This window comes from Arabidopsis lyrata (genome assembly GCF_000004255.2).
Source record: "Arabidopsis lyrata subsp. lyrata unplaced genomic scaffold ARALYscaffold_8, whole genome shotgun sequence".
Classification (NCBI taxonomy): domain Eukaryota; kingdom Viridiplantae; phylum Streptophyta; class Magnoliopsida; order Brassicales; family Brassicaceae; genus Arabidopsis; species Arabidopsis lyrata.
The window spans coordinates 12,159,573-12,211,090 of record NW_003302548.1 but is presented as its reverse complement, the minus strand read 5'-3'; the positions used below and the strand labels follow the sequence as shown (position 1 = coordinate 12,211,090).

The 51,518-nt window shown below is 33.7% G+C and overlaps 6 protein-coding genes, 1 long non-coding RNA gene and 1 pseudogene across 7 annotated transcripts; 5 read left to right on the top strand and 3 right to left on the bottom strand.

The window, feature by feature from the left end:
* Window positions 1-3,020: 3,020 nt before the first annotated feature.
* Window positions 3,021-3,805, top strand: LOC110228365. The gene is made up of 3 exons (XR_002331931.1): window positions 3,021-3,165; window positions 3,248-3,544; window positions 3,624-3,805. It is a non-coding gene; the product is annotated as an uncharacterized LOC110228365 (long non-coding RNA).
* Window positions 3,806-11,058: 7,253 nt separating this feature from the next.
* Window positions 11,059-12,225, bottom strand: LOC9301754. The gene is made up of 2 exons (XM_002863877.2): window positions 11,863-12,225; window positions 11,059-11,781 (listed from the first exon to the last, which is right to left on the bottom strand). Exons 1-2 carry the CDS (start codon window positions 12,085-12,087, stop codon window positions 11,074-11,076), a joined length of 933 nt encoding a protein of 310 aa, XP_002863923.2. The 5' UTR covers window positions 12,088-12,225; the 3' UTR covers window positions 11,059-11,073.
* Window positions 12,226-12,267: 42 nt separating this feature from the next.
* On the bottom strand, window positions 12,268-13,633 carry LOC110225773. The gene is made up of 2 exons (XM_021015747.1): window positions 12,783-13,633; window positions 12,268-12,543 (listed from the first exon to the last, which is right to left on the bottom strand). The coding sequence occupies exons 1-2, from the start codon at window positions 13,560-13,562 to the stop codon at window positions 12,268-12,270; spliced, it is 1,056 nt and encodes a 351-aa protein (XP_020871406.1). The 5' UTR covers window positions 13,563-13,633.
* Window positions 13,634-19,638: 6,005 nt separating this feature from the next.
* Window positions 19,639-20,728, top strand: LOC9301753. Its single transcript, XM_021016023.1, has 4 exons — window positions 19,639-19,711; window positions 19,851-19,993; window positions 20,078-20,162; window positions 20,264-20,728. The coding sequence occupies exons 1-4, from the start codon at window positions 19,701-19,703 to the stop codon at window positions 20,349-20,351; spliced, it is 327 nt and encodes a 108-aa protein (XP_020871682.1). The 5' UTR covers window positions 19,639-19,700; the 3' UTR covers window positions 20,352-20,728.
* A 7,487-nt stretch (window positions 20,729-28,215) lies between these two features.
* Window positions 28,216-29,305, top strand: LOC9301750. Its single transcript, XM_002865630.1, has 5 exons — window positions 28,216-28,359; window positions 28,472-28,736; window positions 28,816-28,912; window positions 28,992-29,116; window positions 29,190-29,305. Exons 1-5 carry the CDS (start codon window positions 28,216-28,218, stop codon window positions 29,303-29,305), a joined length of 747 nt encoding a protein of 248 aa, XP_002865676.1.
* An 852-nt stretch (window positions 29,306-30,157) lies between these two features.
* Window positions 30,158-31,364, top strand: LOC9301749. Its single transcript, XM_021015746.1, has 6 exons — window positions 30,158-30,289; window positions 30,377-30,644; window positions 30,727-30,829; window positions 30,910-31,034; window positions 31,157-31,241; window positions 31,319-31,364. Exons 1-6 carry the CDS (start codon window positions 30,158-30,160, stop codon window positions 31,362-31,364), a joined length of 759 nt encoding a protein of 252 aa, XP_020871405.1.
* A 5,482-nt stretch (window positions 31,365-36,846) lies between these two features.
* Window positions 36,847-39,230, top strand: LOC9301747 (replication factor A protein 1). The gene is made up of 10 exons (XM_002865627.2): window positions 36,847-37,005; window positions 37,113-37,380; window positions 37,472-37,568; window positions 37,650-37,771; window positions 37,843-37,927; window positions 38,013-38,148; window positions 38,268-38,452; window positions 38,581-38,704; window positions 38,804-38,977; window positions 39,090-39,230. The coding sequence occupies exons 1-10, from the start codon at window positions 36,847-36,849 to the stop codon at window positions 39,228-39,230; spliced, it is 1,491 nt and encodes a 496-aa protein (XP_002865673.1).
* Window positions 39,231-47,064: 7,834 nt separating this feature from the next.
* LOC9301746 lies at window positions 47,065-48,364 on the bottom strand (annotated as a pseudogene).
* Window positions 48,365-51,518: the final 3,154 nt, after the last annotated feature.

The window sequence follows — 51,518 nt, the reverse complement described above, 5'->3', positions numbered from 1 at the left end:
CGCTACAACTGGGCAGTAAAGGGCAATGGAGTGAAGGAAGAGGATGGTTTTACACTTGTAAAACTGAATCATAGTCAAGTCTCCTTTTGAAGGGATCCATACATACTAGCCTCTCAAGCAAAGCAAGTGTTTTACCTAAGGGAAGATGACTCATCAACTTGGTATGTTGCAATGAGAGGTCCTTCGAGAAGATTCAGTCAGAAAGAGTTTCAAGATGCAGTTGCAGACATTGGGCCATTGCCAACAAGTGTTGACATTGATGTTGACTTGGATGAGGCTGAAAATGAGAGATCTGATTGTGAAGGGATATATGTGTGAAATGTCTGATTTTTTACCTTAGCTCAAGTCTGATGTCTGCTTTTTTTTTTTAATTGTTTTTCCATTGTGTGTTTGATAGTTATTATGTTTGTTTTGCTTTGATGTCTGCTTTTAGTTCTCTTTAATCTACTAACTCTTTCTTCTTTCATTTTTATTAGGTGATTTAAAATGGCTGGGCGCAAGAAAAAGCGAGGAAGAAACACTAAAAAAAAGGATGAGGAGGTAGAGTATGTGGGTACAATGGAACCACAACAAGAAGAACCAGCTGAAGTTCAAGCTGAAGATCCAGATCATTTGGAACCACAACATGAAGAACCAGCTGAGGTTCAAGTAGAAGTCCAAATGGGTGATAAAGAACCACAACATGAAGAACCAGCTGAGGTTCAAGTAGAGTCCAAATGGGTGATAAAGAACCTGATGTGGAAGAGCCAGAAGGAGAGATAGAATTTTCTGAGGGTCATGAGGTTGCTATTGAACCTAAGAGTAAGAGACAGCGAGGACCAACTAGGATGAAAGACATAGCCAAGGATCCAAATACCAGAGTTAGAGTAGAGTACAATATCATGGGAGAGCCTATTGGTAAAGGGTCAGTTAAGCTGTCATCATATGTTGGTGCATTGGTCCGAGAACATGTTCCTATCACAATTGATCGTTGGACAAAAATAGGTGAAGAAATCAAGACACTTCTCTGGAAATCTGTCCAGGTATCATTTGTCTAATTTTTCTTGTATTGCATTACGTTTTATCAGATATTGTAATTAAATTTACTGTTTTTTTCTATTGAGTGCAGGCTAGGTTTGAACTAGATGAAGAGTACCAAAAGGTTGCAGTGCTTAAGCAGATGGGATGTTTGTGGAGGTCCTGGAAATCAAAGCAAGTTACAAACATCAGAGAAGCTAAGACTAACCAGCAGAGGATGAATCTGCGACTTAAAAATGTTTCTCCAACCGATTGGCGTAAATTTGTGAAGCTCAAAACTAGCCAAGAATTTAAGGTATGCATCTGGAATCAGGATAATTAAGTTTATGTACTATATAGTATATTACAAGTTAACATTCATCTGTTAGGTTGTAAGCGATAGCTACAAGGAAAGAAGGCGCAAACAAATTCCTCACACTTGTAGTCGCAAGGGAATGGTTAGACTAGCAGAAGATATGGTAATCACATGACAGTTATGTTGTTTATATTGCTCAGCTTCTTTTTAAAACACTTATTAATATGTAATGATTTTTGTTTGGTTTAGAAAACTGGTAGTGCAGACCCATCTGAAGTGACAAGGCTAAAGGTTTGGGTTAAATCACGTACCAAGAAAGATGGTACACCAGTGAACACTAATGCTGCTGAAAAGATTGTGAGTTTAAAATTTTGCTTCTAATGATGTGCATATTGGCATTTGATTCTTAATCTGCTATTGAATCTGTATCTTATGAGTTGCAGAAAAAGGCAAATGAGATTGTTAACAGTGATGATCCATCGACTGCAACAAATGAAGCACAACAAGATTCACTTAGCCAACTGTTAGGGCCTGACAATCCTGGTAGAATGAGGGCAATGGGTAGAAATATGAATAAGACCAAGTTAGCTTGTTTCCAAGTGAAGCACAAGTGTATGGCTCAAATGCAAGAGAATCAGATTCAGCTCCAGCAGAAGGTCACTGAGTTAGAAGATGTAATTCTGAAAATGAAGAATCAGGTTAGAAACTTATCTATTTATACATTGTGAAGCTTATCTATTTATACATAAAGAAGCTCAAATAGTTCATAGTATTTGACTTTGTTTTTTATGTAACAGAGACAATCACCTGAGGTTGGTGAAAACTCAGCTGCAAGAGTAAGTGACTTATATCAAATGTTTTTGATTTCTTTGTTACTTTATAATCTAATATATTTTTCTTCTAATTACTTTTATAGAGTGTGAATAAAAGATCACAACCAAAGTGTGTCTTGATTGATTGGGCTGGTTCTGAGGAAAAAGTTGCTGAGGGGCTTATTATGTCTTCTGATCCTGATGAATTAGTTAATGAAAGTCGCTTAGGCCCTACGGATGTTAAAGTCTTGATTGTCACTGCTATTGTACCAGAAGCATTCCTTTGGAGACCTGCGATTAACATGTGCACCATTGAGAAAGCTGTTGGACATATGGTGGCCTGGCCATCTAGTTTGTGTGTTAATCTAGAAGAGGAGCTCCAACCAGAAGACATTGCAACCCTGGTAAACTTTATCACTCATTCTCATACTCATACATAGAAAGTATATGTTAACACTGGTTGAATGTGTTTGACAGGGATCAAGACCTAATTCTGTGAACAAGTGCAAGCTACTGGATTTGTCTTCATATGATGTTGTTGTTGCAGAAGGACGTTGGCAGACACAAGATGCCAATGCATTAGTTAATGGGCTTCCTCTCGGACCAGCAGCAGTGAAAATATTTGTGGATGCAGTGATTCAACCTGAGACATTTATATGGAGGCCAACGATTGATGTCATGTACCTTGAGGACTGTTTACAGTCTTCTGTAGCTTGGCCTGCCAACAAAGTTGTCTTTGAAAACCATGCAGATGCAACATGTCAGAAGTCTCCACTTCATCAGGCTTCTGCATCAACTCATCAAACAACAACAGAAAAGGCAGCAGCATCAGGAGGAACAGCACCATCATCAGGTCCACTAAATGCAGCAGCTGGTTATAAGTCTTCTCTTGAGATATCAAAATCCGCAGCCACAACAAAAGGAACGAAATCCGCAGCCACAGTTTCAAAATCTCTTGTTGAGAAGTCTCCAGCAACATGTTCAAAGCCTCCTGTAAAGAAAAGTCAGTTAGCTTCACCCTCCCCTCTACGAAGATCTCCGGTAAATTTAGCAGATGTTGTTACTTACTGATTCTGGTTATTATTATACATGAATTAAACCTGTTTATATTGTAATATGGCAGCGTAAAACTGGAGCTGAAGTTATCAAGGCTAATCAGAAGTGCAAGTTAATGGATATTAGTGGAAAGAGGCGGGTGGTTGGTGAAGGACGTGTGCATTCAATCGACCCAGACCAAAAGGTACACCATGTTCGCTTGGGGGCAAATGCAGCTAGAGTTTGGGTAGATGTAGTGAAGATAGATGATGCAGCAGTTTGGAGGCCATCAGATGAAATCGAGTATATGAGAGATTCACTTGGTTCATCTATTGCATGGCCAATGGATAAGTTGGTCATCTATTGAGTAGATGAAGAAACTGGGGTAAGTTTTGTAATTACTGTGATGCTTGTGTTTTGCTTTTATATCTGCTACTGATATGAGACTTTGTTGATTGTTGCAGGGAATGAAGAAACTTTGGTCCAGATTAGGTAGTTTTAATTAGTTTAAGACTAGACTAATCAGCTTCTGTTATGTACTTTGGAATCAGACTTGTTATGTCTTTTGGATTTAGACTTGTTATGTTGAATGATTCTGTATAACTTTCTAACTTTTGAATTGGAATCAGACTTATGTTACAATTTATATTCAGACTTATGTTTTCATGTTTATATTATGCAAAACAGGTATAGAATCAAAATATATAGCTCTCTGAAAATATATATAATAGCAAAATTAAAAGCCATAATTAAATTAAGTATAGCAATTCTTCACTGTCATTGTAGAAAATCAGATATTATAGCACAAAAAATGAAGCTACGAAAACAAATTAAACAGCAAGAACAAATTGCTAACGTAGAAGAACCTATTATAGCACAAAATTTGAATTGTCGTTACTTTTTAACAAAAATTTCATCTGCTATATCAAAATAAATAACAGCAGTTAAATAAAGCTATTGTATCTAAAACTATCATAGCATATCAAAATAATGCTATCGTAGGGGAAACACCTACCATAGCTGCCGATGTCACAGCATTTGTGATTTCGCTATCAATAACGTAAGATAGCAGATGGTTTGCGCTATCAATGAACGTTTTTCTTGTAGTGGTACAAACAAAAGCATTGTCTTTTTAGTATCTATCTTTAGCGAAAAAATTGTCTTTTTTTTCTTTAGTCTACCAAGTCAAATCTTTCTTCAATCCTGTCGTTTATATTTTATTTCGGCAACTCGGCACTAGCTAGCTACCAATATTCAATGATCATTTTTTTCCCTTTTTTTTTTTATAGAATTTGATTTTAAATATAAGGAATTGGAGTATTTGTTGTGGGGAGATGATATATTATCCGATTGTCACTCAAACTACATGTGGACACGTTGCGGTAGAATTTCTAACCAAAATTTTTAAAACATATTGGCTTTGCGGATGAACGCTAAACCTAGGCTACAATGGCTTAATATCCTAATAAGGAGCTAATAAAACGCGGCTCACTATCCTTCCTAAGTAATTATGGCAAACAAACCAGTGTCCGCATCACACAAAGCCGACTAAGTGCATTTGTACGAAGAGTCATTTACCTCAAACACGCATAAAACGTTCCATCGACGGATACAATATCTACCACAAGTAAAAGACTACACCAACACAAGCCAGTAACATCGCACATTGCATCCAGTCTTCTAAAGTCCTAAGACTAGATTGACCTAACACAAAAACTGAATATAAGATAAAAATCATGTATTTTCTTATAATTACTCTCTCATTATCTTCCTAGAAATCGAAAAATGTTTGGAAAAAACGATAAATATATATATCAAAAATTCAAAACATTTAGTCGTGTACACAAGCCTCATGTTAAATAAATGTTTGACCTTACATTGTTGGCAACATCTCTTCAATCCGTCCCTTATCAAAATTCTCCGATTGGAGTACTCCAACCCCCATCCAGGAACCCTTCTTCGTTCACTGAATCACTTACCAAACTCACTAAATATCAAATTGGACATGAACCACTTTTTAACAGGGTCCAAAACTAGATCTGTCTTTTTTTTTTTTCCATATATATCCGTCTTGCAGTCTAATCACGTTACATTTTTCTACTTTAAGTGTCAAAAAGTTTTCGGAGAACAAATAGTTTTTCCTCGAGAATGTGCATCCTGAATCGAAAGTCGAAGGAGAAGGTTAGAAGCCAAAAACCAAGTGAAGCGGAGTTACTCTCCTTGCGCTCACCCGTAATCTAACACATATGACGTTCCACGACGAACACTCCTCCCTAAAATTGCAATCGTTTGGTAAATCCAAAAATATCGTCCCCAACAATATATTAAAAATTGAATAACCCTTTCTATATTAACCACTTTTTAAAAAAACATGCACATACAATATCACTGGTCATTGGCAAGACCGAGTACAAAGTTTCCTTGCTCGATATATCTTCCAAGCAACAATGTATACCATATGGCGTGAGAGAAACGGGAGACGACATAGCGAGACCCCGAACCCAGCGGATCGTCTAATCAAATGGATCGATAAGCAAGTCCGAAATCAACTCAGTTCAATCCGAGCAAGCGGGGGTAGGCGCTATGATAAGGGCCTCCAAGCTTGGGTTGCATCAAAAATCTAATCATTAAACATTTTTAGTTCCTATTTTAAATTCCTTTTCAATTAAACGTTGCACATGTTGTAAAAACGATATTTTTTTTTTGAATTTAATTTAACATTACATTAAAAAAAAAAACAATATCATAATGTAAGTGTAAATGTATACATACAAGTAACACACAATCGACTATTTTTTTAATCATTAACTATTTGTTCTAAAAGAACTTATTTTTTTAATCATTAACTATTGGTTAGATTAGAAAGAAAAACTTAACTTAATGCACGGCAAATTGGCAATTGTCCGTGTTTCAAATTTGGTTACGATTTTCATGATTTGTTTTCGTTAAATATTATAAAGTTGAAAGTCATGTTTCAACGTATTCATATAATTAAGTTAAAAACTTAAAGCATAAAATCTCTTAAAAAATTTCAACGACGGAAATTATGGGAATTCTTGTTTTCCTCCCAGTGATTGATGGGCATTCGAAAGAAAATGATTATCATAATTCATAAGACAACAAGAAACATGAGCGGGTCAATGGTAGGTATGATATTCTTTGGTTTCGATTATGATGGGATGGTGTGTGTTTTCTCATATGCGTACATTTATCTTTGAAGATTTACAATGATTCAGATAGATATCTTTCAGGTATTTATGAAATAAATTTAAAACTTTATATAGAATTTTAATTTTATAGAGTTTTAGGTATTTTTATAGATCCATAACTGAAAACCTACGAGTATAGTGAATTCGAATAACTATTTTACGGTCATAACATTTGGATATCTTAAAATTTCAAGGTATCTTCTTAAAATTCCAAACCTTAAGTAATAAATATAGGAAAAAAACAAAAAGAGACAATAGACATGAAACGAAAGGAGATCCTTTAAGAACGCGTAATTTGTCTGCTCGCACGGTCTTTGATTGCTTCGTGCATTTAACGCTTTGATTGTCATTATTATTGTTTGGTCTCCTTTCTCCTTTAGAAGTCTTTTTCTTTTTGTGTGTAAACATACCAAACAAGCATCCAATGCAAACACACAAATAGATATTGAAGTTTATCCAGACAACTCTTGTGGACCGGTCTTATTCTCCCAATATCAAAGTTTAGCCCAACCCAATTTCAGTTTCTTCGACGTATCTTTTAACATATAACATGTTAGTCCAATTAAAGTCGACAAGTTCGAATTATTTTCTGAAAGCGGAATAGATTTTGAAAATTGGAAAGGGTTAAACTATTAAAATTATGAAAAAGCTATTTTTGCAAACGTTCGATATTTGTTTATTTATTATATATTATTTTCTTTCGTCTTTCTAAATCTTTGGATGATGATATCACTAATCAGAAATAAAGTCAACGAATTGCACCGTACGTTTTTATACCTCAACAAAAATCTAATGTTGTTTTTTTTTTATTTTAATGCGTAATTTATTTTTTAAAAACTATCCAAACTCTATAATTTGGGCCTAAAATAAAATTGACATAAGTATGAGTTAATCAACCATTGATTGAGCCGATTTGGTGACAGTGACGTATCAATTATTTTTAACATAACTACGTCATTTTGATCGTTCGAGTCCATAAACTCAAAATGACGTTGTTTTGAATTGTTTTTAAAATAAATTAATATTAATAATGATTTTTTTAAAAATAAATATTCATAGAGAAACAACAAAGGCCCAAATCTGATTGCCAGAATTGTTACAAAAGAGAATCGCTGCCAATCGTACGTAGCAACCGGATTATTCTTATGGTTAAAACACCTTTTTGGAGAAGAAAGTAGTACTGCCTAGTGTAGTACTCAATGAAGTTGATCTAGAGTAATTGTCTTTGATCCGTTTACCTTTTTTATATGTTTGCTTGGAAATCATGAAATATAATTCAATCTTTCAGTAAAAGAAAAAAAAAGAAGAGAAACAACAAAGGCGATTGCCATGTAAATGGAGATCTGCATGAATGTCCATCTAAAATCAGTCTACGTGTACTTATTTCCAGCAAAAGATGATTTAATGGGTTCTTAGCTAAAGCCGGTCCAATAGCATGATCGTCCTCCCTTAAATATAGGATTCGATTCCCACCTTTAATATTTGAGAGAGTTACTAGATTAACCCAAATTTTGAGTTTAATTACTAGATTGACTCACAAATAATTTGAGTTAAATGAGTTATTTTCATACCTAAAATACCCTTGTCTCATGTGTAAAAAAAAAAAAAAAAAATACCATTCATAAAAAATTCCAGCAATTTTAGAAAAATCTGTTATCTACTTAACAGATTTCTTTGATTATGGTTACGACAGACTTACAAAATTTTAGCAGATTTGTTTTCCTTGACAGATTTGTTTCCATTCAATCACAGACTTGAACAATTTGTGACAGACTTGAACAATTTGTGACAGACTTATTGTAATGTCTGGCTGATTCAATTTGTAAGTAGCGGCAGATTTATTATTTTCGGAAAAAAACTGTCATGTTGTGACAGATTTGCTTACTAAAAATTAATTACTAGATTGACCTCTAATGGTAGCAGATTTGTTCTATGTTATGACAGATTTTTATAATGTTACCATAAATCTGTCGTGTTACAACAGATTTGTTTTCAAAATATAATCTTTTGTGTTATGACAGACTTGTTTTATGTTATGACAGATTAAATTATATTACCACAAATCTGTCGTTTGATGGCAGATTTGTTAAATTAATGAAAGAATTGCTAGAATGACCTTATAATGTTTGTATGTTGCGACATATTTGTAATTATGAAACCCTTTCATGACAGTTTTTTTTTTTAATTTCTGGCAGATTTTTTTCCTATAATAATATTTATAGTGGTGACAGTTTTTTTTTTTTAATTGTAATGACAGACTTATTAGACCAGTTACCATATTTACCAATAAAACATTAAATGTCGACATCTAGGGTTTTTGTGAAAAAGCGTGGCCTCCATTGTTTTCTTTTCTCCAACGTGGAGCTGTTAGGTTTTATCTTTTTGGGGTTTCTTTCGATTTCATCATATTTTTCCTATTGGGGTTAAGCAAATTACGTATTTTTTTTTAGTTTTTTCTCTCAATTTTGGGTTCTTCTTCTCGTGTCTGGGTTTAGAGAAAAACAATGTCACACAGCAAAGGCGATGGATTGGATATGGATCAGATGATTGTCGTATGTGGTAGTTGGATCTATGAAAAAAATCAATGGTTATTTGTTGTTGATAATGATAGGGGTTGTCGTATTGTAGAAGGTAACCGTCAAACCAGTTATGCTGATTGCATTCAAATGGTGTATAAAGATTACAGGCTGGATCACAGAGAATATGATGTCGTGTTGAGCTACAAGCTTTCGAAGGTGTTGTTGTAGAACTTACCTGGTGATACACCTCCGGTTATTATTGGTAATTGTCGACAATTACACAATTTTTTGGGTCAACTGAAGAGGGAAACAGTTAGACTTTGCGTTGAAGTGAAGAAGAAAGTATTGGTTGAATCAAAACAAAATTACAAAAAACGAGCAAGAACCATGAACGATTTCGTCAATGAAGATGACGATTTTAAGAAGGCATTGAGTGATCAATATGTTGATAGTAAAGAAGACGAAGACATTGACGATGAAGAAACGAGATTCGATTACTGTGACGATTCTGATGGTACAGACTCCGATGATGAAAATTTTACCTTGTATGGGATTCCTCCAGAAGAAGAAGAAAAACCCAACGAATTGTTACCATTGAAGAAAAGGAGTTCAGAGATTTTTATTGAAGAACAAAAGGAAGATGCTAATTTCTTGAAATTAGACTTGTCTTGTGTCAATTTGGCTATTGGTCAATCTTATGAAACGAAAGAACATTTGGAGACGCGATTGAAGATACTAACTGTGGTACAAAAGTTTGATTTTTATGTTGATAAGTCGACACCATTTTTGCTGATTGTCAAGTGCTGGGTAAAAGGCTGTACGTGGAGGGTGAGAGCTACAACATCAAAGGATTACCCAAAGTTTCACGTCCGTGTGTTTATTTCACAACATACATGTTCAGTGACAGAGCGTTCTTCACGTGCCCGACAAGCAACTCATGATATTCTTGCTTCGTTGTACAAGGATTTTGTTGGTGGAGTTGGGCCCACAGTATTGCCAATGCATGTTGCTGAAGCGTTGAATAAACGCTTTCAGATCAAGGTAAAATAGTGGTAGCTATTTTTAAATTTTTATTACATATTCAATTTGATTCACCTAAACAAATAATATTTTGTTTTGGATAGATGGATTATTGGAAAGCTTATCGGACGCTAAGGCATGCTCGCGAATTGGTTAGGGGTAGTCCTGAGAGTGGTTACGAGCAGCTACATACTTACTTGTACATGCTAAGGAGGGCAAATCCTGGTACTTATACGTGCCTTGATGTTGACGAGACCAATCAATTTAAGTACTTGTTTCTAGCCTTTGGAGCAAGCATGAATGGATTTCCTTTCATGAGGAAAGTTGTTGTCGTTGACGGGACATTTTTACAGGAGAAATACAAAGGGACACTTCTGACGGCAACTGCGCAAGATGGTAATTTTCAGATTTTTCCTATAGTTTTTGCCGTGGTTGATACAGAAAATGATGAATCATGGGACTGGTTTTCAAGCAACTCAAGTGTGTTATTCCAGATGACGAGAGCCTTGCAATTATTTCGGACAGGCACAAATCAATAGGAAAAGCAATCGCTGCGGTTTATCCAAAGTCTAGCCGGGGAATATGTACATACCATTTTTACAAGAATGTATTGGTTCGTTTTAAAGACCGGGAAGCATTTTGTCTGGTTAAGAAAGCGGCGAATGCATTCAGACAAGTCGATTTTCAGACAATATTTAATCAGATTGAAGCGTTGAATCCGCTTCTTCATGATTACCTTGAGAGAGCTGATGTGCGACTATGGACACGTGTATATTTTCCTGGTGATAGGTACAATTTGCTTACAAGCAACATTGCAGAATCAATGAATAAGGTGATGTCACACGCTAGGAGTTATCCTATTGTTGAACTGTTAGAAACCATTAGATCCATGATGACTAGATGGTTTGCAGATCGAAGGAAAGATGCATTAAAAATGACAACATCTCTAACACGTGGGGTAGAGAAAATTCTACAGGTATTACTTACTCCTCCTCAAACATTTGATGCTACATGTATATATGTTTCACTAATAACAATCTTTTTTTGAACAGAGTCATATCTCCATTAGTAGTGTTAAGAAAGTCTTCCCTGAAAATCAAAACATAAGAGTGATTACAATGACAAAGTTACATTATGATATTTGAAGATAAATTAATTGTCAAGTCTTACTCGTCATCTGTCTCTAGGAAATCATACAATTGATGAATTTTCTCGTCAGAAACATGCATCATGTGATCAGGTATCGAGGAAGAAGGTTCTCCATCCGTAATGATGCGCTTCACTGTAGAGTTACCAAGAAACGGGTACTTTTGAGAACCAGCCAACTGTGGCACTCTTTTTCCCACATTAACACCCTCATCTAGATCCTTTAACTTCTCTACCATTGCTGTCAATGTTGCATCAAGTTCCTTATTAGCTTTCTGCAGTCCAGGATCCGAGTATGTGTCTTCAGAACTTGAAACCATTTTCAGAGCTTCTTCTTCAACTTTGTCAGTGATATCTACAACATCGTCTTCTTGGGTAGTAGATTTCTTCTTCATCTTATTACCAGCCTTAGAACCGTCTTTCTTAACAGCCTCTTTCTTCACCACAGCCTTCAAACCCTGGTTCTTAGCAGCTTTTTCTTTCACTGCAGCTTTCACCAGAGGCTTTGAGACTCCTATCTTGCCAGCCTCTGTAGCTTCTTCTTTCAGCGGAGCCTTTTCAGACTTTTTCCTCTCAGCCTTTGAACCATCTTTCTTTTCAATTAAGAGAAGATCTCCAGATGTTTCACCTTCTTTCTTTACTTTCTTCTGAACAGTATAAGTTTTCTTCACCACTCTTTGAACAGGCAAACCTTCCACTGAAGATGGCTTCTCCTCTACTTTCCAAGACTGCAAAAAATAATAAACGTTATCAAAACAGTATTTTCATTCACCATTTTGCTTAATAAGATCAACAACTTTAAAACTCACCAAACTATAACTTGCAGGAGATTTACTCGATGCACCTTCATCTTCATTGTTGATGGAATTGGCGACTTGGGCAGTAGGTATTGAAGCTGGTTTTGCTTGTTTCAGTTCCTTCAAATCAGTCTCGACTGCTACAATCCGTGAGTCAAAGGTATTCTCCAAGTCATCAATCCTACTACTCAGATTCTTACCCATGTCTACAATACTCCCATTCATTTTTTCCATCATCAATAAAATATCAGAGAAGCCTTTCTTGTCATCCTTATCAACCTACAATCAGTAAGATATTCAGATTTTTTTTTTAAAAAGTTGAAGCACAATAAGTACATTACTATAAAACACAACGAATCAGGAGTAGGCATGAAAACATAACCTGTATATCTTCTGAGACTATCTACTCGTCTTCTTTTAGAGTTTTGACTCTTTCTTCGCCAGAAAATTCAGCCTTTTTGATCTTTTCCCCTTCCGTGTGATACTACCTTCTTCATCAACAGTAGCTTTTACTTTCCGTTTCTTCTTAGACACACCAAAAGCTGGCACACCTTTCCAAGCATCTAAAGCCAATCGATTATGGATGGTGTCTTTTATCAAGTTGTCTAGTGCTGGATCCTTATCATCCTCTGCATTACTCCATTGAGGGTACATGTTTTCTTCAGTTACAGAAATCATGTGTCTTACACGCACCTATATACAACATACAAAATGTTAAATAAAAACTGCAGCTTAAATTAATAGGTTGGTGTTGTCATGACACTAAAAAAAAAAAAAAAGACTGCACCTTAAGTTTGTGTAAAACAGTCATAACACTTCAATAAAGTCAGATTCTAAATTTCACATTGCAGAGAAAGTACATGAAAAAGACACATAAAGAAGTTACTGCTTTGACACATAAAGAAACAACATTTAAAAGATCAAGAACTAACCTGCCCATGCAAAGTTTTCTCGTTTTTAATGAATTCTGTTAGGTCGATATCCTTCCGAGTTGACTGCCAATCAAGAAGTGGAATACCAGTCAAGATAGGCCTTCTCAACCCATAACCCTCTCCTAATCCAGGGAAACTCTCATACACCCACATAAGCAAAGCGTGAACGCATCCTTTAATAACAAAACCCTCTTTATTAAAGTCAACTGTCTTAACCGATTTAAGTAGACATTCAAAAGCCACTCGTCCCCACGGATATTTCTCAAAACTCACTGGATCAAGAACTCTTATAGCACTAGACAAAGGAAATCTAGATCCATGGTGCACTCCATGTATTGCCACTGATAATAAACACAACCTACCCACCATCATCCTCTCCTTTAAGTCCCATGCTTTGCTAAGATCCATCACAGTTCGCAACTCATTGAACTTTGGACCTTCTGAGATTGGTACTTTCATTGCCTCCCATAGCTCACGGTGATCAGCTTCAAACTTTTCAGACGGGTCAAATGGATCGTAATTCAGTCCTGTTATAGCAGCAAACTCATTTAAAGAGAACCGGACTGGTCTACCATCAATCATAGACCATATCTCATGAAAGTTATCCACTTTCAACTGATTTGTGAGGAATAGATGTACTTTTTTGGCAGCCCATGTGTACTCTAGTTCAGCTAGCTTGATAAACACACCTAGTGATGACTTCTCCAATTCATCCCACACATCAATACCTAATCCTTCTCTGATTTGACCAATCTTGGACAGATAACAATTGTGGTTCATGCTTCTATGTTGCAAAGGTGATTTTCCTTCTGCATATAGACGAGGAGGATATTTGAAGACATTACACGAAGACGCCATTCCTGAAGATTATCAAAATAATAAATCAGCATATAAGAGGATTCATACAATCAACTAATAAACAATTTAAAACAAATCTGATGCAAAACAAATTTATATCAAATGAATTTATCCAAAAAAGGTGTCATTAAATCTCTAACCTTGGATCACAATAACAGTGGCTGTAACGATCAGTTTTCATATCAAGATCAATAGATTTAGCTAATAAACTAATAGCATATAAGAGGATCAACATAATCAGCTTCAAAATCATGCCACAACATTAACTAGATCTTGAATCACCATATAAGAAGTACAAAAGGTTCAATTTAAATACCATCAAAACCAAAACATGTTAGAAACTAATGACTTTATCCAAAAGTCTGTCACTTACTCTCTAAAATAGGAAAAACTGTGGCAACTACGATCAATTTTCATCTGAATAAAATCGCAATTGGCAGGACAAAAGCCGAGACAAAAAAAAATCTGCGACTATCTTACTAAAGAACCATAAATCTGTAGCAAAAAAAATCCAAATTCATATCAAGCACATACCGGAATAAAGAAGTATTTTATGAATTCGATTGCAGATGTTACTGAAGAGGAAGATCTGCAACAAAAAAAAAAAAACTTGTCAATCAATATTGAAAATTGAACAGTGAAATAGAAATTTCTTGAATAATTTTCCTTATAAAAAACGATGATTTTGGAATCATTCCTTACCAACAGAATGAAGAAACCGGTGAATGCGACCAGAGATGCAATTGAGGAGGACGATCTGAAACAAACAAAATTTGTGGCAATTCAATTGAAAATTGAAATAAAATTGGAACCGAGAACTCAAAGCTTCACCAAGAAAAAACGAACCTCAACAACGGCGGATCGTAGAGATGGTGTTCTACGGCGTATTTGGCAGCTCCCCTCGAAGTCGGGGTGACGAACAAAAAAGATGTGGGACCCTCGAAGCCGTGAGAGAAGCAATCGTCCGTATCTGGGTCCTCTCCTCCAAGCTGCGGTGACAAACAGAGAAGCCTCAACGCCGTTTATGTGGCCGGAGAAGCAGAGCAGTCACCACCGGAGATTTCTGAGCGGAGGATTGAAGGAGATACGGCTAGGGTTTAATCTCAAAATCGACAAAGGATTAGAGGAAGAAGCACTCGCAAAGCAGACCCACGGAGACTCTAGCGTCAGTGGCAAACGAAGATTAGGGTTCCGGTGAGTCGCCGGAGATGACGGGACGACGGAGAAGTGGTACAAAGATGAATAACTCGAGATGATGGGATATTAATAAAAATGAATAACTCGAGATATTAGGGTACAAAGAAGATTTTTTTATTTATTTAATTTTAATTTAATTTTTATAGATTTTTTTTTTGGTAGAAATAAAAACAAAATGGGTTTTTGGTCTTTTTACACAAAATTTGTGTTATTCTAGTTAGCCACAAATATTGGGTGTTAATCTAGCAATTATCTTCAAAATTTGTGTCAAACTGGGTAATTTTATGTTAATATTTTGGAGATTTACGAAAAAGCAAAATAATAACCTCTGTTTTTTTTTACCCTTTCAAAAATCTATCACCTAAAACTAGCCTCACAAGTCACAACCGTATAAAACAAGTCAATTGTTTGATTTTAATTGCCTCGTAGATAAAAATAGAATCATCATTCGATTCCCACCTTAAATATCTAAATATGTTGTATGAACCGTTGATTCTAAATTACCTATTTAAGGACCTAAACCAAAAATAAATAAGAAGAAGCATACAACATTTTAGCAAAACTAAATTGTTTCCGATTGAGTTATATTTTTCCATCAGCTAGTAGATTAATATATCAGACATGAAGATCATTCCATTGATGTCCATTGCATTGGTCATAATACTCTTGACATCATTCCCGGCTCCCATCAAAGCTGTCCGTTTGAGTAGTTGCGAACATGAGTTTTACACATGCAGAGAAAAATTTAGGAAAGGAGTCGGTCAGGATTGTTGTTATAATTTCATGGGATTAGAAATAGGGAATAAGTCCCCATGTATGTGTTTGTTTATGAAGTACCCTAAGATGAAGCAACCTGCTCTCGACTTTTTTTTAGCTTGTGGTTTTAAAAATTATCCTCTCGATCAAGCTCTCTCTATTTTCTGTAAGTAAAACTCTCAAGAGATTTTCAAAAAATCCCCACAAAACATAGTTTTTTTTTAAATACTACTATATGTTGTCAATTTTTAAAAATACCCCATTGTTACCATCCGGGTTCAGACCTGGTTTTTCTATAATTTAATAAAGTTTCTATTTCATGTTACACTATATCATCCATAACCGCGACAAGCGGCCGCCACAAAGTATTACTCCTTTATTTAGCATGTAATGACTCGACCATTTGTGGATGTTGGAATCTTCACTCAATTATTTATTGAGGAATTAGGGTTCTCATTCCCGAGAAATTAATTATGTCGATTGCTTAAGCGAAAAGAAACGAAAGAGAAAGCGGTTTTATTGCGTAATAGAGTTTAGTACAAAAGCTTTTCCGTCTTCCTTACAATATATTTTGTTTCCTTTTTATAGAGTTCGAGCCTAAGACGTTACACTCTTTTAATCGAAAAATCACATTAAAAACCTTCAAAGTGGCAACCACTTACATTTTAAACCTTCAATATATTGAACTGACACAGTAAACCATCAAAATGACAATTATGTTACTATAAACCTTCACACTGACATTTGTGTTCGCTATCCATAGAAATTCAGGAAAAAAAATTGATTTCATCAATAATACTATTTGTTTTTCGTTATAAATAATGGCGTGGCTTTAATAAGTAATTTATTTTAATAAAAATTAATCATAACTAATTTTTCTATTTATCATCTCTACAATAATTATTTGAGAAGTAGAAACGCACCATATTGAAAGTTAGGGCATTGGAGGCATGTGGTTAAAAGTTAGAATGATTTGTCCTAAACACCCTTAATGAATTGTTCTTCTCGAAATTTCTCCTTCTTCGTAATTAGGGGTATATAAGTCTAATCGTGTGTTGATCTCTATAATAATGTCCTAAACACCCTCAATTCGAAAATTTTTGTTCTTAGTTGTTAAGGGTATATAAGTCTAATCGTGTTTTGTGATGATTAGTCTTAATCACCCTTAATTTTTTTTATTTTATAGTATGATCGTTGGGGATATGGAGGTCATAATATCTCGACTTTAATGATTATGGAATCTTAGCTTAAATTTATTTGTTAATTTTTTGGATAATTCTATAACTTAGCAGTTAAAATTCGTTTTTGTTAGTTTTCTGATTTTGTTTCTAATTAAAAAGTTAAATTTCTTAAGATAATGATTGATGTTTGCCCTAATCTTAAAGCTATATATATTGTTGATCGGCCAGAGGATTAGGTATTATTTTTCTGTGGCCATTAGATAGTTTTCACCGTTATGGTTTTTTTATATAGCTACTACGATTCTGATGAATCGAGTTGTTTGTCATGCAAATATTGTTTTCATGGACCTTTAAAGGTCGTGTGCATATTGTTTGTGTTGTTTGTTTTATTTTTTTGCATTATTCGATGATTTATTGTTTTGCTAATTTGGTGTTTTTGGTGTGTGTTTCAGTTTTGTATAACGTGGGAGGTTCCATCGACAAAGCTCTCTGACGAAGGTGGTGTTGACGAGCAAAGAGCGAGGTTTGGGGAGGTACTTCTATAGTTTTAATTTGTATATTTTGATATTTATTTACCCATATACATTTATGTTTTTTTTCCTGTTATCGTATATACTTTTATATGCGATTTTATTGCGTTTTATTTTTTAGTATTGATTTATAATTAAATTGTCAAATAGTTTTGAGTTTATGTGCAAGGTTTGACATGTTATTGTTTGATTTTCATCTTACCGTGATTTTGAAGGTACTCGATGAACTCATATCTCGGTTTGTGTCGGTTTATTGGAAACAGGTATTTCTCTTATTTGTATCTAATATGTTGGTTATTGTGGATCGGTTTTAGTTTGATATTAATTTTCTAACCTTTAAATGATGATTTGGCTTTTGTTTTTTGTATATATATTTCGCGATAATCAAATGTTACGGGTTATTCTTATTTCGTACCGTTGGCTTAGGTAACCGCTGATGTTTCCTTCTCCCGAAGATGCACGAATGATATGTTTTATTTTAATAAGGTATTTTGTCGAATATTGTGTATTTATTATGTAACGTAATAATCGTTTTATGTTTAATTTATATATTTGTTTCTCTGATGTTTTAGACCACACGGAATTGGCGTAGAAGATTTGTTGCTCCGTCGTGTTTTACAGATCGCGTGGGCTTTTGTAAGCATGTATGTTTATTCTCTTATTGTCTTATGTGTCATGACTTGTATATATAGACATCAGAATATCTTACCATTCTATAAGGTATGATTTTAATTGTTTCATTTGTTTGTAAAGGTTTTGAGTGGGCTGAAGTATTCATTACGACCGAATATTTTGAAAGAGGTATGTTGTGTGTAGTTTACGTATTTGTTAGATCCTATGTCCTATTATTATAGATGTCTTCGTGTTTTCTAAATTATTTGTTTGTTTTCTATTGTCGACTTATTTTTGGTTTTTTTTTTTTTTTTTTTTTTTGATGTAGAGGACTGAGATTGGTAGCAAAGCTAGGAGTTACAGCAGTATCTATTTGTTGTTTAGTTATATTGCTAAGGGTAGTGATGTATCTGTTGATAAATACGGATCATACCCTTTGGTGTTTGGTATTGATCAAACCGTACCAAATTTTGGATCGGGGCCTATATTTGAAGACTCTGATGATGAGTAATTATTTTATTTGAATTTGTTGCTATTTATTTTGGCTTCTATATATTTTATTTAGTTAATGATTAATATTCTGTTTTAAAAATTTATGTCGATCTAACTCATTATATCATATTAGCGATGGTTCGAATTATTCTTATTGGCGTTATCTATCTTAATATGGTGTGAGTTTTGTTTTGTGTATAATCTAGAGATTCACATAGTTATTAATATTATTTTGTTGCTATTCTTATGTTTTAAATAGTTATTAGGAAAAAGATATTTTTTAAATTTAAAAATTTGTGGCTATGACTGCTTAGTTCAATTTCCACCGTGTATGTGCACTGTAAACAATTGGTTCATTTATTTCGAGATTTTCTATCTCTCTCTGATTCCTAAAAGAAAACTGAGGGTCTTGGGCGGTGGTTTCGTTCAAAGATGTCCGAGCAAATCTACCTTTCTAATCTTGCTCGAGGTAGGACGGTTAAGTACGTTCGGGTGAAGATTCTGAGTCTTTGGAGGGTTCGCATCTACGGATTTAGGTGGAAAACAGAAATGCTTCTTGCCGACGAGCAGGTGCGTGTGTCTTTGTCGTTTTTTCTTTTGATCGGTTAGTTTGTTGATTTTGGGTGGATCTACTAGATTATTTTTATAGTTTTGCTTATTTTATTATAAATCTTTAAGGATTATTTATCTTTGGTTTGTGATTTGTTGTTTAGTTGTGTTAAGAAATATTTGATTTTTGTTGTTTTGTATGTACCTAGGGGACAAAAATTGAGGGTACAATCGGTTGTGGTCCTTTCCATAACGTTGATATGAGGGAGTTAAGGGAAGATGCGTGGTATACTATTTCTGACTTTGTTGCTTCTGTTCCGATCCGGAGGACCCCGAACACACTTCACCCTTTCCATATCAAGTTCCACAGTGATACAAAGATGACATTGATTTATAATCTATACTCGCTCAATTTTTTTGAGTTTGCAAAATATTCTGTCATTAAGAGGAGGCTTTTGGAGGCAAATCGCCCTTTGGTGTGTCACATTCTTTTAATTAGCTAATCTCATTTTTGGTTTCTATTATTGTTTGAAGTATCTTTAGTTTTTTATTTGTTATATGTTCTGTGTTGTTAGTAACCTCTTATGTCTCTATTGGTATGATTTGTAGTGATATGTGTTCTTTTTGTGAGTTTGCTAGATTTATGTGGAGTTGTGGTCTATGTGTCCGCAATTAAAAGGATGACTTATGTTCCCGGAGAGTATGATGCAAGTACTGCATGCAATTATCTATATTTCCGTCTCATGGATCAGAAGTAAGTCTATGAATTTGATTTTGTTTTGGTGCTATATTTAGTCCATGGTTATTCTTGGTTTTTTTTTGTGATTATGTAGAGTTTATTTAAAGACTGTCACTGATCTTAGGTGTTTTTGAAACGGTGATTAATAAAACAGAGGTAGGGAGCTGCCATGTTTTGCGCTTGGTCATTATGCTGCTGATTTTATGAATGTGTGGACAAGCCGAGGCTACCAGGCTTCATTCCGTTATCAACCTGTTTTCTGTGTGTTGCGTTTCTGGAAAGTCGATGAGTTCATGGGTATGCATTTGGTGTATTGATGTCGAATCTATTATAGATAATATATATAAAGGGCTTATTCAAATTGTGTTGATGTGGCTATAGGTGAACCTTCTATCTCCACCAGAATTGGTTGTTCTAAGATATATCTTGAGCCAACATTACCGGAGATCAAGGACTTGAGGATGATGTAAATGATTATTGTGATTTTTTAGTGTTTATATATGTAGTTTGATTTTGTTATGGATTCAAATTTATTATTTTGTTTAATTTAATAAATTTAATTCTCAGGTCTGTTTTCATAGCTAGGGTAACATGGGCTATTGAAGAAGGTGAGGATTGTGATGACGCCGGTGAAGTTGTTGATCACAATTTTTAATGATCTTGGTGTAAATCAAGAATTGTATCCCTATTTCCGTAGTGTGCATAAACATGGATACCCTCTTCTGTTGGTTTAATTTCTTTTTGTAAAAATCTCTTCTTCTTGTGTTATGTTATTATGTCATGTTGAGATATTTATTTGGGCTTTGTAACAATTATCTTTTGTGTTCGAGTTTTGAATATGTCTTTATCTTTAGATTCGTTGAGGTTATCTAAACTACTTTATAGATTTTCTAATTATTTTATATTGTAGATTAGCTTGTGGTAGAGATTATGTCAGATTTTTGATGTATGACTTGTGTTGTCATATCTTGCATGGTTTGTAATAATTGCACAGCCGAAATATGGATATTTGCTGTTTCCAATCATCAAATCTTCTGAACGGATAAAAACATTTTTATTTAATTATTGATTATTCAGTAATCGATGTTACGTTAGATTGATTTCTATATTAGTTGTAATATACTTCCAATTCCACTCATTAATTCACGCTGCTACTTCTAAAAAAAAAAACAGAGAAAAAAAAACTCTTCGGTTTCTTGCTTCGTCTTTTCGGATTATCGAGATTTCTTATTGAAGTATCTATAACCAGTTATCAATTTTAGTTGTTTCCTTCACCATGGCTTACTTCCATGATGTTTCGATTTTGCGCCCTTGTATTACGGGTTGGCACATACGAGTGAAGGTTCTGCGCATGATTACTGTTTGCATAAATCCTCGGAATGCTCTCCGTTTGGTTCTGGTGGATGATAAGGTACTTTGGTTTTGTTCTGTATAGCTTTGATTTTAAAATGCTAATTCGTGTTAGTTACTAAACAGACTATGTCGTGTGTCTAGGGTTTTAAGATCGATTGTTGGATTAATAGTGAATATGCGAAACATTATGCTGAGTTTTTGAAGGAAGATCGATGGTTTTCTTTTACGGAGTTTCGTGTTCTTGAGAACTCTGATAGGGTCAGGCTTACCAATCATCATTTCAGAATGTCTGTCTTTGGAACGACTGTCGTTCTTCCCGCCGATCCACCATCGACTGAACCCCGTGACTCCTTTACTCCGTTCAGTTCGATAATTGACGGAACGGTTGACGAGAGTGTCTTGATTGGTAAGTTATATATAATGCTCATTTTGTTTGTTGTGTTTGGAAATACCTGTCTGAATTATAGTTGTGTCTGTTTCTTAACTAGATTTGATCGGGGTTTTGTCTGATGTTGGTGAATTGGTGAATGTCGGGACAAATCCATCAGATCTCACTGGCTTCAGACTGAGCTTTCGGATTCGTGGGCCTTGGTTAGTAAATAGATATTTTCCTCCTTTGTGAATTTTGTCTGGGTATTGTCCTGTTTGGTGTTAAATGTTAATTATATCATTTTTATTTTTGTTGTTTTGTTTGTGTTTTCTTGAATAAATATAAAGCGGGAATGCTATCGATGGTTTGGTGTCGGGACGCTCAGCGATGGAGTTCCGAAAGCACTATGACTTGTGTGTTTCGAAGCCTTTGGTCTGTATTATGCGTCTGTGGAAGGTAGACAGATATTTCGATGGACCAAAGAATGTTAGGATTGTTAACCAGGGGCTGATTTCTAAGGTTTTGCCATATCCTGATGTTCCTGAGGCTGATGAATTTTGCATTATGTCGGTAGTCATTTCCTATATTCATTATTATTATTATTTTTTTTTTTTGTTTTTATATCTGATTTTTTGTTTGGCTGCTTTGTCTTAGGTCTTAATGTGTTGGTGAGACAAGTGATTCGAACTAGGACATTAACGGTGGATGTGTAGTGTGATTCGTCTGGACGTTGCCCGTGTGACTCTTTTGTGAATATCGGAAATGTTAACTGTTTGTTTTTGGTTTTGTACTCCGATCATCTTGGTTTGTATGAATATGAACTTAGAATAATATTCTCCTTTATGCGGTATTGATATATTATCGTATTGACATATGATAATCTTCTGTTTTTATGAATGATGGTATGTTTTGTAATTAGTTTCAACCATGGTCGCTAGATTTAAACGGTCATATATATAGATAGATTACATATATATATATATATATATATATATATATATATATATATATTTTTAAAAAATATATATAGATAAAAGGTTGAATTTATTTTCGATAATATTTGATAGTTTTCCGTTTTAGTGAAGATTTTATTTATGATAGATTCTGTTTTAGTGGAGATTTATCCAATCATAAGTAAATTGTTTTGATAAAAAAAAGGTAAATTGTTTTATTTAGTATGTTGATATTGTTCAATTTCTATATTTTATATTTGTGAATCTTCCTAAACTAAATACTCGCGTATATATATTATACTTGATATATATATATATATATGTATAATAAATAATATTCTCGCACTTTTCTTTATTCCGCAAAATTTGTTTCTATTATGGCTCATCTTCTCTCTAATGCCATCAGGAACTCGATTCGTAAAAGAGAATGTTTTTTTAGTGTTTCTGATTTGAATCCCTTTGTTCATGAGTGGAAGATTAAAGTTAAAATACTAAGAAAGTTTTATTTGTATGAGATGTTGGAACTAATATTGGTGGATGAAAAGGTAAACTAATGTATATTGGGCTTTGTCTTGATCTGTATCCAATCTAATGTTTCTTCGTAATTTTCTGGTAATCTATTATTTATCGATTGACATGCCTTTTTTCATTTTTTCGTCTTAGGGTCAAAAGATTCATGCTGTAATAAACAAGGAGTATGAGGATCGGCGCACTTCCAAAATTGTTGAGGGCAATTGGATAAGTATAACTAATTTTGATTTGGTTCCTGTTACAGGAGCTTTTAGACCGGTTCCCCATCGTTTTAAGATTGTATGGAACTCAGGCACAACGATTAAGGACATTCGACCGTTGTGTTCCGCTGATTTCTTTTCGTTTGTCGCTTTCGAGGATATCAAAAGTGGTTCTTTGGACCCTACTTTATGTGTTGGTAATATCAAATTTTCTTATTGTTAATGTGTTTAGTGTAATTAATAATATTTTATCATGTGTTGATGTAGGAGATTGTTTTGCTTTTCGTTTTAATATTATCGTGTGCAATTTGATATGTAGATCTAATTGGACGTGTCGTGAGGGTTGGTAATGGAAGAGAGTCCGGCCCACCTGCTTCTGATTGGAACGAGCTATTTTTGGAACTGGAAAACGAAGAGTGAGTTTCTTTGTTGTTAAATATTTTTTTTTACTGTTATTGTGTGTTTTGTTGTGGATATATTTATTTATATATATTAATATATAAATATTTATATCACTCTGGTCTCAAGGGGAGAGCGTTTGTAGTGTCGTTTACCAAATGAATACTCGAATGCGTTCTTTAACGAATGGAGGAATTGTCTTCATAACATCATCATATGTGTATTGAGGTTCGCGAGGCTAGAAGTTACTCGAGGTAATTCGATTGACATTTCCTGCATGTCATTTTTATTTTTCTGTCGTGTGTTGGATTTAAATATATTATTTATTTGTGTTCAATTTATTTAATGCGTTATTGTTTTTTTGTTTATTCTTTGTTTGGTTATTAGATTTCTGGAGAGCTACCACTGTATACACATGTACCAGGATTTTGCTAAATTATCGATGTGTTGAAGTTACAAGAATGAGGGATGTGTTTTACGATAGAAGGGAAGCGGACGATTAGTTTTCAAAATGGATTTTGTATGCTTTTGGCTTCACATTTATTACTAATGATTTCTTATTCTGGCTTTGGCATTTTATTCGAACGATTTGGTTTAAGTTCTTAATGTTAGTAGTTGGTGTATTCTTTTATGCAAACGAATTAATCGTCATACTTTATCATAAAGTTAGTTAGTAAATTGCTTTCTCTCTCTCTCTCTCTTTTCGGCCCGTTATCACGCATGTGGTCCTAATAAAGTGGATTTGGAAGATGCAAATATATATGACTAATTCAAAATTTATATAGTGTTCGTGGTAAGATTTGTATATATATATATTTTTTTTGGGTTAGTAATTGTGTACCACCTACTTTTTATTTGCTTACCTTCTTTTGTTCTTTTTATAGATGTTGTTGGTAAGGTCGAGAACGTGAGTGAATTATATTTTGTTCCTTTAGTCGGCTCCTCCGGAGGATGTTTTGAAATCTTATTTGATTTGCGTAATTCAGAGTATGGTGTATTGTTTCTATTCGCATTTTTTAAAAAATGGGATAGTAACAACTCAACGATTTCGATAAACCTTAACTTTATACGATTGACATTATAGTACAGCAGCAATATTGCCCAGTGATGATATTGGTTTGGAATCTAGCATTCCTACAGTAAGCAATATATTCTGATAACAGAAAAAGATAGAATATCGAATCTATTATATTCTGATTAATACAATAAAGTAAGATTTCTATATTATAAGATACTGTTATGAGATTTTTAAAATAAAATATAAGATTGTTTAGGCCGATGAAAATATAAGATTAGGGATATTAACAATATCAATTTATGCGGAAAAATAAGTTGCTTTTTTTAAAATGTGATAGTAACAAATCAACTGTTTCGATAAACCTTAACTTTATACGATTTACATAATGGTAAAAATAGCAGTTTTGTCCAGCGACAATATCGTGTGGCTATCTAGCGTTTCCATGGTGAGCAATATATTCCGATAGCATAAAAGGATATTATATCGAATTTATTGTATTCGTTTGAATCTAATTAGGTAAAATTCCAACGTTATAAGATACTGTTATGGCATTTTTTAAATATAATGTTAATTTGCGTAGACCGTGAGACCAATGAATATCCCTGACATTATTTATTAATTATTAACCTCCTTATTTGGGTATAAATAAAGGTGCGCGTGTCCCCTAAACGATCACCTCTTGATCGATTAGATAGCATTCTCCCTGTTTCTTTAGTCGTAAAATGTCTCAAAATTCCTCACACGATATCACAAGTGACGTAGACCAACCGGATGTTTGTGTTGATTTTGCTGACTTAGGCCCCAGCATGGTTACTATGAGGGTTAAGGTGAGAATTATTAGGAGGTTCGTGTGTCCTGCGTATGGCGCTAGGTTCGTGGAATTCGTACTGGAAGATCCAAAGGTACATAATTATATACTATCATCAAAACGTTTATACTGTATGTATACTAATTAGTCCTTTATTTGTTTCATTAGGGTCAAAAGATACATGCTGTAATTGGTGGGGACGTCGCGCAACGGTTCTCATCTATCCTCATAGAAGGCAATTGCATAATTTTATCCGACTTTGTTGTACGAATGGCTCTCGGAAGGTTTAGACCGTCTTCGCATAGATTTCGACTTGGTTCAAACGCTCTCACTTCGGTCAATTTAATAAGGCCTTTCTCTCAAAGTGATAATTTCCATTTCGCGAAGTTTAGTGATATCAAAGAAGGACACCTAAATCCTTGCTTCTGTGTTGGTAAGTGTTGTGCGTTACATCGTTTAAAGTATTTTTAATTTGGATTGTTTATCACCCTCTGTATATTGAAACGCACAGATTTGATTGGGCGCCTTCTGGTTACTTTTGATTTTCGACGATCGGAGTCGAATCGTGTTAACCATCGCTTTTTTTTTTCAGATGAAAGACCGAAGGTATGAATTAAATTCTTTATAATAATATTAAAACGGAACGGATGTGACTCATTTTCTTTTTTCGTGCTTAAGTGGTGTACGTTTAATTTTTCGATAGCCGGATGTCTTTGTTGATTCGTTTATGAATGAACGGAAGAAATGGATTGGTGATTTCCAAATTCTCATCGTCATATTCGCTAAATTGGAAGTCATCGAAGGTCCTACCATTGCATTGTTACAAATAATATTTATATAGATTTCCCTGTTTGTGTTAAACTCGAGTTATTTTATTTTATAGGCAACGTCACTGCTACTACAGCTTGCACGTGCACTCAATTCTTCTTCGATCATGAATGTCCTGAGTTTTTGGTGATGCGGAGGTTCTTTACCCGTAAGTGAGAACCGCTGATAGTATTGGTTACGGAGCTAATGTGCTGGTTTTATTTTTTATGCATTTATACTTGCATGTGTTTTAATTTTCACTTGGTTTTTTATTTTTATACAAGTTTTGTAGGCAGAAATGCCAAGATTTTAAATATTCCAGTGACGCAATTTATATATTTTATGTTGCCATTTTATATCTAAACGTAAGTGATTTATTTTAGCCAACCGTCCCGATGTGGGATTATATCGTACTATCGTTAGATATTTGAACGTCAACCTCATCTATCGTCGTTTTTGTTCACTCATGACAGACATAAATTATACATGATATTGATAAATATATGTGCATGCGTACAAGTATATGCATTAAAAATATTGATATATATACATATCGTAATTAATATAATGCTACTACTGTATACGTATTAAAACGTAAATACACTTGATAAATGAAAGTTATAACCATATAATGACGTCCATAATATGATATTTATGATCAATATTATTGTTATAAATCTATTTTCAATATAAGTTTGGTATGATTATAGAGATATATGTAATATATTCCTTTTTAATTCGGATTTCGTTAAAATATGTTAAAAGTTGAATATATCTAAAATGTAAGCTTACTTTGTTTTGATCTTTCAAAAAAAGAGATTACCATTATAAAGTAGCCCTAATTACTATTTGCTTTCGAACTCAAAATAGTATAAATTGTTGCGTCGATAGAAATTACGCTTCACGGTGTCTATACTATGGCGAGGATAAACTTATTTCATGACATGACGCGTTAAATTCTTGCAAGTATGACTGGACTCTACGCATATAAACAAATACCAAAAAAGAAGTCCATAATTCATATAAAATGTTTTATATATTATAATAATAAACTTTATATAGAGATACATAGATTCGTAATAATAATTGTTTCTTCACTCTTCTAATATCCCATGTGCCCGACAAGCTTCTTCGTATGTTGGGTAAACAATACCTCCGTGAGTCCTGACTTCTTCGTCACATGTAGGTCCTCTTAACATTCCTGCGAGCCTTTTCAAGTGACGATTGTTGTTAATCTTACGCGAAACATACATTACTCCTCCTCTGGGGGGTCCTCTTTTCCTTGGCCTAAATTGTTTTTTGGTCCTATCCCACGTGAAATGATTTGGTATTTCGTTGAATGTTAATTGTCTAGCCATCGAGTTGATTTTATTTAGATTCAACCATGCCTTGAACACTTGATCTTCGTCGTGATTATCACCCATGATTCGGTGCCTTATGATTTGATGTATAGGTTTTGTTATATATATAAATATGCTATAGGTTTAGGTTAGATGTCACGCCGACGTGGTGTTATATATAGGGCTCCTTAAAATATAAAATCGATAACATTTAAATATAAAATATTTTAGATAATATTAAACTTTATATATATGGTTTCCATTGTGAATATAAATTTTATATTTTTCCATTTGGCAATTATCTATAAAATTAGTTGATCGGAATGTATATATATTCCTTTATGGTATTTTTTGATTAAATAGTTATATGTTAACATGCCTTCATTTTGATAAGTTTATATCTTATTGTATCTTTCCGATTGTCAACTACAAAAAATATAAAATATTCTTAAGGTAAGTTTAAATTTTGATCCAATATACTGTCGTTCTATTGTGGATGTAAATTTTCTGTTTTTCGTTTGGCAATGTTATAGAAAAGTTAATGGAAATATCTATTTTGTTTAATAAAAAAATATTTTATTCTATTGTTAAATGTTAATATTCCTTTGCTGTGATAAGTTCATATCTTATTGTATCTTTCCGAACAATATCTACCAAATTTAACGATGGGGATTCGTTTTGTTTTATATATATAGTTTTGCGGTTGGTTCTGTTATACTAAAGTGTTTCCTTGCCTTCAGATGGCTCGTCCCCGAAGTTCCATCTGTGTATCTGATCTAATTCCTTCTATGAATGAAAGAATGATGGGAAGATTCATAATAATTAGAAGATTTCGTTGCTCTTCACGTTTGGACACGTTGGAGCTAATACTAGCCGATGAAAAGGTACCTCGAGGCTATATATTAAAAGCATGCAAAATCTATAAACGATTCTGATTCGTTACTACATGTTCTATCTGAGTTTTGATTTTTTAACCGTTCATTCGGTTGTTTCTAGGGTGACAGGATACAAGCTTCAATTGGTTTGGATTGTTTGGCTTATGATTCGAGTAGACTTGTCGAAGGAACGTGGATATTTATAAAAGATTTTGGCTTGGTCGACGCTGTTGGGTCTGTTAGGCCAACTAGGCATGCCTATAAAATTCTTTGGAATCTATCGACTTCTTTTAAGAGAACTGTGGTTACTGCTTCTGTTGACTATTTTAAGTTTGTACGTTTTGAAGATGTTCTTGCTGGTTTAGTCGATCCAAGTGTTTGTGTTGGTAAGTTTAACTCTTTTGTTTGGTATGTTCAGTAAATATTGCATGTGAACGTGATATTGTCGTCGTTTGTTTTGTGTAGATTTGATTGGTCGTCTCATGTGTGTTGGAAATTATGACGAGGATGAGGGAATGAATAGTACGTGGAAGCAGATATATTTGGAGTTAGAGAATGTTAGGTGAGTTCTAAACTTGGTTTATATATCTTGGCTGTGAGGGAATTTTGTGTAGTTGATTATAATGCTTTAAATATACCAGGGGTATTCGTATTCGCTGTCGCTTGCCGAAGGGGTATGCCACGAAATTTTTTTCTGGTCTGAAGACTTGTGCTGATAATACCATCCTGTGTATGATGCGATTTGCTAGACTAGAGCTTTCTCGAGGTACTTATTTAAACACTAATACATTGTGTACGTTTTTATTCGTTTAGTCATGATTTGTCTATTGATATATTAGGTGATATGAGGGCTACTACTCTGTGTACCTGCACAGAACTTTTATTCAATCCTTCGTGTGATGAAGCTTCGAGGATGCGTCTTGCTTTTGCTTCTGTGGAGAGAAAACTATTTTGAACCCTTGATTTCTTATAATACTTAGTTGGTGTTTGGTTTTTTTTTTTTTTTTTTTTTCTGATTCAAAAATATCTGTTATTCGACAGTTGAGTTTTTTTAAAATATCACGGTTTGCATCTTATTCCTTGACTATTTAATCGATTTTATATATATATGCTTATTGTCTAAATATCCAGTGAGCGTCAAATATACATACCAATTAATTGTTTTTATGTTGTGTCTTCGGAAAAATTTTGACATTCAAAATTACATCCGAATATTATCTTTTAGATAACTACAATATATACAAGATGCAATATTCGTGAAACGCGCATAATTTAAAAAATAGTATATTTTTGTTTTGATCGGATTATACGGAATATATATTGACATATTTTTTTACTCATTACTTTGATATGAAATATTTATCTTCAAATCTATGGGATATTGCTATATCTTATTTTATATTATCTCCAATTTCCGACATTATTACACAAGGGAGAATATTATGGTCTAAATTATTCAAGCGAACAAAACAAAGTGCCCCGTAGTGGTGGAATTGGTCAATGGGAAATTATTGTCTGATTCTTTGCAGGCTAAAAGATGCCCTGTTGGTTTGGATTGATGGTACTCGATAGGTCTTGTATTTCTATGCATGGTCAAAATCTATGCGTATCTCGATAATGTTTTTATCAGTTTTTTGTGGTTTTTCCGATGCAATGCATTGTAACGATAAATAAACAATGTAATTTTGCTTGCGTTTTAATTTGAAAATATGTATTTAAAAAAAAAAACATTCTTGCCTTATATAATTGGGAATTTTTTGGTTCATATTTGCAGCATATGGAAAAAATCTCAGTCACTAAAAAAAAAATGGATGAGCATGTCGACGATTTAAAACCGATTAAGCTTTGTTGGTCTATCCAAGTTAAGGTTCTTAACAAATGGCGTGAGAGATCTGAAGCCGGTTATCGAGCTTTACGCATGATTTTGTGTGATAAAAGGGTAATAGCATTTGTTTAAGATTATCGATGTTTATCGTATGTTGATGTTATGTTCTTATATACATTTGGCGTTCTGTTTTTATCATAGGGTTCTATGATTGAGGCTAAAATCAATTCCGAACTCATTACTGAGTATGATTCCGAGTTCAAAGATGGTGACTGGATATCTCTTCACCATTTTGAATTAGATTTGGTAACTGGGGATATGAGAACTACACGTCATGCTTATCGGATCAATTTTCTTCCTTCGACAATTTTGAATCTGATACCTGACAAAGACGATCTTCACTATACACTATATCCATCCTCTTTCCTTGACGTTTTGGATGATAAACTCATAAGAACTTACCTGATAAGTAAGTATATATAATATTGTTTGATTTTGTTCATGTATTCTGCTTTTTAATTTTTATTTTTCTTCTCTCTTTTTACCACTAGATTTGATTGGATATGTGGTTGATATCGAAGACATAAAATACTCTGACCCAAGTAAACGAAGCGCTGGTTATGCGATGACGTCTTTCAAAATTAAGGACGCAAAGTGAGACTTATTAATTCCACCTATATTCGTATCATTGCTACGTGTATAGGGGGGCTAATGTTTACATTTGTTTGTTGTAGCAATTATGTACTGCCGTGTGTTGCTATCGGAGATCTTGCTGAGCATTTTCACGATGAGTGGAAAAGGACTAGGAGTTCGCGGGTTGTTTGTGTTTTGCGGTGGTGGGGAGTCTATAAAGTTTCCGGTTTGTATCTAATTTATGTTTTGTTTATTTATAACGGCCGTTTGTCTGTATAGCTCCCGTAAAATGTTTTAAGCTGTACAATTCTGATAATTTAATAAGCTCGATGTAACGTGTTAATTCAGGATATATGGTTATCCAATCGGTTGGTAGATGCAGTCGTTTGGATCTTGATCCTGATATGCCTGAGGTTGCTGATTTCCGAGTAAAGTAAGAAATTTGATGTTAATTTTAGGTAATTCAGCATTTGGAGTTGTTTAGGTATGGTAATTGATTTATTATTTCAGTTGTAGGTCGTCTGCTTCGACAGGCTCTTCGCGGTATAGAGCCTGAGAGGAAGTTCATGTGTTCTGGAGAAGTGCTTGAAGGGGATGAACTTTGGATCTCCTGTTTAACTTAAATGTTTGTTGTTTTTAATTTCTATCTTTGTTGTTTCCAATTTTCTAAAAACGATCGGATTTGGATAATGGAAATCTTGTATGAAAATTAGGCTTTATCACTATAGCGTCATTCTTGACTCTGACTTTCTTGCTGTTCTGTTGTGTGTAGTGCAAAATTCACAAGCCAGTTTTATAAAAAAAAAAAGGCTGGTTCGGAGAGTGAATATGAGATTGACTGGGGGATACCAATTCAGCGTAATTGGTAGATGTTTATCGAAACATCGTGTCATCCATCTGTGCTATTACTTGCGCTAATATAATTGTAATAATCTATGGAACTGTGAACTGGAAGGAAACTATGTGGTTTCTTCTGTCTGATTTAGGATTTGAAATCGTACTGTTATCTTTTATATTTTGTTCTTGCTCTTTGTTGGATGTCGATCAGATAACTTTCCTCTTTGTTTTTTTTTTGGTGGGAGGTTTATTACTTTTCCTTTTTTTATTCGGTTTATTTTGCCACCAAATACGTTCGGATTGTTTAGACAACTGACAAACTGTTATTCCGTAGTTGGGCTTTGGCCCATGAACGTAAGATTCAGTAAAATGTTAATTTTTCACATGTATAAAATCTATACATTATAATGCTGAGATATCAATTTCACAAATAAACCGGATATTTATCAACAATAAGTACATTAATATGTAGTGATATGGTCGTGTTCTTATAGTAAACTAGCTCACATGTTGATTTCTGTACGCACATCCTGATTTCCCTTTTTAGTAACTATAAAATGGTAACTACCTTAACCGGTTTTGTATATTTTCTATAATACTTTCGATATGTCGTCGACGATATGGCAAATTATCATTTCGTTATTGGGCTCTGGCCCATGCATTTAGGGTTCTGTAAAATGTCAACTAATCACATATGTAAAAACAGATCTATATAACACCGTAAAGTTAGATTTCATCTTTCGGGATATTAGTTTATAAAATATTTAATAATCTGTAGCGATAAGGTCGTATTCCTTATTTCGTAAAAATACGAATGTTAATTCCCTTTTTTTTAGAACCCTAAAATGATAACTACCTTTAACTTATTATATAGAGATAAAATCGAATAAGTTTTTAATAATATTTGTTAACATTTATTCACGGTTTGTGATATATATATGCATGTATTTCTGGGTGGAGATATCACGAAAAAAGTATATAAATACTGGCATCGTTTTCTTTTCTTTTAGCATCCAAGTTATAATATATCTTCGCTCTGCTTCGAATTAGGGATTTTGTATTTTTACGGATGGAGCCGTATCCTCTTTCGAAGCTGAATCTTGATACCAGCGAGTGGCGTATTCGCGCAAAGGTTCTTGCTATTTGGCAAGAGTACTACGATCATTATTCGACGGTTGACATCGTGTTGGTCGATGATAAGGTATAACTCATGTTCTGTGGATTGTTGTTTTTAGTATAGTTTGCATGTATAAGTCGTAGTGTAATCATGTGTTGTGTATATCGTATCTCAGGGTGGGAAAATCCATGGTATCATACCTATGGAGCTTATGCCACAGTTTTCGTCGAGAATCGTTGAGAACCGATGGATAGTGATAACAGATTTTATTTTGAGACCTGTCGTGGATGCGTTGAAGCCTGTTGCTCATAGATTTGAGCTGGTATTTCATAAAAAAAACATTATGCGATACTCTGCAGGAGAGATCGGGTGATGGTTTCTATGATTTCGTGGATTTTGGGAGAATCCTAAATGGGGCGCATGATACGTCCATTTGTGTTGGTATGGTTTTTATCAGTTGATTCTTTTTTTTTTTATAAATTAGTGTTACACTTTTGTATTTCGACCGACGTTTTGATTCATGCAGATATCATCGGAAAGGCCATTAACGTTAGTAAAATAACCTCTTTTGGTTGTCACGTGTATGAGGATCAAGTGGAACATATAGTCTTTGATCTCCAGGATACAAGGTACATTATGCCACTTTGATACACAGAAGAAGTTGATCATTTATCGATCTGATTTATTTAAACTATATAACGCTGTGAAAGAGTTTTGAGATGTGTTTTAAGCATTACGGATGCTTTACCTCTTTATCGTTTGTGGATGACTGATCCGTCCGATGTTATCATATGTGTACTGCGATTTGTCCGTGTCGAGTTTAGGGAAGGTACGTAGCATAGAAGAAATAATTTATAAACATTGATTAATAATGGTTAACGTGTGGTTTCAATTTAATATGTAGGCATGTGGATATGCTCAGGGGTGCGCTGTTCGAAACTGCTGTTGAATCCTTCGATACCGGGTGTAAAAAAAATGAAATCAGTGTAAGTTATATATTTGTTTGAGGTTTACTCATTTGCTTAAGATGCTGATGGGCATCGCTTTTTTCCTGCTGATACATGTTTTATTCGATAGTTTGTTTGCTTTTTGTAGCTTCTCGATCAAGCACGGTCCGGTTGCGAAGAAACAGAAGATTAAAGACTGAACGTGACAATAGATCTATATTTTAGTTTATCTCCTTATAGATGTTTTTACGTTATGTTATCGTCTCGGTCTATCGGTCATACAAATTATTTTATTTTGGATATTTATCTTTAGCGTTATTAAAATAAAACAGATTTAATTTATATATTGGATTACTCACGAACGAAAACTACATCGTATTAAAAAAAAATGTATAGTGTCGCTAAAATTATACTGTGTCTGTTGTTTATTCTTGGGATATTGAGATTAGAATTGCTTTTGCAATGAACAATCTTAATGAGGTATATATATATATATATAATCATTAAATTAATAACGATATGTGTTGTAAGAAATATTTATTTAGTTAAATTTATACCTAAATAGAAAATCCCCGGAAACCTTATCAAGTTATTTATAAAATTCATATATAAGTATATATTCGAGTTATTCGTGGATTAGGTATTTTTGGTTTCATTCATAGCATATAAATATATAGTCCCTTACGCGTCTATTCGTGTTATAATCGTCGTCATGTTTACCTCCAAAACATATGATAGTGTTTGGCGATTGAATCCTTCCAAGTACGAGTGGGTTGTCGAAACCAAGGTTCTTTGTTCGTGGACACGGCGTCTAGAAAACAGTGGCAGGCGTTTAGAGTTTGTTCTCGCGGATCGTGAGGTTTGTTTATATTATACTGTTTTGTTTTTTTATAAGATAATGCTCTTGGATCTTATTTTTATGGATTTGTTCGTTGTAGGGTAACAAGATACAGTGTTCTCTATGGGGAGAGGTTTACGATAAATTTGTGTCTGTAATAGTTAGCGGTAGTTGGTTTTGGATTAAGGACTTTAAAGTTGTTCATCAGACTGGGGATTGCAGAGCAACCTTGCACCGCCATAAGATGATCCTTTTGAAAAACACTACGATTGTCAAGATACCTGGTATCGATAACAATCAGTTTTTTGATTTTGTTGATTTTGGAAGTATCTTGGACCGAAGATATTCTGACGACTTTTTGGTTGGTAAGATTTGTGGTTCTAATTGTATCTAAACATGTTATCTGTTATATTCACTGTTTTATTGACGTTTCATATTTCCGTTGTGCAAGACTTGATTGGAGAGGTTGTTGATGTCCAAACTTCTAATATCGAAGCTGAAACCAATGGAACGAAATTACATGAGGGTTCCGTTGTTTTTAATGATAAGGGCGTCCCTTTATCTGATGAAGTTATACCAGACTATGATTATTTACTAGATAGGTCGAAGAGATACAACGAGGGTAGATTAGTCGTGGAAAACAAGGAACCTACTCGCTCTTTGAAGCGTAGTAACGAGGATGTGTATGGATTTTCATCCACAAAACGTTTTCGTCCTCTTACTGGTGGTTATAAAGAATTACTTGAAGAAGTAGGAGGAATAAACGATCAAGGCCATGGAAGACTAGGATCCGAATTTGGTGAAGATGACGAAGAGGACGATGATGAAGAAGAAGAAGAAGACACCGAAGGAGACGAAGAAGTTGAAGAAGATGTAGATGCCGATGAAGGAGAAGGAGAATACGAAGAGGAAGAGACGTATGGGGAATTTGATTATGATGGGGATGATAGCATATATCGCACAGTTTCTTTCTATCTACGTGACAGACGGTACATTCATTATGTTTATAATAGTTAGGGGATAAATACTAATTAATATCCTTACACATGTACTATTTTACGTGTGAAGGAATGCTATGTTGAGATGTCGCCTGTTTGGTAAAGTCGCTTTGACTTTCTATGATACATTTAAAGAGCAAGCTGATGGTGCTGTTATTTGTGTTATAAGATGGGGACTTATTCGTTGTTATGGAGGTTTGTTTTGCCTGCTTAGTATATAAGATGGTCGGGTTTGTTATAGATGTATGCATGTTAAATAGTTAGTTTGATCGAGTGCAGGTGATGTGGCCATACATGCTACAGATTGTACGCGTATTGAGATTAATCCAGATATCCATGGAGTGGAATGCTTTGATAAATTGTAAGTTTAGTTTTCCGTATAATTAGATTTATGATGTTGGGTGTCTGGACTATAATATTGTTAATTCCTACGCTTCGGTGTTATTGTGAAGGGTCAAGAAAAACATGTAGTTGGGTATCTTGAAGAAGAAGGAAGGATTTATAGTCTCCGGTGGTGGATGTTAAAGTTATTATGTTTCAATTTCCGTTACGTTTTAACAGAGTTGTTTCAGCGATACCTCTATTATGCGGATCACAATTATCCCTTAGTTTTGTTTATTTTTTATTCTATAGTTACGTTCTTATTATGGATCATATATTTACGGTGATACGTTCGTCAGCGAGTACATTTAAATTTACATCGAATTTGTTATTTCGTTGGGGCTTAAAATAATATTTTATATATATGTTAAATTGATCATTTCGTTGAGGCTGCGAACAATATTGAAGGATTCTTTTCTTTAGTCATAGGCTTCAAAGTGTATGCGTTATATAAAACTGGAAAGTGAAGGAGGACTTACACCTTCGTTAGTTTAAATTAATAACATAATACATAAATATTTTTGTAATTGGATTCCATTGAAAGTTTACTCTTATCGACTTTGTTTACAGAAAATAAAAATATGGATTTGTCACAAAAATGTAAACATGCTTAATCTATGATTTAGCGAGACGATAAAAGTAAATATTGCGGTTTTTATCTACGCATTCGTTTCGAAAATATCTATAATAACTATTTGGTAAAGCTATAATATTTCCAGAAAATTTTATATGCTAATATCGAAGATTTACATTTATCTCTTAATTCGATTTTGTTAATATCCATAACTATTAAATTTTATGCTATATTAGTCGAAAAGGTCGGTTAAACCCTAAACATTTTATGGCTATATATAGGATCTACTACTCGCTTTCAACATTAACGAAATCTATTAAGATATTATACTTTTGTGCGTTAAAAAATGTCGTCAAGCAGAAAAAGCAAAAATTCACTAACTTTCATCGATGATATCAATCCTATTCACGATCAGAATAAGATTAAGGTGTTAATCTTGAGGCTGTGGAAGGCGTATCAGAGAGATGCGGGCAATACAATCGAGATGGTTTTGGTGGATGAAAAGGTTATGATTTGATTATTATTTGAGATTATGTCTTCTATATCATGTGTTTGCTTTGTTTTTGTATCGTATAAGTATGCTAAGCATATTCTCTTTTTGGTTTTAAGTAGGGTTCAAGAATCCATGCAACTGTTGAAGACAAAAATATCAAAAAGTTCGACAGTGTCCTGAAAGAAGGTGATGTCGTTACCTTGAATCCTTTCAAGCTCATCAAGTACTCTGGCGATTATAAGAGCAACAGTCTTTCTTTCAAGATTTTGTTTTACCGAACAACCCAGGTCAAACCATGTGATGATTTTCCAAAGGAAGTCCCTGAGAAGTATTTTGTGGAATTTGGTGATGTTTTAAATGGTTCACGAGACACGCGTGTTTTCGTTGGTAGGTCTGGTTTAAAGAAAATATCTTAATTAGTTTGATATTTGTTTATCTTTATCGCTGTCAAACTAAATAACGATACGTATTGTTGTAGATGTTATTGGTCAGATTGTCAACGTTGGACCGATAGAGGATATAAAAATCAGAGGAAAGAGTACTCCAAAGCTCGACATCGAGTTGCGTGATCGTGGGTATGTTAATTATGCTTAGTCATTATAAGAGTTTGGTTTTCTGTATGCTTCGTTTTTTTGACGTGTTTATCACGTAAATAGGAACGTACGGTTAATATGTACTCTATGGGCGGATTTTGCTAAGCAAGTTAAGGTTTATACTGAAGCAAATCCAGCGGCTGTTGTTTGTGTGATTAGGTGTGCTCAGGTTAAGGAGTGGAAAGGTATATATGTTGGTCGAATAAACTTCAAATATTCCGATGACTGTTCTAATTTTAATTGTTAACTTATTTAGGTAATTGGACTATATCTAATGCTATGGGCGCAACACGTGTATTACTCGATCCTCCAGGCGTTTTTGTTGATGAGTTCAGATCAGGGTAATAGACATAATATTGTTTATTTATTATGTTTAGTGTTATTGTATATGTCTGTATAGATATTAATATAGAATTTTTTTTGTAGGCTACCAACCGATGGCGTGGTCTTGACTAATCATGATAATAGTGAATTGTTTGCTGGATCAACTGTATCGATACGTGATCAATTCTTGGTGAAAAATCATAAACGAACTGTCCGAGATATAGTCGAGGCGTTAGAGGTAGACACCATAAATTTATGCGTTATTCTTTATATTCATGCGTTTTAAAGGGTAAAAAAAAAATTTGTTTGTTAACTAGAACTGGTTGGTATTTTAAGTCTGACCTCTAAAATCTATAGGAGGGTATGTGTGTGACCATGGTCACAGTTGGATCCGTCGAGCGAACGTCGAAATGGTATTACGTTTCGTGTAAGATGTGTAATAAGAGTGTCGAGCCTTATCCAGAAAATTCTGGTGATGATGGAAAACCACCTCTTTACTATTGCGGCGTTTGTGACAAGGATGTATCTGCGGTAGTGTTCAGGTGATCGTGTCTTTTGAATGCATTGTTTATGTCGTCTTGTGCATGTTAATACCGTCATACTATGTTGGTGTGTGTAGTTTTAGAGCTCGGTTGTTCATTATTTGTTCTGGAATAACTGTTTGTTTTAGGTACCGATTGGTTCTGGAGGTTTCTGATGCAACTAACTACAAGGCAAGGTTTTTGTTGTTTGATGCAATGGGTAGTACCCTCCTTCGTAGAACTGCACAGGAGCTCTATAATGCAGTTTCTGAGGTAATGGATTCGCTTTTGCTATTGTTTGTTATGTTGTTTTTTATATTTTAAACGATTATTTGTTCGTATGTTTAATCTATTTGCATGGTTTAATGATAGAATGACCCCTCTATACTTCCCTCGGAGATTGGGGCATTGGTCGGGAGGCGGTTTCTTTTTAAAGTGAGTATAGGTGGCGATAATCTGAAATCGGATCGGTCGCATTACGTGGTACAGTTATTTTCTGATGATGATGAGCTGATTAAAGACTATTCTGATGGTCTAGACTCCGAGGTTCGTGTTTTGTAGCTTGGGTTGTTCTGTTTATATGAAACTGTATATATGTGTTAAGTTTACTAAATATTCGGTGTTTTGCTTTATATTTACTTATATTGGTGTTTCTAAGGTTTTGGTGCCTTTGCCCGTAACGCCTATTACAAAGGAGGCCAGTGTTCGCCGTGGCGGTGTATCCGTCGAGAATCCGAAACCTCCTGCGAAGAAAATCAAAATCGAGGGCAAGAAAGAAGAGAGTTTTGCCACAACTTAAAGAAGAATTTGGTTTTTTTTTTATATATCTAGATTTAGCGGTTTTATTTATATTTAAATATCATAGCAGACTTTACAATACATTGTGCGACTTTATGTTCGTTTTTTGTTGTGACTGAGTCTGGATGTTATTTGGTGTTTTCGTTATTTGTTTTTTTGTTTTTTTTGTACCTTCCCGAGTGTCATATTTAGATATTGTTCGTTTTTTGTTTTCTATGATCGGTCTGATGTTGTTTGGCAAACGACAAACGCGACGTTTCTGCTTATACACGTGCAAGTGTTTTCGCTAGGTCTGAATATATTCTATACGCAACTAATACATGCATTTTTTATTATACTAATGATATGTGTTAGGTGTTATTGTTTGACGCCAATGTATTCACTTAGAAATATTGTTATAGATTAAGAGTCGCATGTAGGTAACATGTGTTTAGCAAGACGTGGATATTATTATATATGTATTATTATAAAATATTGGATTTCGTTTTATGTCGTATATAACAGTTTCACGTTATTTGTGATATATTTGGTATCTGATTTAGCATGCTGATTTATAATTAGTTAGGGTTATGTGAGCATTCACGAACTCTATATATTTGCACGTTTTATATTATGCTTATATGGTCTACTACCGTAGGTTGATATCCCGGCCGTATCTCTGAGCAACGCATAAATTGGTAGGTCTGTTGTATTGAGATATGTAACATTAACAATTCTAAAATATTAAATATTCGACGGAATTAGAATGTTTCTTTTTAATTTGACATGCGACATACGCATATATAAAAACATATATACGGATAAATACTGTTTTTGTAACAATATGTTAGAGTTAACATTTTAGGTATTGATAGATTTGATCATATCTCCTATTAATATAGTGGTATGTTTGTTATTATCCATAATAGAAAATATTATTTTCCTTGGTTTTAAGTCGCTCAATATTTTACGTAAAAATATAGGTCTTATTGGGTACCCTAATACCTAGCTTATATATACGTCTATAAATAATACATGCATTCTTGTGTTAATCATTGCGAACGCTCGTGTTGAAAAGATGGAGGTAGTCGTTAGTATTTTTACTTGATGTTGGTCTGATATAGTTTATTGGTTCTGCGTTAAGTTGGCTTTCTCTTTCCGAAAATAACAATCATGTTTATTGATTATTAATACGTGAATGTTTTGATCGGACATGTTAACAAGCAAAACACTAACTCAACCCATATTAGCCAGACGGATGAATGCATCGTAGCTATCCAACAAGCGGCTTCGTGGGTGTTGTCGGTCGATAGATTGCGTGGTTTATTTGTTATGCTGATGGATGTTTTCTGCGAGGCAGATCCGTTGTCGGTCTGGGATGCTACCTGGGATGTATTGTTTAAAGATGTGTTGTTTCCACAACAAATTATTTTTAACGATCATGGTAAATGTACACCGTTAGTTTTTGCCAATATTTACAAATATCGTCAGATGGCTAATGTTTTATTATTTTGTTCTAGAGCCGGAGTATGCCTAAAATGAAATACAAAACTTTGAGACATTTATGCGTAAGGAAAACTCTACGTTCAATGTCTATGCGGAATTACGGAAGAGAGTCGCTTTAGCTGGTGGTCCTACATGTGATCCTTCGTTGGAATATAAGATGCGTGATCAGTTTAACAATCTTAAGATAGATTAGATTGTTTGCATCGTTTTGATTTATTTCTGTTTATTTTAGGGTTTTATAAACTATGTTTCTGCTTGGTTCTCGAGTATACTATTATATTTGTTTCGGCAAAATAATAGAATATTTTTTTATAGACAGTGTTTTGAACTATTAACGCTGCAATGAAGATTTTATTTTATTATTCCTGTATTGCGTTCTCTTAACTTTTTTTTATTTTATTGACGGTGTATCTTTATAATTACGCAATGAGTTTTAAGCACTATAAAACGCGACAGTTAAAACACATGGTTTCTTCTTCGTTGACCGTCAAACAACTTATGCTAGATGAAACAACGTCCTATAATGTGAGATGCATGATAGCTGCTTTATGTTGAGTAGCTTCTTTCATTTGCTATATGGTTTCTTATGATTTTATACAGATCTCACGGTTATGTTATCTATTCATTTTATCTCCAAGTGATATTTCATTTTATCTCCAAGTGATATTTTATGAACATAATTATGAGGTTTAACAAGCCATGGAAAATTAACTTTCTGTCATTATAATTTGTATTTATGAGTTGAGATTAATTTAAAAAGTAAAATTCGTTGTGCTCGAATCACATATATGATTAATACTATATAACATATCATTAAAATATAATATTTCCAGTTTTCAGTTTACTTTTTATATTCATTTCCGTGAGATTTTCATCTTCTCTCAAAGTTATGTATGGGTATTACCAAATGCGTTTGCTGTTAAAGTATATATTTTATAAAATTCCTTCTTTTTTTTGGATACAATCAGAATAAAAAGTAAAATTTGAATATATCTAGAAAATATATTGATTAGTAATATATATCGCAATATTAAAATATAATATTTCCAGTTGTTCTATTAAAGAATACCATAGTAGATTATTGTTATATATAATTTTCCGTTGGTTTCCTCTGTGTTCACGATCTTCTAGGTTTTGGAGACAATGAAACGTGGTAGAGGTCAGAAATAAGATCGCAAAGCTTGCATACGTTATATATTTTATATTGTCGTATAACCATAATCCTTTTTTATAAAACATTCTTGTCTATCACTCTGATTTGTTTTCATTATGCCCGTCCAAAGGTGATCATCGACGTATACATCGCCGTGTTTATAATAACAACTTCGACTATTTGCTCGATGTACCCAAGGATGGTGCGAAAAAGGCAAGAAATTATCGTATGGAGAAACTCAGAGCACGAAGGACTGCCTTCCGTAATAGATTATCGGGTTAAGTCTATTATCTTTAAAAAATTTATTAATTTAATTAATAAAAACGCCCACGCACGCGTAATTAAGTTGTAGTGACATATTATATTTTCCGTTGTGATTAATATATATTCATAATTTCTAGGCATGGAGTCGATTAATCGAACACGTGTTATCGCGGCATATGAAAACATGATATCTGATGAATTACGTGCGTTATTGAATTCACGACCTCCTAAGGATGTTTGTTGTCGTGCGAGAGCGCGCCGTGTATCAATACTTAAATCAAGACGGATAAAAGCGAGGACAAGACCACCAGAAACCGGTACGATAGCCTTTTATATTAAGTTTTTATTCTCGAAATTGTACGTGTGATTAACAAATAAAAAAATGTTATATATAAGGGTTGGTGTTGCCGATTTACGAAGATGATTACGTGCATTTCCTCGCAACCGATTCGGATTCTGATCATGGTGATAGGGAGGACCAAACAGACGACGATAATGCAATGGATTATGATTTTGTTGAACATCTCGATAACGCCGATGAGTGTATTATGGAACAGGAAGGGTTTGGATCCATACCGATCATAAATGTGAAACCTGGATTAACAGAAAACGGTACTTACTATGGTTGTTTTTTTTATAATTTTTTAAAAAATATAATTGATATTATTGTGTACATGAGTGCTTCTTGTGTCAGGTTATTTTGATGATGGAGATCCGTTTTATACCTGTCAAAATTGCGGTGCTTATATGTGGTTTGGCGAGCGTATTAACAAACGTGGAGCTAAAAATAGGCCTATATTTTCTATGTGTTGCATGAAGGGTAAAGTGGAGCTGCCTAAACTAAAAAATCCTCCACTGGTGCTTATGTCGATGTTGTATGGCAAGGATGAGACAAGCAAAAATTTTTGTGCGTTAATTAGAGCATACAATATGATGTTCTCATTCACGTCGCTTGGTGGTCAAATTGATAATTCCGTGAACCATGGGAATGCATCGTATGTGTTTCGCATGCAGGGTCAAAATTATCATCGCATCGGTGAACTTTTGCCTGGCCCTTCCAAAAGTCCTGCTTTCTCGCAGCTCTATATTCATGATACCGTAAACGAAGTCTCGAATAGGATGGGTGTTATGGGGTGAGTTGTTTATTGTAATATATTTTTATATTATGTCCACGAATTAATTTCCGTTTTTTGTTGTTTTTAATTGTTTTAGCGAGAAAGGACCGGGTAAGCAAATAAAGAAGAGCATAGTTAAGACTTTGAAGGATATGTTAGATGCTAACAACCCACACGTCATCGCGTTTAGATCAGCTAGAGATAGATTAGCACAATGTGAAGATACCAGCGGCTTTAAGTTGATTTTGAAAAATCATCGAGATAGTGACGGTAGAGTCCAAAATATACCTACGACTGACGAGGTTGCTGGGCTTATCGTGGGAGATATAAACCCTAAACCGCGTGATGTAGTGCTTCAGGCTAATTCTGGAGGGTTTCAGCGTATAAGTGAGCTGCACCCATCCTACCTCCCTCTACAGTATCCTTTGCTTTTTCCTTACGGCGAGGATGGATTTAGGTTAGGTATCGACATTGGATTTAGAACCAAAACTGAAATTAAATTTAAAGAAGAACCAAAATCTACCTTACCAGAGAGTTCCCGGAGGACGATTTGGATCTAGTCTCTGAAGAGACTGACGCCCCAGACTGTCAAGGAACTCCTCCAATGTTAGATCGTTGAGACGCCCAGTTGGTGGTTGAGTAGCTGAATGAGATGGATTAGGCGAGTTTGGATTGGATGGTGGAGGAGACAGACCGGCTTGTTGGTTTTGACTGGCTGGTGAGGGTGGATTACAGTTTCTAGATGCATTCCCTTGAAATCTAGAAGCACGAGGAACAGTCCCTTGAGATCTGGAAGCACGAGGAACATGTGCATTTTGAGTAGATAGAAACCTACTGTAGTCGTTTCCAGAGAAAGACATCTACGAGAAAAGAAAGAAAATATTAGTAACCAAAATAGAGAAAGAAAACAGAGAAAGATGCACGAAATCCAACACTAAATCAAACCCTAATCTAAACCCTAATTAAAACCCCAAATTAAATCCCCAAATCAAACCCTAAATCGATTAAGAGCCCTAATTGAAACCCGATTTAAAACCCTAATTGAAACCCTAAATCAAACCCTAAATTAAATCCCCAAATCAAATGCTAAATCGATTTTAACCCAAAAATCAAACCCTAAATTGAATTAAAACATGAAATCAAACCATAATAATAAAGAATAAAGAAAGAAAACACTTAAACCTTCAGATATGAGAAGAGAGAATCACCGAAAGAAGAGATCGGAGAAAAGAGAATCGCCGAAGAGAGAATCGGAAAGAGAATTGCCGAAAGAAGAGAATCGGAAAGAGAATCGGCGAAAGAAGAGAATCGGAAAGAGAATCGGCGAAAGAAGAGATCGGAGAAGAGAGAATCGCCGAAGAAGAGAGAATCGGTGAATTAGGGTTTTCGCGATATGCGGCTGGTTTGAGCTTCCGCTCAAACTAGGTCATTAGTATATATAGATATTTGACACGTCACAAATCCCTCGCAATATTTGTTAGGATTTTGCGAGGAACCGCCAAAACAACCAATCAAAACGAGGCATATATTGCGAGGGAATTGCGAAGTTACCTAGTAAATCCCTCGTAAAATCTGCATTAGGGTTTTTAAAAAACACAAAGACATGCTTAAATATTATTAATCATGTCTTATTCATTTTCTAGTTCATTTTCCTATTTCCATAAAGTCCCTCAGAAAAAAAAAAAACATGACTAAATATTTTAAATATTTTAGGGTTTAGGGTTTAACATTGCGAGGGAAGTGCTATGAATGCCTTGCCAATCCCTCGCAAATTCTTTATTTATGGTTTACATTTGCGAGGGAATTACTAGTATTCCTGGCAAACCTCTCGCAAAACCCTCGCAAACAAGAGATCAATTTGAAAAAAAACAAAAAAAACACTACTAAAAATCATTAAGATTCATTTTTTTGAATCACTAGGAAGTTAATTATCTACATTAGAATCTACTTTCTCATCAAATACTTTGAATTCGTCCGAATGTGCATTTTCTTCAAATACATCAATGATCATCTTATGTTTTTCTATAATATGAATCAATGTTTATAACATTTTCAAAAGAAAATGTTAATATTGAAACCTATCCAACATTTTTTTATGAATCACCATATATTCAACTTGTGTGATTATATGGTCTCTTAGATTCACATTTATAAATGAAATTCATAGATCGCAAAACAGTTTTACGTATTTTAGGGTTTAGGGTAAAGATTTGCGAGGTATGTGTGGGTGATTTGCGAGGGATTTACCAGAATCCCTGGCAAACCTCTCGCAAAGCCCTCGAAAAATAGAGACCAATTTGAAAAAAAAACAACAAAACACTACTAAAAATCATTAAGATTCATTTTTTTGAATCACTAGGAAGTTAATTATCTACATTAGAATCTACTTTCTCATGATATACTTCGAATTCGTCCGAATGTGCATTTTCTTTCAAATACATCAATGATCATCTTATGTTTTTCTATAATATGAATCAATGTTTATAACATTTTCAAAATAAAAGGATAATATTGAAACCTATCCAACATTTTTTTATGCATCACCATATATTCAACTTGTCTGATTATATGGTCTCTTAGATTCACATTTATAAGTGAAAATCATAGATCGCAAAACAGTTTTACGTATTTTATGGTTTAGGGTAAAGATTTGCGAGGTATGTGCGGGTGATTTGCGACGGAGTAAATATTTCTTGCAAAGTACTCGTAAGTCCCTCACAAATTTGCAAGGAAACTTTCCCTCGCAATATTTGTGACGTAATTGCGACGCTCGTCCTTTGCGTAGCAAATTACTTGCAATACCCTCGCAATTTTGCGAGGGATGGCTTCCCTCGCAAAGCGACTGTTTTTTTGTAGTATATTCCATTATAAAAGAAAATCATAAAAAATATGTATATATATATATATATATAAAATCAATTTAATGTATCAAACATTACTTATATTATACTTTTTTTTATTTTACTAATTCTTTGTATCAATGGTCATTATTCGATAATGGTAGAAACAATACTTGTGTTGCAGTTTAATTAGTTGTTTGCTACATAACCTCTTATTAGTTTAGTAATTTTACTTTATTTTTTTATTTTTTTTGTCTTTTGTGGTCATATACGACTTATCGTATAGTCTTCTCTCTTTTTATTTTTGTGTATTATGATAAGTTGTTAACACTAACATGCAAGTTTTTCTAAGTAATGGTCTTTGAGATGTCCGAAATTCTAAGGAATTCAAGACACGGCATTCTCTTATCTGTGGCTATATACAAGAGCAGAAATCTAAAAGTGTTGACTTAGATAACTCTTCAATTTTTGCTTTTTTTTTTTTCCCTCTTTTTCATATGAAAATGTATGAAACAAATGAGTACTTAATTATGCATCTGTATTTCAAAATATGTCCATCCAGAATTTAATAATGAGCATATCATAATGTGGTTCTAAATGAGGAGAATACATGGGACAATGGTGGCAACTAAACACGAGGTTTGCGCTCGTTGCGGGACTTAGAATTATTTGTTTAAAATCACGTTAGTCAAGTTTTCAAACCACATAATAACACACATAAAAATGAGCATAAACTATTAAGAAAAATAGTCAACATATTTGTTTTAAACAATTTTTAAAACAACAACCCACACGTATTCACCTAGTATTGTTATAATGAACGTTTAGATGGACACTCTAGATGGAAAAAGAACTCTCTAATTATATATATAATATATATATATATATATATATATATATATATACTCTAGATGGAAAAAGAACTCTCTAATTATATATATATATATATATATATATATATATTATATTTTATATTTTCTTTCTCTTATTCAATAAGCAAGGTTTTGAAATTAAAGATAATTAACAGTTTCAGAGAAAGGGAAGAGAGAACAAGTGAAAACAACTCTGAGAAGAAATATCAGTCATCTCGATGATACTACCATCATCAAGCTTGAACACTTTAAGATTTTCGCCATAATGATAAAAGAAGTAGATAGAATTCTTCAAACATCCATGGTACTCAGAGGCTACGACCGTAAAACAACTGTCCCTAGCAACAATGAGTGCTTTGTCTTCCAAGGAACTAACCTCAACCCATTTTGCCAAATCCTCGTCCATCTTATAAACCTTTAAACCAACGGTCCTCCTGATATAATGTTCAGTTACGCTAAGTTGATGAACAATGCATAGATCTCCACAATATTCCACGAGCCTCGTGTCTTCGCAACTATCATATCTATAGTAGTCCAATGGAGTTGAAGGTGTCTGTTGAACAACGCTAAGCTGTGATAAACTAATCCAATGGAGTTGAAGGTGTCTGTTGCTCCTTTAAGTCCACGGCATAGATATGTCCCATGTGAAGTATAATGTCCAAGAAATCTTTGACTTGGTTATTAATTTTTGTCCAACTTCTACTTCCTTATCTAGTCTTACAACACCATATTTTCTTATCTCGGTTGATTGCAAAAAACATATTTTCTAGGAAAGCAACTCTAGAGAATACATCTGATGGTTTCTTATCATACTTCATATCATAATTAGAGAATATATCTGATGGTATCTCTTCGTCCTTCAATCCATCAAATTTTATAATCTCGTAAGATTGGCGAATCTCTGAAACGCCAACCTTCAAAAGGTCTAGGGTTTGGTGGGAATGGATGATGAGCTCGCCAGAGATAGGACTCAAGAGAGTAATCTTACAATATTTGGAGGCTTGGCTAGTTCTTATTAGCCATCCTTTGTTAGGACATGAAGAAGGGAGAGTTATACGGAAAAAAGTGGTGGGAAAGAGATGAGCCTTTATCTTCTTATTGGAGGTAGGAAGGTAGCTGTAAAAGCAAAACTGAAGACACTCTTTAGACATCGTAACCGTAGAACGCCAGTATTTACAGATGCTACGGATACGGAGGACGTCGATGTTGGAGGAATAAAGGTTTGCAATTAAATCTAGGAGTTCTTCAGGTAAATCAGACCACTCAGTTTTCTCCATGTTTGAATTTATCGTCGAGTTCTCTCTGTGTTGTTATCGCTGGTCAGAAAACACTTCAAAACAAAGCTCCGAAGACTGAAACTTTAAAATATATGCAAGATTTCCAACAAACTCATGATATGAGAAATTGACATGTAACTTGTTGATATACTTTTATCCTATTTTTTTTTTAAAAAAAATTAGATTAGTTTAACTATAATAAGATATAGATTAATTAAAAGTTTGTTAATGTCATTATCTTTTAAATGTTAGTTGCTTAGATTAAATTGTTGATTACTTTTTGTGACATGTGTCTTTTTCATTTGATCCTAATACTATTATTTAGTTTTAAGTTTTTAACAAAAAAAAATACCATAATTTAATTTCATTATAGTTAGTTATACATATCATTATTTTTCAAACCATGTCACATACACTTTTATCATAACTTTCTATCATTTAAAGAAAAAAGAAAATTTAATTACTTTACTCTAAAATAAGATATAGAAGATTCTAATGTTCATTAAGTTTGTTAATGTCATCATTTTAAAATATTAATGGCTTACACTAAATTGTTAATTACTTTTTAGATAATAAAGTAAGGGTTTTTTTTTTTCTAAAACTAACAACACCATTATGAACTTTTGAAACATATTAAAACTCATAATAAACAAATCAAATGTATATATCTTACTATAAGATTCAACCCTACATGGTACGGGTTCTTACCTAGTGCTTTTAAAAGTTTGAATGTTTGTTAGATTTTTATTTAGCTTTCTACCATAAGTAATAGTGATTATTTATGTAGTTTGACTGATTTGTTTGGCAAGTTTTTAAAGTAGAATTCTCAAAAGGTTTGACTATGTTTTTAATATCAAGGTAAGTAACTTAATTTTGATTGATTTCCATTTAAAAAGAAAAATACAAATCTATATCTATATATAACAATATTTGAGAAGTGTTTTTGCTGACGTGTCGGACTCTCGGCTCTTGTTGAGTCCTTGATTTTACGTAATTACTTAATTACCCTTAATGAAATCTAATTAATTTTGGAAAAATTAAATTGAATTTCGGAATTAACCAGGAAAAAATAATTTTGGAAACAATAAACATGATAATTAACCAAAAAAAAAAAAGAACAACGAAGTACCAGTTAGGAAGCTTTAATTGAATTCATCGTGTTCTTCGTCGTGTGAATATAATTCTTCTAAACGAAGGCAAAACTTGAAATCCTAACATAAAGCATATATTCATAGCAATAACAGAGATCTAATAATTTAGTGATAGAATTTCACTTGTTGATCTATCGAAGCAGAATAGTCAAGCTTCTCATAGTATCTTGCCCATGTTATGTCTTTAAGACGTCAATACTATCCTGCACCCTATAATTCTAACCAATGAAAAGAACAAATATTTATTACCTTGGATACAGAGTTGACGAAGAAACCTTGGATAAAAACTCGACGAAGAAACTTGTAAGTGTTAATGTATGATGAAGCTTCCATGAACGTGAATTCGTGATCATAATGAAGAAACGTGTGAATGGAGACGGTTGATGGGTTTTTTTTTTTTTTTTTTTTTTTACCTTTTGTGTAAACAGATCTGTTTCATAATTTATCGGAAAATGAATTATACCAAAAAAAAAAATCAGAAAAGGAAAATATTTATTATAATATTGATATATTTAAGATGATAATGTCAAATATCCGAAAATTATTAATAGGAGCATTAATATAAACATAAAAGAATACTATTCTAACCTTACTCAAATTAATAAGATTTAGATATCCGAAATTAATCGTAAACGGCTATTAATTGTTAAACTAATTAAAATAAAGATCAAACGTACCGGAATAGATGAAATTTTTGGTATGATCGTCGTGTTCGTCGTCGTTTCAATCTAAATATTTGGAAAAAAAAACGAACAAAAAAAATAATATGTAGATCAATGAAAGAGAACCCACCAATTTAGAAACGGTTATCACGCCATCGTATTGTTCGTCGGATGATTATAAGTCTCTAATCCGGAGATTGACTTGAACCCTGACAAAAACATATATTTATAGCATAAAATCGTAAATAGAAGGTAGAAGACCACCTATTAATCGGTTGTAACCTTGTGCAAACTCGATTTAATTTTGACGAATGAAATGTTGGTGTGGTGTCAAAACTTTCTTGGGGAGACTCGAAGATGAGAGAGCTGAAGTCAGAGATAGGCAGAGAGGTTTACATGTGAATTAAGGTATGGAGTGCTAACGTGAACATGAACGTGAACGGCGGTGATTTTTGCACATAATAGCAATTAGATCGAGTTTTAGAAAAAAATATGGATCAGCGTGACATGACGCATATGGATACCATGCATGTCTATCTATTGTAAATAAAAAATTATATTATTGTTCCGCCTTATTTTTGAAACAGAAAGGAATTTTCCCTTAAATTTTAATATATTTTATAAGATAGTATCAGATATAGTAGTAAATCTAAAATAGTTGTTATTATTCCATATTTTTACGGAAAAAAGTAAATATTATTTTAAATAAACATGGATAACAATGAATAAATGGCAGTTTTACAAATATTTATTATTATGATAGTGATTTGCTTATTAAAATATGTAAATTTTCTTTTTTTTTTTTTGTATTTATCGTCGAAAAATTTAGAAACCCTAAATCATGCACTGCCTCCTATTCAATATAAATACCTTGCTCATGGTATTCAATTTCAGATCATAACTAACCCTTGTTTTTTTTGTTCTTTTTTTTCAAACTTTTTTTTGCTTCTACCTAATTTTAATTTTTCTTTTTATTGTAGGGTGGATGTATGGAGGGGACGATGTGAACTGGTGTATGGAAAATTTGGACCTAATTCAATGAATAAACAGGTGATCTTATAGTTTATATGTACAAATTTGATTTTTTTTTTTTTTTTTGTATATGGTTTCACTATTTTCACCACTAATCAATTTTTATAATCAAAAAGTTTGGTTTCAACTTTTGAGAAGGTAATCATCGATGGTTTGGTATGTTTCTTTTTGTTGTAAAAAGATGAGGTACCTCCCGATTTTGTTGAGGTACATGTTCTTATTATTTTCAAATATGTCTTTTTTCAGAAGAACCACTCAACTTTTGATAACACAGTTGCCACAAAGTCAGAAAGATGACTTATTTCAGGGATGAATCTTCAGAGGAGGCTAATTTTTGTCGTTAATACAATTTAAGTATTCCTCTCTTTAGATTAGGGATAACAAACTTGGCTGTTAAATTCAGGAATTACTCTTCGTTGTCAATCTCTCTCCCTAAAC

Excerpts from the sequence above, each read along its gene's own strand:
- LOC9301754 (XM_002863877.2), bottom strand. The coding sequence starts at position 12,087 with ATGATGGAAAAAATGAATGGGAGTATTGTAGACATGGGTAAGAATCTG. Across the intron at positions 11,782-11,862 it reads CTCCTGCAAGTTATAGTTTG|TCTTGGAAAGTAGAGGAGAA; the intron begins GTGAGTTTTAAA and ends TATTTTTTGCAG.
- LOC110225773 (XM_021015747.1), bottom strand. The coding sequence starts at position 13,562 with ATGAACCACAATTGTTATCTGTCCAAGATTGGTCAAATCAGAGAAGGA. Across the intron at positions 12,544-12,782 it reads AGAAAACTTTGCATGGGCAG|GTGCGTGTAAGACACATGAT; the intron begins GTTAGTTCTTGA and ends TGTTGTATATAG.
- LOC9301750 (XM_002865630.1), top strand. The coding sequence starts at position 28,216 with ATGGCTCGTCCCCGAAGTTCCATCTGTGTATCTGATCTAATTCCTTCT. Across the intron at positions 28,360-28,471 it reads TAATACTAGCCGATGAAAAG|GGTGACAGGATACAAGCTTC; the intron begins GTACCTCGAGGC and ends GGTTGTTTCTAG. Across the intron at positions 28,913-28,991 it reads TTGGAGTTAGAGAATGTTAG|GGGTATTCGTATTCGCTGTC; the intron begins GTGAGTTCTAAA and ends TAAATATACCAG.
- LOC9301747 (XM_002865627.2), top strand. The coding sequence starts at position 36,847 with ATGTCGTCAAGCAGAAAAAGCAAAAATTCACTAACTTTCATCGATGAT. Across the intron at positions 37,569-37,649 it reads ATCGAGTTGCGTGATCGTGG|GAACGTACGGTTAATATGTA; the intron begins GTATGTTAATTA and ends TCACGTAAATAG. Across the intron at positions 37,928-38,012 it reads GTTGATGAGTTCAGATCAGG|GCTACCAACCGATGGCGTGG; the intron begins GTAATAGACATA and ends TTTTTTTTGTAG.
- LOC9301753 (XM_021016023.1), top strand. Across the intron at positions 19,994-20,077 it reads GAAAGTCGATGAGTTCATGG|GTGAACCTTCTATCTCCACC; the intron begins GTATGCATTTGG and ends ATGTGGCTATAG. Across the intron at positions 20,163-20,263 it reads ATCAAGGACTTGAGGATGAT|GTCTGTTTTCATAGCTAGGG; the intron begins GTAAATGATTAT and ends TTTAATTCTCAG.
- LOC9301749 (XM_021015746.1), top strand. The coding sequence starts at position 30,158 with ATGGATGAGCATGTCGACGATTTAAAACCGATTAAGCTTTGTTGGTCT. Across the intron at positions 30,830-30,909 it reads TTCAAAATTAAGGACGCAAA|CAATTATGTACTGCCGTGTG; the intron begins GTGAGACTTATT and ends TGTTTGTTGTAG. Across the intron at positions 31,242-31,318 it reads GTTGCTGATTTCCGAGTAAA|TTGTAGGTCGTCTGCTTCGA; the intron begins GTAAGAAATTTG and ends TTATTATTTCAG.